The sequence below is a fragment of the Phyllostomus discolor genome, chromosome 6 (assembly GCF_004126475.2).
Source record: "Phyllostomus discolor isolate MPI-MPIP mPhyDis1 chromosome 6, mPhyDis1.pri.v3, whole genome shotgun sequence".
In the NCBI taxonomy this organism is placed as follows: Eukaryota; Metazoa; Chordata; class Mammalia; order Chiroptera; family Phyllostomidae; genus Phyllostomus; species Phyllostomus discolor.
In genome coordinates, this window is record NC_040908.2 from 79,259,899 (window position 1) to 79,331,473 (window position 71,575).

Consider the following 71,575-nt stretch of genomic DNA (forward strand, 5'->3'; position numbering starts at 1 on the left):
AAAAAGAAAAATCCATAAAGAATACCATTATTGTAGTAGCATCTTTTTAGTCTTCTGCTATGCATATTTTAAATTATCGAATGGTTTTTGAAAAGAGGTAGTACCAATTTGGACCACCTGTTTATTGCAGAAGCAGTGTTAGACATTACTTTCTATTTCAGAAGAGTAGCAGTCTCTATAGAGATCGTCTATCACTTAGAAGAGCTGTGACCTTTATTAAGCTCAAGTAGTTGTTTGAATGGATTCAGAAAGTACCAATGAGCTATTCAAAGATGCTAAGATCTGCAAAAAGCCAATGAATGATTAAGTCTCTCCTATATCCTCAATAAAATGGTTTAAGATGATAAACTGATAACCAATCACTTCTATTTGTTTTAGGATATACTTTCAAAAAGATTTTATTTATTTACTTTTAGAGAGAAGGGAAGGAGAGAGAGAGGAAGAGATGCCTCTTGCATGCCCCCATTGGGGACCTGGCCCACAACCCAGGCATGTACCCTGACTGGGAATCAAACCAGTGACCTTTCTTTTTGAGGGAAGATGCCCAGCCCACTGAGCCACACTGGTCAGGGCAGGACATAATATACTTTTTAGATCTATGGATGATACTAAGTAATAACCCTGTTTAAATACCCATAGAGTATTTTGTTTTGGCAAAGATGGTTCCTAAAAATCATAAAACCAGATAGAATAATGTAGGTCATGGCTCTTTCACTGTCCTGGTGTTAAAGATGTTATAAAGATACATACTTGGAATACTACCAAATATCCCAACATTTACATCAGACACAGGTGTTGTCAGAAAGATCTTTCTCTCATTTTAGCAAAGAGAAACTATCCAAATTTTGTTAACTACTAACATGATATAACTCTAATATATGGTATTACTATTTCTACTGCAGCAAATTCTAGTTTTCTCAAGGTCCTTTTCCTGACTTTTTTTGAAGTACCATATTTCCAACCTTTAAATTAAAATGTTTTTCTCATAAATATACATACCAGATTGGTATATTCACATATATGCTTTCCATTTTCAGGCTAAGCAAAGACATGCATTTAGAGCTGTATTAATGTTTTATTTTAATTGTTGTTCAAGTAGTTTTCTGTGTTTTACTCGCATACCAGCCCACCCCCCAACCCTCCACACCTCCCTCCCACTTCCATCTCCCACTTAGTTTTTGTCCATGTGTCCTTTGTACTTGTTCCTGTAAACCCTTCCCCTTTTCCCCTGAAATTCCCTCCCCTCTCCCCTCTGGTCACTGTCAGCCTGTTCTGTGTTTCCGTGTCTTTGGTTATATTTTGCTTGTGTGTTTGTTTTGTTGTTTAGGTTCCTGTTAAAGGTTGTATTGATGTTATTAAAACAAAAGACAACCCAACCTAATATCAAGAGAAATTGACCTTTCCATGAAGTGTTTGATACAGAAAACACTGATTTTGAAATATCTTTTTTTTTAATTCAAATACCATTCTGATTATTCATGGTCCAAGAACATTCAAATAATAAACCAAAAAGAAATAGATGTTAAAGGTTGATCTTCAAACATTATAGCCAATGATGCCACGCTTGCCTATGATTTCGCCAATGTAAAACCACATCCACACCTCAGTGGCCACCAAACCATTCAGCACAGCTTCCTGAAAAAGAATATAAGGATGTTATTAAAGTTAGAGGGTAGTTTTAGTTAAAGTCAAGAATTACTGATGTTAACTTTCTTCAATTGAGAACCCCTGAAATTTCAATTATGTAAGGTAAGTAGTCTAGAGCTTATAAATTCTTTTTTTGTTTAAACTTTATTTTTAGAGAGAGGGGGAAGGAGAAAGAGGGAGAGAAACACCAATGTGTGGTTGCCTCTTGGGCACCCCCCCTACAGGGGACCTGGCCCATAACCCAGGCATGTGCCCTGACTGGGAATCAAACCTTTGACCCTTTGGTTCACAGGCCAGCACTTAGTCCACTGAGCCACACCAGCCAGGGTGAGCTTATAAATTCTTTCAAAGCATTCTTTAAAGATCTGAGCTGACTTAACACTTTAATTTTAGTTTATAAGATACTTTAGGAGCCCCCAAACAACCCACATCCTAGAAACAGCTGAAACTTTTAGACAGGGCATTCATATGAAAGGATGGCTATAAGAAGGCAAGTCTTTGAACAGACGTTTAGATAAAAGGGCCTGTATTCTCCTTTAGACATAATTTTTATTTATTATTTGCCTTCACTTGTATTCAGTAATTATTCAGTTTCACAGATCAATGTTTTACTGCCCTGAAGAGAAAAGTATATCTATGGTTCCAGAAAACAGTGTTACATGCAAGTGCAAATATGGATCTTGAAACTCTAGTTGAAAAAAGCAACTTTCCACAACAAAACTGAGCCTTTACCTTTTAGCACCTGGAAATGAATTTCCCCCTTCAAATTAAACCAGACATATTGGAAGTTTTCTGAAAAAAATTAACCATCTTTTTCAGGATATGGATTCTTAAGTCAGCAATAATTTATTTATTATATTTATTGATTTTAGAGAGAGAGGAAGGAGGGGGGAGAGAGAGCAGAGAGGGAGGGTGGGAAAGAGAGAGATAGACAGACAATGGCTTGTTGTTCTACTTATCTATGCATTCAGTGGCTGATTCCTCTATGTGCCCTAACTGGAGACTGAACCTGTAATCTTGGTGTACTGGGAAGATACTCCAACCAAGTTACCTGGCCAGGGCATTAAGTCAGCAATAATTTAGTTATTTAGGGTTTTTTAATCCTATGCTTTGATCATGCAAGCAAACATAAAACACAATCTCCAGGTCTTTAGATTTTATCTTTACATAATTCAATAACCCTTCATTTCATAATATATGGTTGCTAGGTTTTGATATTTTTATCCTTCATATGAATGTGAGCTGCCTAACTGTGATATATTCCAAGAGATCTTTTGACCAAATCTGGAATAGTTCCAGGACTAGAGATGAAAAAAGGTATAGAATCAGCAAAAATAAGACATCCTATTTCATTTATTTACTTTTAGAGAGAGGGGAAAGGAGGGAGAAAGAGAGGGAGAGAAACATCTATGTATGAGAGAAACATCCATCAGTTGCCTCTGGGCAACATCCATCAGTATGCCAACCGGATCCTGGCCCACAACCCAGGCATGTGTCCTGACTGATAACTGAACCTCAGTTTGAGGGAGGACTGAGCCATACCAGTCAAAGCCATCCTATTTTAGTATACTAAGTAAAATAGGAAGGGGAAAAAAGGTTGCCCAGTAAATGCTCACTTTTTTGTTATAAAACATACAGAAAAGTAAGATATATAATAGCCTAATAACTCGATAGTCAAGAAAGAGATTCTCATTATGTTAGTTTCAGCCTCAATGGAAAATGCACATAGTAATCAAAACAATCAGGAAAATCCCAAGGGAAGACATTTTCTTTTATGTATAAGTTTTCATTTAACACATAGTTACCTTAACTGTGAGCTGTTTGAAGCTACCAGTTTGAGCACTATTGACTATTTTTTTCAAGCTCTGTATAGCTGTTGGGATCTCAGCAGGGGTTGGAGGAATCAGCTCAACCTTGGCATAGTGCCAAAATGTGGCCAGTCGAGGTTTTGAGTAAGTTACAGCAGCTGGAAAACAAAACAAAACAGGATGAACTCACTAGAGACCGAAAGAAGCAGATGTGTGGGCTGGACAGAAATATTTATTTATGCATCACATTCATTCACTGCTTGTATGAAATGTGCAGCCTGTGTGAAAAGCCAAAGCAGCTCCTGGTAATAAAACACTTTTTTTTTTGGGGGGGGGGGGGATTTTATGTATTTATTTTTAGAGAGAGGGGGAGGAAGGGAGAGAGGAAGGGAAACATCAATGTGTGGTTGCCCCCTGCATACCCCCTACTGAGGGATCTAACCTCCAACCCAGGCACATGCCCTGACTAGGAGTGGAACCAGTGACCCTTTGGTTTGCAGGCTGGCACTCAAGCCACTAAGCTACACCAGCCAGGGAATAAAAGGCTTTTAAAGATGCAGAACACCTGTGTCCCAGGGACGTTCAATTAGGCAAGATACTATAAGCATATTCAATTATGCCAGGACTTCACTAGTGGGCAGCTAGTACTGTTACTTTACTTATGAATGAGAAATCTAGTTAACCATAGTTACTAGAAGTTGGATTAAAAAAACAGCAGCAATGTAACACTTCCTTGGTGGTGTTATAGAAAATTTGGAGGGAAGAGGTACAGTAGGGGAGGGAAGGAGCTATGTAGAATGGCATCCTACAGAAAAGATTAAAACTTGTCACAATATTGGTCACAAATCCAGATGGAATTATAATTAGTACCCATTTTTATATCTTCATCAATATGTGTTGGGTTAAATCTTTCTTTAACAAAAGCACAGCTGACCCTCCTTCAAAACACCTAAAACAATAAAAATAAAACCTATATGTATTGTTAAGAGCAGCCAAAACTTGAATCTATTACTAAGCTGAAATTCCTCAAGGAAAAAAGATTTTAAACAATCAGTGTAGATGTGAGAGGATGGTAGTGATTTCAGCAAAAGGCATTTTATTAAAAAAAATTACTTCGATTCCCAGCCAGGGTACATTCCTGGGTTGCAGGCCATAACCCCCAGCAACCGCACATTGATGTTTCTCTCTCTCTCTCTCCCTCCCTTCCCTCTCTAAAAATAAATAAAATATTAAAAAAATTACAAGACAAATGTAATAAAAACACAAATGCATGAGCATCCATAAAGTGTCTATTGTTGAAAGGCAGATCGAAGTCTTTTCATACTTTTCCTGTTACTAACTGCCTGTTGTTTACTCTTAGAATTATTATTTCCCTCATCCTTTGTGCTTAGGACTATAGGTAAATCTTTAGGCAGACCAAAAGCATGAAGAGATATTTCTCTAAATAGAATTATGAATGCCTGAAGATGGGGCAATCAAAAAGCACAAAGTCTGTGTAACTCTCTTTAAAATGTAAATTCCAAAACACAGGTATTTCATCCTTTAAAAAAATCAGTATACTGTACACAAACACTATACTTTAGGAGATAAATTACTGGTAGGAAAGAACAGAAGCAAGAATAAATACTGTGGTACTGGATTAGAGCTGGAGACATTCATATGGACTCATGTTTGGTTTAATACATGTATGCAGATGGACACAGAAATAATTTATATGTATGCAGGTATACACATGGCTTAGTGTGTGCATACACAATCTTGTTCAGTAAGAGGGCCTAGCAGCAATGATATAGTAGTCTAGTAGCAAGGTATATATCTAGTGCCTAGATTTTAGTTACAAAACACCACTGTCCAATAAAAAGAACTACGGCTCCTTGGAGAAATGGTTGAGTCTATGGCAGGGAAAATAAAAGATAAGTCTGAAGCATCTTATAGTACCAGCAAGTAAAGGGGGCATATCAAGGGGATAGAGGTGCCAAACTGAAGGAGTTCTCCATGGCCAAGGCTGCAACAATTTCAGCAAGAAAATAAATAACATACTACTGGAAGTATGAAATAAATGTACATGAATCCATATAATAAATAACTGAACAAATAAACGGAGAAGAGACATATCTCTCATAGAAAAATTCCATTTAAAGGTACACAGATACTCGATCTTTCTAGAAGATGGAAGCCCTACAGATGACTGCTGCTACTCCTCTCCCCACCCCCTACATCATGGGCTAGACTTAGTCACTTGCTTCTAAAGAACAAAATATGGAAAGGGAAATGTAGTAACTTTACAGTGAAGAAACCTAGGGAACATTACTTTAACAAAGTGATGAAAGCTAATTTCACCAGTGACGTTATATGGATATCACATACGTCTTGATATGTGATTAGAGCACTTCACTTCTGTGGTATTCTTAAAACCCATAGCTCCAGAATAATCATGAGGAAAACACAAGACAAATCTAGATTGGGGAACATCTGTTTAGGATACCTAAACAAATACTTACACAGATACCTTAAAACTGTCAAGGTCATGAAAAGCAAGGAAAGATTGGAAAACTGTCATACTCTAGAGGAGCTAGGCCACAGGTAGCAAACACAAGGCCCACGGTGGAATCCAGCCCTCTATCCTTGTTTTATCCAGCCCGGCACCTTGTTTCTACCAGGAGGCAGTGCCAAACTCTCGCTTAACTGTTAAGGAGTAGTTACATTTATAGAGTGTTTAAAATTACATTCGGCCTTTGAAGGCAACCACAAGGCTGATGTGGTCCCCGGTGAAAAGAAGATAGGACAACTCAATGTAATGTGGGAAAGCTCGTGTCAGTTTAACTTACCTCATACCTTGCTACCCAGCAGACAGCGGAAGTATTTACAAACAGAGCAGACTGCTACTCAGGGCTGTGAGTATTCAGGGCTGTTCTGAAATACAGCGCTTTACTAGTAAAGCTTCAGATTTTTCAAACGGAAAACACTATGAATACTCAGCTATGATAAGGACTAACTACTGTTTACATACAACCCTTTTTATGCTTACTGGGGAAGGGATATTCGTCCCTGAAATCCAATACCACCTAAAAATTCCCTCAGAATCCCGCAGGATAGAAAGCAAAGTCAACGTTCAGAAAGTTACTCAACCATAAAAACTTCTGTAGACTTGAAAATACTCTATTAAGAACCAGCCGACCCGATGAGGTAGAATTTATGTCCTGTCACACATCTCTGCTCTTGCTTTCCTAGCAGAGCCATATCCCCGCCCTAAGGAGCTTAATGGCGGCCGCGCCGGGCTTCCAGCACACATCCTCCTGCACTGCGGCCTTCACAATCCACAATTGCTAGGGAGCACTGAGAACCCAAGCTGCAAGCCAGGAGAGTAGAAGGCCAAAGGAGCCGCACATCTGCCTCCAGGTCCCCGGACCTTCAGGCCATCCCCTCCCAGCTCCCGCGGGCCCCGCGGATTCCCACAGCCCGCGTCTTCTTCAGGTCGTCGCAGGCGTCCGGTCATGCTGTTTACCCACTCCGGTAGACTGACGCCGCGCTCACCATTTACCAGCACTGGGGCCTTCTCTGCGAGGTTACGGACAAATTGGGCCATGGTTGCCGGATGGAAATTCTGTGGTCCTCCAGGCCAGCTGAATGTCACCCCTCGAGAGGACCCACCGAAGGACCCCGTCCCGCTCCCAAGGTCAGGCCTTCTGTGTTTGAGCCGGTCCGAGAAATTTAGTCGTCCTACTGTCTTTCTGGAATTTTGCTGGTTAATTTAGCTTCTTCAGCCACAGAAGGGAAGGTGAGTACTAAAGATGAGGTCAGACTGCACATGAAAAAAGGTGGGATTCCGCAGCGAAACAGGCATTGCTTGGGGCAGCCGCTCATGGAAGCCCGGAAGGCCGGCTTGGAGGAAAGGCGCATGCTCTCTCCCCCCCCCCCCCCCCGCCCCGGCCTTTTTTTATTTTTTTGGACTGTCAATCTCGACTTTTGCGTCAGGTGTTTTCACGTCTGAGAATGTGGGAAGGTAGCCCTGGGAGGCACTGTAGCGCTTTTACTAGGCCGTGATCGTTTTACGAAGACACAGAGGGTCCTAAGCCAAACACGTAAAGTTAGGGCAGAGCAGGTGCCAACCTATCTCCAGCTCAGCCCATTGCCTTTCTTTAGCTTTCCCGGTTTTCCCGTCATCCTGTATCAGGATGGGAAACCAATTCCTCCAATTCCCTTACCAGTCACAGGAAACTATGCAAATATGAGGAACAAAGTCACATTGACTAAAGCGCCCAGTATGCCAACAGTTTTGGAATTTAAAGTATGTCCTGACTGGTGTGGCTCGGTGTGTTGGACATCCTTTGCAAAACGAAAGGTCGCCAATTCGGCGTCTGGGCACATGTCTGAGTTGAGAGCCAGGTCCCCGGTTGGGGGTGGGGAGAGGCAACAGATTGATATTTCTCTACCTCTTTCTCCCTCCCCTCGCTCTCTAAAAAGAAATAAAATCTTACAAAACAAATAAGCAAGCAAGCAAACAAAGCCTGTAAATTAGGCAGTGTCCTCATTATTTAAGACCAGGTTTGATAAATGGTCACATAACTAGTGAATGGCAGAGATGGATCTGAAGAGGTTGTAAGGTAAACAGAAGTGAGAACAGTTTCAGATTGGGCATGTTGTTGACCTGGGAAGATTTCCTAAAGGAGATCCTTGAGTTGATGTGTAATAGAACAGCTATATACTACAGAGTGGAAACTTTTTGGTTAAACAAGACTGGAAGAAAACATATAGTTGGGAAGTGGCATCTGTTGAGAGACACAATGATAAGTAATGTATCCTGGGGAAGCCTGAGCATAAGTAAAAGTTTTGGGTTGAGGGTATGGTTAGAGGTGGAAAGAAAAATTAGAAGCCAAGGGCAGAATTTCAGTGGAGTGATTCGGCTACATTATGCTAAAGAGAAGTTAAAGTAAGGATGTTGAAGTTAATTTGGCATTATGGTAATATTAGCTACAGCGATTTCAAAAAATTAGGATAGAAGCCAGAGTGAATGAATGAATACAACTACAAAGGAAAACAAGCCAGAACACCAAACAGGGATGTGGAAGTCAAAGGACAAATTGAAGACAGAAGAGGCATTGACAGGATCCCTGATCAGGCACAAAAGTTGGAGGGATTAGCTTTGGGATGGTGGGGCCTTTTCCACAGATGGTATAACAGGAGAAAAATCTGCAAGTGGAAATTAGAAGTCTGTATCTTTCTAGTGAAGTAGAGGCAAGGTCATCTGAGTGTGAAGGATAAATAGCAGGGTGGGCAAGAACTTGAGGAAAGACATTAAAGTTTGGAATAGCTGTTGAAATTAAAGACACAGAAGTGTAGGCCCTGGTTAGAGCATTCTCCCAATATGCCAGGGTTGTGGGTTTAATCTCCCATCAGGGCACATACAAGAATCAACCAATGAATGCATAAATAAGTGGAATAACAAATTGAGATTTTTCTCTCTTTTTCAAATCAATTTAAAAAATTAAAAATGAGCCCTGACTGGTGTGGCTCAGTGGATTGAGTGCCAGCCTGCAAACCAAAGGGTCACTGGTTCAATTCCTAGTCAGGGCATACGCCTGGGTTGCAGGCCAGGTCCCCAGTAGGGGGTGCTCGAGAGGCAACTGCACATTCATGTTCCTGTCCCTCTCTTTCTCCCTCCCTTCCCCTCTCTCTAAAAATAAATAAATAAAAAATTAAACACTATTCAGGGTTGTTGAGCAATATTAGAAAACACAAGTTTGTGGTTGTATCCTAAAGATTGTGTCATTTTTCTCCAACTGTGGTCTGTAGTTTGGATACTGGAGCAAAAGGAAATGGTTGGGTTAATCTAGGCTAAGGTCTTGCATGGCAGAGGTACAGGAACAAAGGGCAAGGGGAACAAGATAGTAAAAGATTAAAATGAAAGACTTGGGTTTTAGGTCAGAGAAAGAAAAGTGAAACCAAAAGTGAACTGATTAGGAGACTCATCTTCCAAAGATAACTACAGGATCCATAGGTTATCTGGTAAGGCAGGTTAGATTAGCCAGGTCACAATTGATACTCCCTAACGAAAGTGAAGGAGAGTCCGTTAAGTTTCCAGCAGGATTTCTAAAACTGCCACTAGCTTTTAATACTGTAATAAAAGAAAGGATAGCGAGGATTGTAAGTTAGGTGTTCATTTATTAAATACAAGCTTTGAATAAACACCCCCAGGCAGTTTGGCAAGAAATAACTTTCCTGAAATGTTTCGAAATTATTATGCTGATTGTTTTGTTTCAGTCAGTCTTTTTGTTGTTATGTTCATTTTCTTTTTTAGGTTCTTTTCCTGCTTAGCAGTTAGAGCATGTGCATTATTTCCTCATGTCATCAACATTGCAGCATCACTCTCCCGCTGGCAAAGGCACCTCAGTAAACTTACGCTCTGTGTAATGGCTGCTTAGCAACCAGCATCAAATAAATTAATGAAGCTTTTGTAGAGTGTGATACCAAATAGCAAGTGGCACCTTTACCTACACCATTAAAAACTTTTCAAGTTTCTTTCAGGTTTTACATATCCATTAAAGAAATCCAGATTGCTTGATAAAACCTACTTAATTCCCCAAGTTTAGTATTACCCTCTTAGTAAGCAATATTAAAGTTGATTAAAGAATCTTCATTTTCCTATCACACTCCAGCAAAACCAACACATAAAATTAGGTATGCCAGAAAGCCTGCTCTAATAGATTTAGAGCTGTGTCTGAGTTCCAGATAACAAAACAGTTCTTCAATCAAGCTTCCGGTGCACATATGCACTGTGTTGTACCAAAATAATTTTAGCCTTATTTTTGGGATGTTCTTAAATTACTTGATTTCCTTACCAACAGTGGCCTTAAGCTACACACTTTCCTTTGTAATGAGTTTAAAGACATTCAGCAGCAATAATGGTGCCATAGCCACTTAGAAGTTTCAGGACAAGGGCTTAAAAAAAAAAAGCTTGTCAGAAAAGGCTTACAATCTGAATACTGACACAGATACAAACATGGAGGTTGTTGACTACAAAGCTCCTGGGAACAGCTGCCTTCTGAGGTTTTGTGCCCATTTTTCCTTCAATTTTCTCCCTTAAAACTCTGGTCTTTTCCTTGTTTTAAAAATGAAAACATCCTATTAGATTTGGTTTTGGAGATAAATGCAAGTAGGTAGAAACTTATTTTATACACAGATCATTCTTAGTAAAGGAGAACAATAAAAATGACATGAAGCTTATTTTAAGGAATTAAACAAATCCTGTCAACCACGCCTTAAAGGCCTAGGGAACACACTGAATTTACATATTATATTCCGGCATTTGTAAGTCTTAGACTTCCCTTTCCATTTATAAGCACAGCAATAGTCAATATCTTTATATCTAGTGTGGGATGCCCTCTGATTTTGCAGTTTCCCAGCTGATACCATCAAAAACATATCAAGGGCTGTTGATAGAAACTTGGCATATTATAAAACTGACATCTTGTTTGAAAGACACCATGGTTAACAATAATGCTCTCTAAATGAAGCAATGACCCGTTTCCAGATCATACCATTTTTGTCACCTATGGTATCTTTGTGCTTAGAGGGACAGCGATACAGACAGTCTATACAAGAACATGCCTCACACTTAACATGTTAAGCTGCACATCTGAGTAAAGAACTCAAGCTCAACTTGTAAAAGTGCAGCCTACCTACCTACTAATTACACAGGGCTAAGTTGATATTTAAAATGGTTTGTGGACAAGGTTATGCTCAAATTCCTTCTTTGTTAATTGCTGATATAAAGCTGAGTTACAAGCAGTTCTTGGAATTTGTAAGTTCAAATATTAACTATATATATTTCATAGTTTCAGAATTTTGTCTAGACTAAGTGTTAGTGGCCACACACTGCATACATCTTACTATGGAAGAGATGATTTAAAGTGGTACTCAGTTTACACTAGACCAATCTAAAAAAGCACATGGTGTATATATACTGAGATATACTGTTGATATTAGTCTTAAAATTACATTCTTCCTGCTTATATTTGTTGTTCAACTTCTCTGCTCAAGCCTCGTCCTTGGAGCAGCTGATTTCCATAAGCTAAATTGGTCTCAACAGCTTCCTATATTCTTTTGCCTCAGAATTTTTTGAAAAGTGTCAAAAACTTCAGGTTTGTCTTGTCAATCCTCCTAAAAATATTGTAGGTCTAAGTTTTCTGTGGTGACGACAACCCCATGAGAGAGTTCTTGTTCTCCACTGTATCTCTGAGTCACAACACAAAATTAAGAGCTATCAACAGAATTGTATAAGATTCCTTTCTTTTTTCATCTCATCTACCATCTTATTCAAAAGTCTACTCAGACATCAAGATATGTGAAACGTTATCCTGTAATACTGCAGAGCTGTTAACAAGGAAAAACGCTGAAGTCTGGGTCATGAAAACTAGTAAACACCTTGATAACGCAGAACTTTCAGATGATGTCACTGAAACATATGATATATACTTAAAGCAGTGCTCACCAAAGATGTTTGAGCAGTTCTTGGAAGAGAATGAGTAAGGTGGCAGGAAGTTTTAGTAGTTGAAGTTAATATAATTTAAGGTAGAAAAGAGAAGAATAGGAAGAGAGAACAGAGGGTAAAAATTAGTGATGATTTTTGAACTTGGTAATGCTATAACTATAATTTCCTGCAAGCCAGGAGAACATTGTAAATAAGTCTTAGAAATCTTAATTATCATTATCTGAGCAAGAACAGTTCTCTAATTTGGTAAAGAAAAAAAAAAGCAGCAGAACCAAAGAGAAATCACAATTGTTTATCTATACTCTGGGGTTGGTTTGGGGTTTGTTTAGGTCACAGTATTTATTCCAGTTGCTCCTTTTGTTGTTGTTTCCTCTCTGCGAGCCACTGTTGGATTTTTTCTTTTAGTTCTGTGTTTGGCCGGATCTGGTCCATGGTGAGGGGACTACGGTTAAAGGGATCTGTTTGGTCACTGGGACAAAGAGAGAGAGGAAAATGGGGTTATTTCCATAAATTCTAACATCCAAAGCCAAAATTAGAACACCTGGGATCTCACTGTGAGACTGAAGCTAGGGTGCACTGTAAGTTTGAATTAAATGCTGAATTGAGGTTAGAAAGAATGGTTTGTTTAGGTCACAGTATTTATTCCAGTTGCTCCTTTTGTTTCTGGAGGGTATTTTTTTTTCAGATTATTTAGCTACTTTGTCTTCCTGCTTTTTAACAAAATTCATTTCAGCATTGTTGTTCAGATGATATTTGACTATATTTCCCTAAGGCAGAGACTCTGTACACTCGTGTCAGCACAAAGAGCTGTCTGTAGTTTTAGTGACAGGCTCTCAAAATACAGGGTCTGGCACAAATAACGCCCCCCTTTTTTATTATAAAACCTTTTACTGCAAAATCATAAGCATGGAATTCTGTAACACAACAATATCACACTCAAGCAGATCACATGACATTTTAGGTGAAATGTTCAAATTAAAACTATAAATTATTACACCTAAATTATTACCCTACCCTACCAATCATACTCAAGCAGGAGTTATTTCTGCTAGACCTCGTGGAATAAGATGTTAAGGGAAAAAGCCTTGTGAATTGACACTTGATTTAGTTAGCTGATTGCTATACAAGTAGGTGCAGATTATGGCTTCCTGACAGGTAAGAAGGTTTATAACATTATTTAAGGGCTGATGTATCTTCTCTTTTTTATTCTGAGGCCACAATAAAACATACATTTCCATTCACACTTTGGAAAAGTCATGCATCATGTGTATAGTGAATGCTTAATACCAAATACCATAAAGTAGAAAATCCTTCTTTACTGATACTTAAAAAACTGTATTTCCTTAAATTTGGTTCAACTTATATAACTTAATTTTAAATAGGCAGAGTCTCCCAGTAACCATTTCTATGTAACACTGCACATAAAACAAGGAAAACCCCTGGACACTCTGGTTGAATTCAACAGCAGAAGCGGAATGTAGGTTAACCCATATGATGCATATAGTTTAGAATCTGAATTAAAAAATACCCATTTTTATAAAATTAAAACAATTTCAAATCCACTTATACTCTGGGTTAATATATTTTATAACATATGTTAATAGAAATTATTTCCTTAAGGAAGGAACAGGTAAGGTTAGAATCAGCATTTCTCAACAGGGTGTCTTGTTTTGGGTGTTTAAATACTTAAGTAATATATCTCTACCAATTCTTCCCCAACACAGTAAATCAATAATATGGGCACCTATTGGGTGTACTACATTGTAATTAGGAATATGGGAGAAAAAGATGACAGCAAACAATCATACATCTGTACTCTTGAGGCTGCTCATTTGGGCTGGCATACCTGAGCAAATGTCTGGCAATGGTGGATCTATCCACAGTGACTCGGGAAGATGGCAGTACCACAGGGTCAGACATCAGTGTGCTCATGATGGGGTCCAGGAACTCATCACAGGCATCTGCATAGGTCTCCTCTTCCTGTTGTTGGAGGTCTGCTAGAGACTGAGCATAAACACCTAGTAGCTGAGGTGAATTCAAGAGCAGCTGAATTCAAAATGCTCAATGACTAAACCTTAAAGGGTATATAACCTTAAAAGGTATATATAAAGGTAATAACACTTTATAGTGACAATGACAATTCTCAACTTTATTTTTTAAATAAGCCAAGATGGATAAGAGCAAATTTAGCATTCATCCCCAATTCTGAAACTTCATTTTGGCTCAGCTGCCAGCAGTCATAACTCAAAATGGGCTGAAGTGTTGAAGACACACATCACATACATCTTTCTGGCAACAGTCCTGTTGTAAATGTTGTAATTCAAAAGGGGATGAGGTAGAGGGTTATTATTTGCATAATTACAGAGCCACTCATGCAGCCTGTGTATGAAAAGCAGTTTCCGGTTTTAGGTACAAAAAAATGTAAGAATTTAAAAGTGGCTTCAATATTTGGTTCTTTCATAACTCTAGTTCCTCAGGGCCCTGTCTAGGTAAACTCTAGGCCAAGATGAAGCCCAACTCAAGAAATAAGTAACTCCATGAAGGGAAGACTGGTATCAATGAGAGAAGTGTTCTATCAGATGCTATGCCATGATTTTTCCTTTTTTATAACTGCTAATGGAGCTCTGTCATACTCTAGCAAAAGGGATTAGCTAAATACAATAGAGTATTTTAATCTTTACAATGTATGGCTATTTTACCCTGACTGGTGTGGCTTGGGCATAGTCCCGCAAACTGAAATATCGCCAATTTGATTCCTGGTCAGGGCACATGCCCGGGTTTTGGGCCAGGTCCCTGGTTGGGGGTGTGTGAGAGGCAACTGATCAGTGTTTCTCCCACTCTTCTCCCTCCCTTCCCCCTCTTTAAAAATAAATAAATAAAAATCTTAAAAAAAATAAATTAAATGTATGGCCATTCCCACATAAGCCAACTACCAACCACAAATATAGAGAACAGAGAAAGTCAATAAAAATCAATGACTAAAAAGTACTCATCTTGAATTCTATTCTAAATAGTTCTTTTGCATTCGAATATGGATTTTCAAATCTATAGGTAACACTACACAAAAGTTTTCATGAAAACAGCTTACAAAAATCTGTACATTCTTCTCTTCTAGCAGAAGCTTATTAAATTAATTTTCGGTTCTCACCCTCACATTGAAAAAGGTAGTACTAAGAATACAGTAGTTCTGGTTATTGACTAACCAGAAAGAATCATGTTTATGTTTTCTCAAGGCAATGATTTTATCCCCCTGAAATAGGGTAAAAAGCAGAAGAGCTGAGTTAACAATGTGATTTTTTTTAAAGTTTATTTTTTAGAGAGAGGGGAAGGAAGAGAGAAAGAGAGGGAAAGAAACATCAATTGGCTGCCTCTCACATGCCCTCACCAGGGACCCGGCCCCCAACCCGGGTGTGTGCCCTGACTGGAAATTGACCAGAGACCTTTCTGTTCACAGGCCAGCACTGAATCCACTGAGCTACACCAGGCAGGGCAACAATGTCATTTTATACAACATGTTAATAAACAAACTATCCTCCTTACCTTGATTCTCTCTGCTAAGTTGCTGAAAGCCACAATCATATTCCCAGGCTTATTTATTTTCTTCAGGACTCGGACTGTCTGTGCAAAGAGAGTTGGGGAATAGGAACGCCCATCCTTGGGCACAGTGGCACAGAAATTCTCCTCATCCCTGGAAGGTCAGCATTGGAAAGAAACAGAGTTTCAGAGGAGATGACAAATGGGTTGAGGAACAAGGATGCCCTTCACTTAAATGCCATGAATGTTCTTTTGCTACAGAAAGATTTCTTCTAATTTTTAGGAAGTCTATCAAGTATTCTGTGACCTTTAAAGAATTCTGCTTTTCCAAACAACAGTACAACCAGCAAAGTTTATTTTGCAAAGATCTAGGCAGATCTAGAATGTTGGAAATTCTAAAACATGTACCACAGGTCATATAAAATCTCATGATTTAAAACTACAGAAGATTCTTTCATCCACCAATTAGAAATGAATGATTTCTTTTCTATATCTACCTAATTACCAACCAGTCATTCCATTATCAAAAACCCAAATTAAAACCTTAGCATCCCCTTTGGCTTGCCCAATTTAAATCTCAGGTACCCAAGATTTAAGTAGATAGTGCAGATATCTGATACGAGCTGCTGGGGTTTGAAGTCAAATTCACTGAAGTCCTTGACTTTTAAGGCCCCCATCTTGGGGCCAACCAGATGCTGTAGAAAGTAGTTCAGCATAGAGATGATGCGCTCAGCCAGGAAAGGATGCACAAAAAGTGATTTGATGTCTGGAAAAGAAGCCAGTCTGTGAAAACTCAATCCATTAGCAATTTTTTACTTATATGTTAAAGAGTTTTGCTTGGAGACTTCTGGGGACTACTATTTTTTAAAATTACATAAGCAATACATTTTCATTGCAGTAATATTAGAAAATATAGACAAGCAAAAGCAAACAAGTAAAATACAAAAATTACCAACCAGAAATAAACAGTGTTAACATTTTGCTAATACAGTTGACCCTTGAACACAGGTTTGAACTACATGGGTTCATTTATATGCAGATTTTTAAAATAAATACCATAAATGTATTTTTTCTTTCTTATGATTTTCTTAGTAACATTTTCTTTTTTCTAGCTTCCTTTATTGAAAGAATACAGTATATGATTCATATAACATACAAAATATGTGTTGACTGTATACTATTGGTAATGCTTTCAGTCAACAGTAGGCCATTGGTAGTTAAGTTTTGGGAAGTCAAAAGTTATATGTAGGTTGCCCTGGCTGGTATGGCTCAGTGGATTGAGCACCTGCCTATGAACCAAAGGGCTACCAGTTTGATTCCTAGTCAGGGAACATGCCTGGGTTGTGGGCCAGGTCCCCAGTAGGGGGTGCTCAAGAGGCAACTAAACACTGTAGTTTCTCTCCGTCTTTCTCTCTCCCTTCCCTTCTCTAAAAACAAATAAATAAAATCTTTTAAAAAAAGTTATATCTAGGTTTTCTTTCTTTTTACAAAAGATTTTATTTGTTTTTAGAGAGAGGAACAGAGAAAGAGAGAAAACATCAATGTGTGGTTGCCTCTTACGTGCCCCCCTACTGGGAATCTGGCCTGCAACCCAGGCATGTGCCCTGACTGGGACATGAACTAGTAACCTTTCACTTTGTGGTATGATGCCCAACCCACCATGGGCATGCCAGTCAGGGCTATTCTCTTCTCTGACTTGGGACATGTTTCTTTGTTTAATTTTGGCAGCCTCCCTGTGTTTGTTTCTATGTATTAGGTAGAGATGCTATATATCCCAAGCTTGGTAGAAAGGCCTAATATAGCAGATATCCTGTAGGGTCTAGTGGCACAGCTGCCCTATTCACCTGAACTGGGCACTCCAGGTGTGTCCCCCACTCTCTTTGTGGGTTCTGTATACCCTCCTGTTGTAGTTGAGCATTGATTGCTATTGGCATGTCAGACTGATCAGCTGCAATGACTGGCTACCACCACTGTAGAGGATTAGCTGTACAGGTGCCCACCCCATGGAGCAGGACTTACTTTAGTGGGGCTGTGGTGCCTACTGAGTCCACCCCTTGAGTGTGTTGCCTGTGGAGGTGGCTGGGTAGTGCTTTGATGTGGTATGAAGCTGTCCATCAGGTACGCTGGCTATGGGGTCTCCCAGGAAGTGTAGACCAAGGTCAGCTAGCACCTGTTTTCCACCTGGAGCCACAAAGCATGAGCTACAAAGCAATCTACATATGGCTGCTACTTGTGCTGGATTTGAAGTACCTAAGAGAGGCCATGCTGTGAACTAAGGCTGGCTGCTGCCAGGTCTGGGGCCACTTAGTGAGAGGTATGGGGCACACTGAGGCCAAATGCTGCTTGTTTGAGATTTTAGGGGTCTGAAGCATGAGCCAAGACAGGCTATTTGTATGGAGTAGGTGGAATGGGGTCTCGGAATCTCCTGGGCAAGAACAGTGATAGCAGGTTGATAGAGACTTAGATATCATGCCTGCCTGCTGGCTCTTTGTATATGTGTCTGGCAGGGAGGAGGGAGCAGGGGGCAGGCCACTCGATGGTGCTCAGCAAAGAGACTATGGTCCCTGCCAGTACTTCTGTCCAGAAGAAAGCTGCTTCTCCTCACCCTGATACCAGATACTTCAGTTCCTCTCACTATGTCCCTGATGCCTTTCACTCTGCTGCTCCAGTGCTGAAACTCAGAGGGAGTGAGTCTGAGTAAGTCCATGCATGAGCCCTTTAAGAGGAACTGCCTCGGACTCCAGAAGCCCTGAATCTCACTCAGCCACAATCCCTGGGCGGGGGGGGGGGGGGGGGGGGGGGGGCCACCTTTGTGGGGCTAGGACCCTTTACTCCTTAGGAGAGATCTCCGCAGCCAAGACATCCCTCCCTCTTTTTATCTGCCACATGTGACTGTGAGACCAGCCAGTTCTGTGTCTCTGCCCCTCCTACTAGTATCAATGCAGTCTCTTCTTTATATCCTTAGTTGTGGAACTTCTGTTCTGCTAGGCTTTAGGCAGTTCTGAATGATGGCTGTTCTGTAGTTTAGTTGTATTTTTGATGTAGCTGTAGAAGGATTTAAGTCCTTTCTGTTCTGTTTTCATGGAAAAGTTCTTTGAATGCCCAGACTGGTGTAGTTCAGTGGGTTGGGCATCATCCCACAAACTGAAAGGTTACTAGTTTGATTCCCAGTCAGGGCACACGCCTGGGTTGTGGGCCAGGTCCCTGGTTGAGGGTATGCAAGAGGCAACCTATCGATGTTTCTCTCACACATCAATATTTCTCTCTCTTTCTCCTTCCCTTCCTCTCTCTAAAAGGAAATAAATAAAATCTTTTTAAAAAGTTCCTTAAATTTATCTTTGACCCTCCTGCTGACATGCTGTACTTCTCTTATCCCTTTGAGATTACAAAGATTTTCATTTATTATGTTTCATATGTTAGAAGATTTCTTCAAATATCAGATGATCCTTCGTTGTCATTTTGCAGTAAGCAACATAAAAGTTATTCATCAAATTTTCTTTATTTAAAAAAATTAAAAAAAAATTTTTAGTGAGGAGGAAGGGAGAAAGAAAGAGAGGGAGAGAAACATCAATGTATGGTTGCTTCTTGAGTGCCCCCTACTGGGGACCTGGCCTGCAACCCAAGAATGTGCCCTGACTGGGTTCCTGTGAAGCTTTGGTTTGCAGGCTGGCACTCAATCCACTAAGTTACACCAGCCAGGGCCATATATTTCTTTTTTAAAACTAAGTCTTCAGTGTATATTTACTTACAGCACATCTCAATTCAGACAAGCCACAATTTCAAATATTTGCTAGCCATATGTGGTAAGTGGCTACTGAATTGGACAGTGTAGCTCTAGAAGGGGTGGAGATAAATGTCTTTGATCTACCAGAGTTCAGGAATATTTTTCAGGTTAATAATCCTCCCCTCTATCCCCAACATATTTATGTGGCTAATTTGTCCTCAAGAAAAATTATGCCCACTTAAGCTTTCTGGAAGTTGTGTGAGGGGGACAATTCCTCATTCCCATGTCAACGATGGGCATCATCAATTCTTTTCTTTTTTTTTTTTTTAATCCTCACCTGAGGACACTTCTTAATTGCTTTTAGAGAGAGAGGAAGGGAGAGAAAGAAACATTGATGTAAGAGAGAAACTTTTATTGGTTGCCTCCCTTATGCACCTGGACTAGGGATCGCATGCACCCAGACCAGGAATTGAACCTGCACAGGCCAGGGTGGCATCATCATTTTTGAAGCTTCTCTACTGATTCATTTCTCTCTCCTACTGTAGGGGATACAGTCACAAGAGTCTGAGTTTCAGCTGGGCTGATCAGTCAAATGAACAGGTCTTGACCACTGTATTTTTGGGAAAGCAATGCTTTACTTCCTTACCTGATGTCAGAAAGGCAAGTGTGCCAATTGTTTCATTGGACATGATGTTATGGAAACGTGCCAGCTGTCCAAACATCTGTAGGCCAGCTTCCTTCTCTCGGCGGGCTTCTGGAGTCAGACTATCCCATTCACCTCGGTCCTTCTCAATTTGTTGAATCTTTATCTTGCTCAAATACTATAGAAACCAGAGGTGGAAAGAATCAGAGAAAAAAATGCAGTTGAAGGGAAGATGATATTTAAGGAGTCTTTCTTAAAACTGAGTCCACTATGCTGGGAAAACCAGGGACTACATTAGAGACACAAGGCTTTACTTCTCAACATAGGACTAAAGCTAAAAAAAGAGGCTTTAGAATAAGAAAAAAAAAGACACTATGGCTTCATATCACTTTGTTTCAGCCTTGGTAGACTTACTGGTAATTTCCCTAGAAATATTAGTCTGTAAAACAGAAAGGAGGATAAATAATGTAACATATGAAACCTCAGCAAAAACAAACAAGCTACAATGGAAAAAAAGGATGAATCCTTCCTGAAAGACGAAAAACAACAAAACCCCCCAAAAACTGTTTATCATAAAACAAGGCTATATCAAACATCCAATATGTCTGGAAGGTGACCTATATTTAAAATCCTCTTCCTTGCTGTTGTAGCAAATGTGTTAAACTTACAGTCCCATGAAAATTCCATCTGTCATTTTTGTGTCACACAGCTCTTGCTTAAAAGGGTCTATTTATTACATGGCTTATTCTTGTTTTCTAAGAAAATCTATCTAAAAATCTTATAGGATTATGAAAAAAGTAGGAAACTTTTTTCAGAAATTAAATGCAAGTTGCTGGGAGATTTGCTAATCACTATGAGGAGCTCATGGCTGTCTAGTAGGCTGCCCTCATGGCTTGCCTGGTGCACCTCCCTTTGGGTCACTGCCCTATATTATAGCTGTTGCAGATAGGGAAAGTTTTTATAGGAGAAATAGGCAGCTTCATAAGGAGGGTAAAAGATAAGATACGTTGAAGGAGCTGAGAGGCACCCACTGTACACTTTGTGAACTCATGTTTCAAATACAGCTAAAGAGTTAGGAGGCAGCAGAGAGATGTATACTGACCCAAAACAGATTTTTTTCCCAAGCAGTGGTGTAAATACCAGAATCTTTTAGGAGAGGGACAAGAATCATTGCCTTAGTGAGCTACTGTTACAATGTGTTGGGATGGAAGAGGTTGAAATTCAGTGACCAAATATAAGGTGCTGATTTCTTTGTTAGTGTTGGACTGATCAGCTCTGCCAGTGTACTTTAGTTTGGCCTTATCACACTTTCTTTTCCACCCTCTGCCAAAGTATTATCCTAGCTTGAGACTTCAGTGAGCCTTGATCTTGATCTCTAATGGAACAATATTTCTCAAGCTCTGCAATGGCAAGGTTGGTGGTATACTACTACTGGCAAATTTTTGGTATCTAAGACTAATACTAGAAGCAAGATTGCTCTATTATGATTAAAAGGTGAAAAGCATGTATTGATCATGATTTCATGGTATAAGAGCAGTTAATCTGTTGGTTTTTTTTTTTTTTTTTTTTTTTTTTTTACCTGTATGGCTTCATCCAAAAGGAAGATGGCATCGTTCATCAGCAGATTAAGAAAGCGGAGAAAAAGTGGGGGATTCATGGCTTCTAAATTCTTAGAGGCATAATCAGCCAAATCCTGTAAGTTCCAGCCCAAGAGGAAATCATTTTAGCACTGAACCACAACTTATTGGGGCTTATCTGAAGCAAAACTCAGATAATAAAGTTTTGGTTTCATTGAAAACTCTCACCTTAATGCTCTCTCGATAGGTATCTGTTTCCCACATGTACCTTAGAATGGGATACATGGGACGGCGGTAATTAAACTTCTGTTCAAATTGATGGGGGTCTCCTGGAGTAAGGTAAGAGCAAAACATCAGCAAAGGTGGTGCTATTAGAGAAAAAGTAAGAACTTTTGTCTATGTGTGGCCATTTTCCTTTATTCTGAATGTGTCAAGACTATTGACAAAATCTGCCTTGTAAGTTTATAAAGGCGTAGAGCTGTAGGCAAGTGTTTGCTTATTTCCTTACTGAGAACAAAAGTCTACCTTACACAGAAGAGAACAAGGACCAAGCTATACAATATAAGCCAAGGGAAACAAATGCTTCCTCTTCAAATGTAGAATATTTATCAGACTTTGCATGAAGACTCTGAGCTGGCCACTATGGCAGTGACAGCCATTTGTAGAATGGGATATTAAGTAATCCTAGCATTCTTTATAGATAACATACCAACTGAGTAGTCAAATGGTTCTTGATTACTCTGAAAAAATCAGGTCAGGAGATAAAAATCTGAGGCTTATACTGCTTTTGACATACCAAAGGTACCACTAGAGCACACTATAGGCTGGGTCATATAATAAAGCAAGAGCTTGGGATACGGAGTTCCAAGACCTAAGTGTTCCTTCTGCTCCATATAATACAAGTCTCTTAACATGTTGCAACTTCCACTTCCTCAGAAATAATACAGATATTATAATACACCCTTTACTATTACAACCAAAAGGTTGTTGTAATGATCATATAAGATAACTGCAGCAATTTATGAAACTTCTTATGTATTACGAAGATTTACATGTACTACCTCACTCATCATTTCAACCCATTTTATACATGAAGAAACCAAGGCTCAGGTGAGCAAGTGACAAAGTCAAAATCCAAATATGGAAAGGCAGTCAATAAAATGTTAAATGTCTCTTTATAAAGTATATGATGGTCTAACCACTATGCTGTATACCTGAAACTAATATGAAAATAATACTGAATGTAAACTGTAATTGAAAAATAAAATAAAAAATATGTTGTAAGTATCATTGGATAGTAGGGCATCCTCTTTAAAAGAGGTCTTAAATACTGCTTAACATTTTGTTTACCAATTGAGATGGGGTACTATTTACTCAAACACAGCATCTCAGGAGTAGATCTCCAAAGGCCAGAGAAAGGGAATGTTGCCTGCTGTTACTGTTTTATTTTTAAGATTTTATTTACTTATCTTCAGAGAGGGGAAGAGGGAGAGAAAGAAAGGGAGAGAAATATCAATGTGTGGCTGCCTCCCAAACACCCCCACCCGGGACCTGGCCCACAACCCAGGCATGCACCCCAACCAGGAACTGAACCAGTGACCCTGCGGTTTGCAAGCCGGCACCCAATCCACTGAGCCACACCAGTCAGGGCACCTGCTGTTATTCTTAATCTAACAATTAGACTGTTAGACAGTAGACAGTCTGGATAAAACAATACCTCAACCAGCATACTGTCTCATTATCCAATATTCTGCAATTTTGAAGCAGAGAAAACAAAAGCTCAAGTTTTAATTGGACAGCCTAATTTGTTTATGATTTAATCAAGCAATATAACAAAGCTGATGTGTGTGTGTGTGTGTGTGTGTGTGTGTGTGTAAGGTGAGACAGACCTGAGCCTATCAGTTGTATGACAAATAACTTAATCTTTTTTCAGGATCCATGTCCTCACATATAAAGTAAGGATAACACAGTAAAACTTTCCAGACAGTGACAAATTCACGAGACTATGCACTTAGCATCAAGGCTGGCATAATAAATGATACTTTTCTGATATTCAAATACTGTTCAAGCTATGAAACTCCACAAGTATCAGCTTTTCAGTTCTAGACTGCTTTACCTGTAAATTCAATGTCCACAAAGACCTTGATTAGAGCTTCTGCAAGGTGGGGTGCATAGGGAAAGTTGCAAAACACACGTTTTCGGTGGAACACACTGGATACCAAGGGATTTGGGGTCTGATCCAGGTGGGGCATCACTGCTTCCAGCACCTCAGCCAGTTTGGCCCTTAGGTGGGGATTCTTCATCCTGTAAATAGGGCAGAAAGCAAGATGAACTGGTAGATTTTTCTTTAAGATTTAATTTTCTTTATTTGATGGTAATAACAAAGGATGCAGTTTAGTGCTTAAACCTGAAATTAATGACGACCCTTCTATCCAGGCAGAGTAACTAACGACAGAGAATCTACAAAGAAAACTAAGAGACTGGGATGAAAAAGCAGCTTGAGCCTGACTACTACAAGCTGCAAGCTGATTTATTTCAGCCAGGGCAGGAAAGCCAAAATTACTGACTGCTTTCCTTACTGACTGGAACCCCAACAGTGTTCCTCCACAACCCCCATTAATCTTGTCAACAGTTGCATTACATTGTATCTACTTACATATAAAAAAAATTAGCCCTCATAATAAAAATCACATTTTCCAGAAGTATTATATTCAGAATCACTGACTACTTTTTCTTCATCTTTTTTTCCTTGAACATGTAGGTGTTTCAGTCTACTGTTTTTCTTCTTTTAAGCCAGGTAAGGGCGATTCGAAAACTCTCAGTACCTTCATCATCATTTATTTCAGCCATTTTAGATTTTCATTCTCCAAAACCATTGGTGTACACACTGGTGTGGAACCCTGGTCATGCAGTCTTCTCAGGAGTGTTAAGAGTGACTGAAACCTCTTTTTTCTTCTTCTTAGGGAAAGCCTGGCTATTTGCAGATTTCTGAAGATCAGTGTTTGAAGCATTGCTTTTTAAATTTTTATGTAAAATCAATGAAGGAAAATTGTAATTAATTTTTACTTAGAAGGAAAATTGTAATTAATTAGCTTTCTTAGCTAATCTCCTCCTGAGTAATTCTTTCTTTTCAAATGGTTTCTCCATTCACAGCCTTTGAAGACGTGTCTGGTTCTGGTTTTACTGTTTGACTGCTGGATATGATGGCTTCTTAGATGGGTATGCCACGCTCTACAAACTTCCTCATGTACTTTTCTCAAGCATAAAAGAACAGTTCAAGACTTCACCAAAAAGGTAGTTGTTCACTGTTTTAGCAACCACCCTGGTAACATCTTCAGATTCAAACTCCATGAAGGCATAACCTTTTATTATTTGCAGTGTTTTTACTTCTGGACAGTCAGAATCTCATTATAGTGCCAAACTGGGAGAAATGCTCAGATCTGAGTTTTGTAAAGCACTGGAGGTAAGTGGTCCATGTAGATTACTCCAGGACTAAGTCAGTCCAAGCCAAGGAGTCAAATTTTTATGAGTATTCTCTCCACAGGACTCAAACCATTCTATGCTACCTATGTGGGGGAAAAACAGGACTCTGCAGTTTTAAGTCTGTCAATTTCTGGGGCATAATGTAGGGGATACCATTCAACTTTTGAGGTCACGGCTTACCAAGAATGAGGGTGAGTACTTAGTTTGTGTTTAATTTTTAGCCATTCTGTGTACTTCTCTATGGTAAGACATTCTTTATTGTTTACTATTCTCTTTTTCACCTGGGGTAAACCTGCCTTTCCAAGCTTTCTGAAATCAAGGGCCAGGATATAATTATTTTACATTACTGACAATGCCTACCATGTGTGCCTAAAATATGTGCTGATTTATATTTTCTCATTAGATCTGCTCAGCTCAGTGAAGGGTTGGTTTTTACCTACTTTTCACTGATGTGGCTCTGGGGACTGTGGATCATTTTTTTCTTTGTGTAGCAAATCTTCATTTATATACACATTGTTTGTTTCCTTTGGCTTAGACCAAAAAAGTCAAGAGAAGCATCTCTACAGGTCAATGAGTATCTTCCTTTGGGAAAGGAGACTAGGAGCTATGAATGAGAAAGACTTGAGTTTAGAAGTCATTTACCTAGGTTTATTGCTCATCCAACTCAGGATTTTAAGAGCAAACTGTATCATATGATTATTAAAAGATCATTAGCACCTGGCTGCCATTGGTAAGGTTTCTGCATTAAGGTAACCATTTTAACCAAGGACTAGCAATGTAATTCCTCTCAGGTACCTTACAGGGAAATTCAAATTCTCTGTGGGCACAGTCCTTTGCCTCTCAAGAATGAGATTTTTTGGTGCCCACAGGGATGGTCAGGTGATCTATTAATGTTAACACAACTTGTGAAGGAAACCCCTTATGAGTCAGATTTGTTTATTTCTTGGTTTATAAGTCTTCTGAATGTTTTGCAGCCCTAAACAGTGACAGTCAAGCTTTTAGCACTTCACCTTTCTATGCTCCCAGTGAAAATGGTGATAAAGTGAAGGACATGTTCCAGGGAATCTGCTGATGTCTCTAAGATGTCATCAGCAAAGCGGCGGAGAAAAATGAGGAAATCACCCAAGTTATCTGCAAAAAATTCTGAAAAAAAAATTGCATTGGAATTAGCCAAATATCTGACTCTTTATATTTACAAATTCTACACTGTACTTAATGAAGGTTAACAAAACCCAAATGTCTTGAAGGTACTAGGAATGGTGGTAAGTTAATAAATGTAGAATCTCCTTTAAATGTGTCAATTTTAATTTTTATCCAAGTACTATAAGGACAGTAGAGACACAAAAATATTGTTAATACACCAGTGCAGTTTAAGAAAGTATACTGAAGCCCTGGCTGGCATAGCTCAGTGGATTGAGCATGGGCTGTGAACCAAAGTGTTGCAGGTTCAATTCCCAGTCAGGGTACACGCCTGGGTTGTAGGCATGTGCAACTGCACATTAGTGTTTCTTTCTCTCTTTCTCCCTCCCTTCCCTCTCTAAAAATAAATAAAATCTTAAAAAAAAAAAGAAAGTATACTGATACAATATTTTTCCACACTCAAGGATAACTGTGTACTAAATAACCCTTTAGAAGTATGAAGAATCCTGAGTAAAAGATTCATTGGGTGACTATGCCCACCAGTCTCCAGGATGGCCCTTACCTCCTGATATTCATGCCCTTGTATGTCCCCTCCTACACTCTTCCAGGGCACAAAACATACCTTGAGGCCTACAGATGTGATGGTATATCATTGTCATGATTAGTTTATAAAAGTCAACAGCTTCCATTTTGGTCATTTGGTCTGGAGGAAGCCAGCTTCCATATCATGAGTAGTACTAAGGAGATACTTATGTGGTCTAGAAAACAAGCCAGCAAGCAACTGAGGTCTGCCAATAGCCACATGACTAGGCTTGTAAGTAGATCCTTCAGTCCTGCTCGAGCCTTCAGATTCCTATGGCCTTGACTGTAACCTTATGAGAGACTCAAGAGTCAGAACCATGCAGCTAAGCTGCTCCTGGATTCCTAACACCATAGATACTGTGAGATAATGTTGGTTGTTTTCAAGTTTCTATGTTTTGGGGTAATTTGTTACTCAGAAATAGATGAATAATCCAGTGATCAAGAAAGTTTTTGATTTTTTTTTAAAAATATATTTTTTTATTTTTTAACAGATTTTATTTATTTATTTTTAGAGAGGGAAGGGAGGGGGAGAGAGAGAGAGAAACATCAATGTGTGGTTGCTGGAGGCCATGGCCTAAAACCCAGGCATATGCCCTGACTGGGAATTGAACCTGTGATGCCTGGTTCGCAGCCCACACTCAATCCACTGAGCTACGCCAGCCAGGGAAGTTTTTAATTTTTTTTTAAAAGACTTTATAAATTTATTTTTAGAGAGAGAGGAAGGGAAGGGGAAAGAGAGGGAGAGAAACATCAGTGTGTGGTTACCCCTCACACATCCCCAACCCGGGACCTGGCCCACAACCCAGGCATGTGCCCTGACTGGGAATCGAACTGGCGACCCCTTGGTTCGCAGGCCGGCACTCAATCCACTGAGCCACACCAGCCAGGGCCAGTTTTTGATTTTTTTAAAAAAAGATTTGATTATTTTTAGAGAGAGGGGAAGGGAAAGAGAAAGAGTGGGTGAGAAACATCAATGTGTGGTTGCATCACATGCCTGCTACTGGGGACCTGGCCTGCAACCCAGGGATGCGCCGACTGAAAATCAAACTGGTGACCCTTCAGTCGTGCTCAATCCACTGAGCCACACCCGCCATGGCAAGAACGTATTTGATTTTGATGGACAATACCTGTCAACCACTCACTGACATATATACACATATAATCTCTCTTCTGGGAGATTAACCAATAGGAGATGATTTTTTTCCCCCCTAGAGAATAGCACAGGGTGAGTTAGATAAATTTCCAAGTTAAACAACAAACAATATTAATGATCGAAACTAACAGCTCTGAAAACCTTGGCTGCCCTTAGTCCTTTGAAGACTGTTTTCTGATATGCAGAGCAGTGAGGACACAAGGCTGAGTACAAAGCTGTTAGTTCCCCTATGCTTTCACCAGTAGATATTTATTTACTCAAGTATGAGTAGCCTGTCCAAAAACAGTTAAATAATAACTATAGAAAGTATTTTGAGGATTGAATTTCCAAAGTGACCCAGTTAAACTTAGAGGGCTACAAACAGGAAGTTACTGAGGAAGACCCTACTTACCTGGCACATAAGCTAAAGAGCCGTAGCCATCTGGCAGAGGAAAAGTCAGCTCGATCAGCTGTGAGCTCTCATTGCCCAGGGCCAGCTGAACTAGTAGAACAGCCATGGACACCTGCAAATTTAGGCAGTTTTGCAGCATCTGTGGCTCAGTCATGGCAGTCTTGGTAGAAAGATAGATGGTCATCAGTCGTTCAAACTGCTCACGGAGGTTGTCACTAGCAGGGCTAGAACTTTGCTGAGCATCCCGCCAGGCGATCTGTAGCCGATGCAGATTTTGGTTGATTTTTACCATCTGATCATGCAATCTGCCCCCAAGTAAGCAGAAGAGACTGGGTCAGGAAGTTCATATAGGAATAGTCGAGTACAGATCATTCTAGAAATACAAATCCTCATTTTTTATTCTAGTATCTCTTTTAGTAGGTAGGGAGCTGCAATTGTGATGATACAGAAGGTACTCATGAAAATTACTGATAACACAGAGGCAGGGGGCATAGTGCTGGAAAAATGTTACCAAGTATTCAACATAATTAAAGGTAATTATAAGTAATTAGCAGCCTTCAAAGAACATTAGCTTGGTTGAGCAGAGTGTAGATTGGGCTGTTATAAAGTCAAATAAATAACTATTAAGCAAAGTACAAGAAGCCCAGCAGGAAAGTCTGACGACACACAAATGCAGTGATTGTACTTAGATGTGGTTAACGGATAGTCTATCCATGGTTAGAAGAAAAGTAAAAGGTGAAAGAGGACTCTACATTGGTAATGACCACATATAAACGAGTAGCCACCTGGGATGCAATCTAAAAGCAGGGGCTCCCAGCCTTTTGATGTTCAGTATTAAATTATTTTCCACAAAGGGTCAGCTAAATGTTCTCTAATGAAAGGAAGACCCATAATTCAATGCTATAGATAGTTTTCTCTGTGTGTATACTCCAAAATCATCTTTGTTAGCCCTGTAGATAATGTCTGGGATTAGGTAGTCTATATTGGGATACCAGATGACATTCATTTTTATGTTTGAATCTAGGTGCTTGAACAGGTCAAAACATATGCTGAATTGTTATCTCTTGTCTCACTTAAAATGTCAATGACAGGGATAAAAAAACTCTCTAATAAAAATTTAATTTCATTTTTTAAGAAATTTGAAAAGTGCTCTGTGTCCATTTAAGTATCCTGAGAAGGTATTAAAAAATGCTATCCTGCCCTGGCTGGTGTGGTTCAGTGGACTGAGTACCGGCCTGCAAATCAAGGGGTAGCCAGTTTGATTCCTGGTAGGGGCACATGCCTGGGTTGCAGGCCGGGTCCCCAGTAGGGGGCATTTAAGGGGCACGAGAGAACCACACATTGATGTTTCTCTCTCCTTTTCTCCCTCCCATCTCTTTTCTCTAAAAATAAATAAATAAGTAAAACATTTAAAAAATTGCTATCCTCAATACTCCTACCTATAGACTATAACTGTGAGTGAGTAGCTATTTTCTCTTATTTATACTTATAGTCAACAATCAGCTGAATCAGAGAGGGGAAAATCCTAGAATGACTATAGCCAGCTAGAACCAGGACCACTTTTGAAAGCCATACACTCTAGTTCTTAAATCTTCATACTTTTAGACTTCTCTTTATCTTTGAAACAAGGATCTTTTGTGGTCCTACTGGTCTTGCTGGAATCCCTTATAAACATTTCTTTAATTTTATCAATTTTGTCTTTACATCACAGAGTGGAGCTTGGTCTTTTTTCATCTGGAGTAATAAGTAATGAAAATTCAAGAGCAGAAAGTGAAATATTAAATGAAAACAATTCCACTTTCACAGATGACAATAGGAAGATAGTGATTTAAAAATTTGCAAGTTTAGAGAAAAGTATGAAGAGTGTATTTTTAATTGTAAACAGCTTAACAGGCCAATAATTAAAAAATTAATTCAAGTTATCTGGACCATCAATTCGGGTAAACACAAATACATGCATATAATGCCCTTTTCCTATTAGATTCCCATGTAAGCCTTCAGAAGAAAGTGAGACTGTATTAAGACTCACAATGAACTTTCTGGTTATCAGTATAACTAAACAGTTCTTTCCTAATGACATCAGAAGAGTTACCTGTGGAATCCCAGGTATAAGGTATACTCTGTGAGGACAAGGTTCTCTGTTACGAGGTTGTAATTCTGGGGAAACTTCGGCTCCTGTACAGCTGGGATCAAACAGGTTTCTTTGTCCAAACCTTAAAGAAGTTAAAAAGAACAGTAAATGGCTATCCAACAACATCTATCCTGGTCTCCAGGGCCCCCTAACTCTAGTTCAACTTCCATACTGCTACCGTCATTTCTTCTTCTTTTTTTGGGTAATATCTTCTTATCACATTACTATTCCCTTGTTTAAAAATATCTTTTGGCTTCTCAAGATCTATAAAAATGCAGTTAAATTTCTTTAGCTTGATCATGAAATCACCGAAAATTAAAAGAAATACTAGATAACTATGGATTTTTCAAGCATTAGACAGTAAGTCATTTGTATCTATTTTGTGCTTTTCTATATTTAAGATTATTTGCTTTTGGACATGTATTACTTCTATAGCTAAAAGACTTATAAAACTGGGAGGAGATATGTACACCAAAATTAAACAGGATTCATTCTGAGTGGTAGAACTATAAATTATAAATGATTTATTTTCTTTTCACTTCTCTGTATTGTTCGAGTTTTCTCTAATCTGGCCACAATCTTCTGCCTCCTCAGACTCATTTCCTGCCATTCCCATACCTTTCCCTTCCCCCACCTACTCCTTGCTTCCGCAATGGCCCCAATGACCTTTTCACTATTCCTTAGTCAATCCTTTCCATAGCTTTGTGCTTTTATACTTGTTATTCCCTCTGTATAAAGGGATTCTTTTGCTTCTTTGCCTGATAAATGCATCTCATCTCTCATGGCTCAGCTGTGAAAACCTGTAACTTCTGTAGAATGTATTTCTCACTCCTTCCTCTGTGTTCCCATAGCTTAGCCATATATCGTATTATGATTATCTGTTAATATTATCTGCCTGGTTTTCTTCTGGAGGTTTTGAATTTATAAATGACAGGGACTATGCCTTATTCATTTTTAAAAGAAAGAATGAATGAATACCCAAGGCTGCCAAATTCAGAGAAAAGGTCTCACTGAAGCACAATATTTAAAAGCTACCAGTTTTATTTTTAAAAGTCTGCCCTTGTAAAATTTATAACGGCTCTTCTGTCTGCCTCATCTTCTACCAGAAAGAGGCATCTTTGTGAGAAACAGTATGGACATGAGCACCTTAGAAGTCTGTCTGTCTGTCTGTCTGTCTCTCTCTCTCTCACTCATACACACACACACACACACACACACACACTTTTGGGAAGCCCAGTACTCCCCTACCTCTCATGTGTACATTTTTAATTTTTCGTTCTTCATCATTCAATTCCTTCAGGGCACAGTAAGTGGGATTAAAGGTGAGGAGACGAGAGGATCTGGGTTTGCAAAATGGCTGGCACAGCTTCAGGAGAGCAGCACCCAGATTCAGAAAGAAGGCATCCGAGGCATACATTTGGAAGAAGATTTCTGGCATCTGATTGGCCCAAATCTTGGTGCGGCCTGCATTTGCATGCAAACAGTTTCCAAGCCACGACAAGATACAGTGTTTGGTTTCTGGAGAGAGCTGGAGTAAGTTCTTCAGCATCTGGTAGATCTTTTCATGGAACTGAGCCATGAACTGTTTAACCAGAAAACATAACCACAGAACATTCCAGTTTCACAATCCTAATATCTGTTACTCCCAAACCTTAGCCACAAGCAATTTCTACAAATATGTCAATCCTAATCTTTTTCTCACTATCCTTGTGCCTTACCCCAAGTTCTGATTAAAACATTTTTTTTCTGGGCACTTATGAGAGATTTTCTGATGAACTGCCAAACTGCAGATAGCATTTAGAGTAGGGTCAGTAATCGTTTTCTGCAAAGGGTTAAAAGATAAATATTTTTGGCTTTGCATGCCATATGGTCTCCGTAGCAACTATTCAACTCTACCATTATGGCATGAAATCAAGCCATAAACAACACACATGCAAATGGGCAAACTATTTACAAAAATAGATGGCAGGCAGGATTTGGCTACTGCTGTAATTTGTAAACCTGTGCTTTAGATAGTTGTGATGATGGGAGATTTAAACTACCCCCAATTCAACAGTTTACTCCCTCATGTTGGCCAGACTCCTACTATAACTTATGCTAAGAAGCCCAAATAGAGAGGACATAGGAAGGAGGGAAAGGGAAAAAACTGGTTTGTAGGCTGGAGTTCAGTCAGAAGATTTAGGAGCTAAAGTGGTAAGAAATATGCTGGTGAGAAAAACAAGGGTTGAAAGGAAGAGGCTGTGCTATATAGCACAGGACAAAGAAGAGCAGCAGCTTACTCTTTAAACCATACTAAGGTTTATCCTTGGCTCTTAGCACATGCTATAAAGAGGGCAACTTCTTTACATGATTATAGTAGAAAGCCAACCAGATCAACCTGCTTTCCCAAAGAGGCTCAAGCAGCCTTATCTGAATCTGCTTCCTGAGGAAACTACTTAATCTAGGACAGGGGGCTGGTACAGACTGTAAACAGTTCCACCTGATGGATGTTGGCCTCTTGTACTTTGATCTCCTGGGGACTGGAACGAGATGGATTCAAGAAATAGCCATGATTTTCTACTACACCCGGAGTCTTTAATAAGCAGGAGATATTCAGGATTACTCCCAGCAAGGTCTTCTGGTACATCTGCCCATTGCTAAGATCCTTGGGCTGAATGTATTCTACAAAAACCTGTAGGAGAAGGTAAGTCCTATTTATTTGTTTGTATGATGACACACCGTATTTTGCCATGTATAATGCACACCCATGTTTTTGGCCCAAACTTTCAGGAAAAAAATTGTTTTAACTTTTTCTTTAGATTTTATTTATTTATTTTTAGAGAGAGGGGAGGGGAGGGAGAAAGAGAGGGAGAGACATATCAATGTGTAGTTGTCTTTTGAGTACCCCCTACTGGGAACTTGGCCTGCAACGCAGGCATGTGCCCTGATTGGGTATCGAACCTGTGACCCCTTGGTTTTCGGGCCAGCACTCAATCCACTGAGCCATACCAGCCAGGGGAATTTTAATGTTTTAATCCAATTATTTTTTTATATTCAGAAACAAAACTGATTATTGTATTCCAGAGTATTACTTTGCATACAGATATCAGTATTGCTTTCTAGAGTTATACTTTTAACACATTAAGCATAAATAAAAGAATTAAAAACATTTATATACATATGGAATTAGTACTACCCATGTATAATGCATATCTTTATTTTTCCCTCAAAAATTTGGGCAAAAAGTGAGCATTAGACACAGCAAAACACAGTAAATGCGATGGGGTGAGTGGGCCTCAAAGAGTTAAGTCTACACAACAACTAATACATTTTTCTCTTATTCAATAGGTAATATTATAATGCCATCAGGATAGGGAAGTATAAATTATTAAATCTCCAGCCCAACTATTTATATACCACCTTTCAGATTTACCTTTGCCATATCCTTCTGCCTAGTGAAATACAGAAGAATATCCAGATATGCATACAACAGGATCTGGCAGAGTTCTAGATCTTTGATTCGGCCCAATAAAATATCAAACACTGGAATCATGACTTCTGGAAATGTTCGAACTTCCTCATCCAATATCAAGGCTTCAATGACCTCTTCCAGAAACTCAGTTACATCTTCAAAATCTAACAAAAGGCAAATGAGAAAGAAAGGAGGTCACAGAAATTTTTATATATGCTTTTGATAATTCTACTAATATTCAATCTCAAAAGTGAAAGTATGAAATCTCTTCCTTAATTTTTACTGGAACCATAGTGGCTCTGAGGCTTTCCAATGCACCTATAGGAATTTTAAATTTGGAAATCAAAATGTAGAAGCTCACAGATCTTGCTTATGTACTCACGGGCTCCTTGGATGGCTTCCAACATCAAATCTACCAGTTGCTCATGGATGTTTTGATCAACATACATCTCTGGGGTGAGAAGAACTGTTTGTGTATTGGACACAGTAAGGTTCCTGCACTGCACTGCGAAGGGTAGCAGGTTCTCTGGAACTTTGGTAATCTGGAAACAGCATAAAGGAGAGAAGGAAGACTCTAGTTCTATGACCTGAAATAAGGGTGTATATAGCAAAGAGAATGGAAAAGATATTGTGTTCCAAAACAATAGTGCTCTCCATTGGATGCTTGAAAATTCATGAGAATTCATTCTTTGGTTTAAGGGATCACCTACTTATTACAATTCCAAGGATGGATATGACCAAGCTTGGTCTACTCTGTTATTTACACCTCAGGGGAAATGAATTTATCAGAACTTTTTTAAGTGTGTGATTTTTTAAAAAGAGGTTTGTAGAGAGAATAAGAAGCTCTGGTTCACTAGAGAAAGGAGTGGATCCCAAGCCACAAAAAAAAAAGACTAAAATTTTAAAAGGCCAACTAATAGGGGCTAATATTTAGTTACAGATGTACTATGATGTATATAAACTGATATAAAATACACTGATCTAACTCTCTGGCTTACATGTTCAAGTCATACCCATAAAGAAAATACAGTACTTAGTGGGAATTATTATTATTACCTCTTCCTTGGCTCTTTGGAAGCAGGAATAAAGATAACAAAAAATGTGCCTCTCCCCTGCATCTCTATCAGCAGATAGATTTAATGTTGTAGAAGAAGTCATGTTAATCAAGTGGTTGCCTGGATCTTGAAGTAATAAGCGAGCAAAGACAGCCTATTAAGAAAAACAAAAACAAAAACACTAAACCATTGCAAAGTTAACCCTAGACCATCAAGATGTAAAGAGTAATTCTGACACAGGTTATTGCCAAGAGTCACAGGATATAGAGTTAAATAGGGAAAATAGGACCTAGTGTCTAATTACTTTAGGAAATATTATATATACAACATAATTGTATATATTTAAAGTTATCCTAAATGAAGCTCAAGTGTATAGTCCCTAGCACAGAATAGGCACGAAAACAATTATTTGCTGAAGGGTGTAGAGAATCACCAATTAAAGTTATATGAAATCTACTATTCTGTGTGATAGTATTGCTGATCTCACTCAGACTTTATTATAAAGGTAATTTATGTTTTTGTGGTTATTTCTTTTTTTTGTCTTTGGACATTTTTAAATTATTTTATTGTTGTCCTATTACAGTTGTCCCCCTTTGCTCTCTTCCACTCAGCAACTCCCTACCCCCATCAATACCCACCCTGTTGTCCATGTCCATGGGTCATTTATACATGTTCCTTGACTAGTCCCTTCCCCTTCTTTCCACCCTTGTCCCACTCCCCTATCCCCTCTGTTCCTTGTCAGTCTGTTCCTTGTTTCCATGCCTCTGGTATTATAAAGGTAATTTAAACACACAAAGTTAAACTACAAATTGTCAAGTGTCTTCCCTACCAAACTTTTATTCTTTTAATGTTACTTAGGTACCTATAAGGTAAAATGCCTGTTTTGATTTTGGAAAAGATATAAAGAAGAAAGAAATAAGATGACATTTTAATTGGCCTTAATAGGTAGATTTGGACAGATGACCATGGTTGATAAAATTCCAAAAGATGACCACAACAAACAATGGAAGAGATGGAGGTAAGCAAAGTAATGGCTGGAGAAAGATTAGCAGAGTTCAACTGCATGGCTAATTTTTGTTGAAGGCACACGTAAGAAATATATGAATGTTACCTGTTCAACATTGTTCATATCGAGCCAGTCTTGATCTTCAAGGTCTATTGCCATTTCTTCCAAATATACACAGCGGCTGGGGATACCATTCCCACTTTTCAAGCTTGGGTCACCTGGGAAATGGTTTTAATCTGGTAGGTTAAGGATAATGCTTCTGTTTTATACAGACAACTGATTTTGACAGCACTTCTCTTGAACTCCAAGTTTGACTCAGATAATATCAGAATGATCTTGACTTATAAAGCAGTATCTAAAGATTTCAACCCTGCTGTCCCACCTAGTTAAAGAGCATGGGCTTATTATAAACCTAACATCATGATATTTAAAGAGTAAATCCCAGCCCTGGCTGGCATGGCTCAGTGGACTGAGTGCCATGCCAGCCTGAGAGCCAAAGGGTCGCTGATTCAATTTCCAGTCTAGGGTATATGTCTGGGTTGTGGGCTAGGTCCCCAGTAGGGGGTGCACCAGAGGCAAGCACACACTGATGTTTCTCCCTCCCTTCCCCTCTCTAAAAATAAATAAATAAAAAACATCTTAAAAATTTTTGAACAAAAAGAGTAAATCTCAGACATTAGTACTAACTATGGGTTTAACAACAGATAAGGCACAGAGGGAAAACATCATCTCATACATCCTGGGGTTTCAACCTAAATGTTTAGGTCACTCCTGAGAAGAAAATGGGCTCATTCCCATTGCCTCTTTAAGGTAGTAAAGGCAAACAGCTATATAGCCCAGTCAGTATCAAAGTGGGAATGAAAGTTCCATCTGTGTCTAAGTACTGATTTTAGGTTATATCAAAGCTTCACTGAAATATAAGCCTTGTGTTCCAGGGACTACAGTGGGTTTGTTTAACTATTAGATACAACAGATTTCTAAGAGCAAGTCCCTAGCCAAGGGAGGAAGGGCAGTGTAATGAATAGACTGGCTGAAAGTCTGTAACTCACTATTGTCCAGAGTAATGAGGAAGATCCTTTGGATCATGTGATTGATGTTGAGTTGCTCACATATTTCCTGCTGTGAACGGAATGAGTGGCTAATCTCGGCCACAGAGTAATCAAATTCATCCAGGCTCTCTGATACACTATTATCTGAGTCATCCGGGCTAGCTGGGAGTTCATCTGTCAAAAAATGTAAGCCATTAACAGTTATACTCCTCTTTTTTAAGAGCACCATGCATATTACCAAAAATAATAAATGTAACCAAGAGGAGGATAATTTTGCATGTGAAACAAGTTAATCAGCTAATTAGTGAACATCTCAAGTCAGGCAATATTAAAAAAATTGATATATAACATTATTTACTTTCAGGTGTGTAACATAAGATTCAATATCTGTATATATTGCGAAATGATCACCAAACTAAATCTAGTTAACATTCATCATACATAGCTGCAAAATTTTTTCCTCTGATAAGACTTTTAAGATCTACTCTATTAGCAACTTTCAAATATGGAATACCATATTATTAACTACAGTCAAAGTGCTATACAATTACATCCCCATGGACTTATTTTGTAATTGAAAAGTCCTTACCTTTTGATCCCCTTTCAGCCATTATGCTCACCCCCAGCCCCCACCTGTTCTCTGTACCTATGAGCTCTTTTTCCCTTCTAAAATATTTTTATTTATTGATTTTAAAGAGAGGAAGGGGGGTGGAGAGGAGGAAAGGAAGGGGGAGAGAGAGAAAAAGATACATTGATTTGTTGTTCCAATTATTTATGCATTCATTGGTTACTTCTTGTATGTGTCCCAACCAGGGATTGAACATACAACATTGGCATATTAGGACAATGCTCTAATCAACTAAGTTACCTGGCCAGGACTTTTAAACATTTCACATATAAGTGAGATCATACATTATCTGTCTATCTGATTTATTTCACTTAACATAATACCCTCAAGGTCCATCCATGTTGTCACACATGGTAAGATTTTCTTTTTTATGGCTGAATAGTATTCCATTGTATGTATAGATCACATTTTCTTTATTTGTACTTCTGTGAAAGGCCCTTAGGTTGTTTCCACATCTTGGTGTCTGAAAATAATACCACAATGAACATGAGGGTGCATGTATCTTTTCGAGTTAGTGTTTTTGTTTTCTTTGGATAAATACCCAGAAGAGGAATTGCTGGGTCATATGACAGTTCTATTTTTAATTTTTTGAGGTATCTTCACACTGTTTCTGTAGTGGCTGCATCAATCTGCATTTCCACCAACTATTTTGCACCAACAGTGCAAAAGAGTTCCCTTTTCTTCACGCTATTCACCAACATTTGTTATTTCTTGTCTTTTTGATAATAGCTATTCTAGCAGATATGAGGTGATATCACACTGTGGTTTTAATTTGCAGTTTCAATGATAGTTACACCAATGGTCTTTTTCATGTATCTACTGGTCATCTGCACTATTCAGATCCTCTGACTACTTTTTAATTTTTATTTTTTAAATATATTTTATTAATTATGCTATTACAATTGTCCCATTCACCCCTTTATTCCCCTCTGCGTCCTGAACACCCCCTCCCCCACACATTCCCCCCCTTGAGTTCATGTCCATGTGTCACACTTCTAAGTTCTTTGGCTTCTACATTTCCCATACTATTCTTACCCTCCCCCTATTTCCTACCTACCATCTATGCTTCTTATTCTTTGTATATTTCCCCCCTCTCACCCTCCCTCCCCTGTTGATAGCCCTCCATGTGATCTCCATTTCTGTGATTCTGTGCTTGTTCTAGTTGTTTGCTTTTGTTTTTGTTTTAGGTGTGGTTGTTAATAACTGTGAGTTTGCTGTCATTTTACTGTTCATATTTTTTACCTTCTTTTTCTTAGATAAATCCCTTTAACATTTCATATAATAAGGGCTTGGTGATGATGAACTCCTTTAACTTGACCTTATCTGAGAAGGACTTTATCTGCCCTTCCATTCTAAATGAGAGCTTTGCTGGATAGAGCAATCTCGGATGTAGGTCCTTAATTTTCATGACTTGGAATACTTCTTTGCAGCCCCTTCTTGTCTGTAAGGTCTCTTTTGAGAAATCAGCTGACAGCCTTAGGGGAACTCCTTTGTAGGTAACTGTCTCCTTTTCTCTTGCTGCTTCTAAGATTCTCTCCTCCATTTTAATCTTGGGTAATGTAATTATGATGTGCCTTGGTGTGTTCTTCCTTGGGTCCAACTTCTTTAGGACTCTGAGCTTCCTGGACTTCCTGGAAGACTATTTCTTTTGCCAGATTTGGTAAGTTCTCCTTCATTATTTGTTCAAGTAAGTTTTCAATTTCTTGGTCTTCCTCTTCTCCTTTTGGCACCCCTATAATTTGGATGTTGGAACGTTTAAAAATGTCCTGGAGATTCCTAAGCCTCTCCTTGTTTTTTTGAATTGTTTCTTCATTCTTTTCTGGTTGGATGTTTCTTCCTTCTGGTCCACACCATTGATTTGAGTCCCAGTTTCCTTCCCATCACTATTGGTTCCCTTACAGTTTCCTTTATTTCACTTAGTATAGCATTCATTTTTCCATCTAATTTGTGACCAAATTCAACCAATCCTGTGAGCATCCTGATTACCAGTGTTTTGAACTGTGCATCTGATAGGTTGGCTATCTGTTCACTGCTTAGTTGTATTTTTTTCTGGAGCTTTGATCTATTCTTTCATTTGGGCCATTTTTTTTTTTTTGTCTCAGCTCACCTGTTATATAGTAACAGGGCAGAGCCTTAGGTATTCACAGGGGTGGGGCAACCCATGTCACTGCATTGTGTTGCTGTTTGTGGGGAAGGGGTCCAAGAGGGAACAATGTTGCTTGCTCTGCTCTCCACCAGATTTCAGTCACTTCTCCTGCTACCCACAAGGGAAATGGGTCCTTCTGGTGCTGATTCCCTGGTGGGCTGGCTTATGCATGTTCTAGGACCCTCTGGGTCTTTACAATGATCTCTCCTGTGAGGCTGAGTTTCTCCCACTGGTGCCTTAACCCCCACAGGTGTTTTCAACCAGAGGTTTGAGGCTTTATTTCCCCGCAATGGAGCCCTAGGCTGTGCAGTCTACCTTGCTCCCCAGCCGTTCCTCTGGTTTATCTGTGCTTAAATGTGGGACCACCAGCTCCACCGGCCACTGCCTTGCTGCAAGTCCTCTCCGCCCAACTGTCTGTCTCTGCCGCCCCCCACACCAGTCTGGATGAATGTGTCTTCTTTAACTCCTTGGTTGTCAGGCTTTCATACAGTTTTCTGTCAGTTCTGGTTGTTTTTTGTTTTTAAATCATTATTGTCCTTCTTTTGGCTGTGCGAGGAGGCACAGTGTGTCTACCTATGCCTCCATCTTGGTCAGAAGTCTGTTTTTTGTTTTCCTATTGAGTTGTATTAGGCAATATCTTGAGTACAGGACTCTGAAGTCTCTGGCTAAATGTCCTACCACTTTTTACAAATCAAAGGACAAAAAACCAGTTTTATTCTTTCTACTCATAATTAATTATACTGCACATTGCCAAAATTAGCAACATGACTTTCCCTAAGAATCTTAAAAATTACCTAAGAATAAAAAATTTACCCAGTAGATCAATATGCCTTTAATTATTTTAAATATATGGCCTCTTCCTGATTTTAAGAGAACAAATGTTTTATTTACTTTTATTTCATTTTTTAGCATTACATGTTATTAAATATATGCCACAAAATTATCCTATTGCAAATTACCCAAGAAATGGAAAATCACTTAATAACTGGCTTTCTACACCTTAGTTTGGTTAAGAAACTCTTACAGGGAAATAGAAAGTATCTAATAAGCACTTACTTCAGTACTCACTACATTGAAAAGCTTTGAGAACAAGAAGAAAATCTATAACTCTGAAGACTGTTTTATAACTTGTTCATGGATTTCTTCAAAATGAATACTTTATAAATAAATCTTATAATTATTCCGATTTGTATGCTGATGTCTAAGCTTCAGAAGGTTTGTGAAGAAATCACACAGAAAAGCAATCACTTCAATGAAATTAAATGCTAGTTTTTAAAAAATATCCTTGAACACTGTGGTTCCAAACTTCAGCATATATCAGAATTTCTAGGGATAAGGGGGGTACTTTTTAAACTGTAGGTTGCTGGCCCACTTGCAGGGTTTCTGACAAGTTTCTAGGGGTTGGTGATGGTGTTGGTATGGACATAACACTTCGAGAATCACTGTTTTAAGACATATTCTCCAGAATTCACACTACTTAGCAATGCCTATACACCTTTGCCTTTTCTAATAGTAAATAAACAAATGAATATTTCATATATGGCCCCATCAAACTTTAAATTTTCAGGCTTTTGAAATGTCCTACTTAAATGGAATAAAATATGTAATTTACTCATCTTGGCTCATAATAATTCCCATGAATTCAAAAGACAATCACAGGATAGTCCAGGATTGGGTAATCTGTGACTATATAAAAACATTTACTTACAAAATACATAGTAACTTTAGGGAACAAGGATCTTGCTCCTATCTCATCCATGCTTCTTCCCTTTAGAAAATCCAATATAAAATCATGAAGAATGTGAACATGACCTATCATGAATGTATATATAAATGTCACACTGTACTGTCATACTTCAGATTCAGATTCAGGAACCTCTTCATCAGGGCAGCAGTAATATTCCACAAAACATATTTGTCCATCTTCATTTCTAATCATACACTGTAATGAGAGGAATCCTCAGCTATCTATCCAAATAGACACCTTGCAAGACAGGACTAATGCCTTTGCAGAGGGTTTCAGTAAAGAAATCTTGTATCTGTTGACCTGAGTCTGATTACAATTAAATGATTTCATTAAATTAGAATTTTTGGGATAGTCAACATGGGAGCTTCCTGCATTCCCAAAAGAAGATCACCTGAAATAAGACTTGTCAGGAGATGGTGATCTGTAGGACCTCACTAGTCACATCCTATTCAGAAAATGCTTCATGGAACACCCTTCTGACTGCAGAATAATTTTATTAATAACATTAGTGCTGCAGAAATCAAAATCCAGAGTTTCCTCAGGCTCTTGAGTATTGCTTTTACAGATATCACCACTCCTTCCAGAAATTGCATCAGGGGTAACCATAACCTTGGTAACATATTCAAAGTGCAGTTAAAAATCCCTGGCTTAGGACTTGAACGAGAATAGATAAGCAGTCTAAAAGGACAGTCAAATTAATTAAAAAGGGACAGGCTCTTCTTGAACTTTAAACTCTTAAAATATTCCAGACTGAATAAAAGCATTTGCTTGCACACACTTTGCATTTTCCATTGTAACCTTGATTCCATTTTTAGTAGCAAAACACACGGCATGTTCTCAGAAATAAGTATCCTTCAGGACAGTGGAGAGATTCCTAATGTTGTTGAAGCCGGCCACCAAGCTGTGGTCACTCTTATCTGGGATCTGTTGATTTATAGGGTCATTGTCCACTGCACAGTTGGTCTGGAGGGATGCTCCTGGTGCCAACACCTGCTCCTGTGGACCAGGAAACACCTTTATGGTGGGGTCTGGGTGTCTGAGAACCCTTCCCAGCCAGGTTACTGGGGAAGTGAGATGAAGCTCCCGGAGAAATGGGGAGGAAGTAGAACAGCCAGAGCACATTTGTTTTAATGATTCCAAACTGTATAGGAAAATATAATATAAATAGTCTCCTATAATAAACTAGTTTCCTATGGACAACCCCTTAACTTAGCAAAGTTTTACATATTTTTTTCCTATTCTGGTGATAATGTTTATTTCTATGATTTTTAGTTTTTGTAAAAAATGGGATCATACTGCACATACTTCTTCTCAGTTTGCTTTTTAATCATAATCAGTACCAACACCTTTCTCTGTTAAGTCATTTATAGGCCTCCCTCATTCTTTTCAACAGCTGCAGTGTATTGCATTGTATGTATGCACTGTGATTTATGTAGCTACTTCTCAGCTGATACACATTTTGGTTGTTACCGATTTTTCATGCTTTCAAGCAGCACCACAGAGACTATAACTTACTCTTTTTGTGCACTTGTATGAGTATTTCTGTAGGCTAAATTTGTAGAAGTAGAATTGCTAGGTTTAAAACTGGAACATTTAAAAGTTAACATATACTACCAAATTATCTCAGATATACTGTATTTTTCAGACCATTAAGATGTACCTAGGTTTTAGAGGAAAACAGAAAAAAATTTTTTGAAGCAAAAAATGTGGTAAAATATTTAATAACATAAATAACATAATATTTCACCAATGTAAATGTAAACAGAACTCAACAGCAGCATTAACAACCATTACTACTCCCAAATTGGTGGGGGGAGAGTACATCTTATAGTCCAAAAAATGAGGTAGTGCTCTAATTTACATGCTTACCAACAATATATGAGAAAACGCCCGTTTAAATCTTCACAAATATCATAGGTAAAAAGAAATACTATCTATAATGAGCATTCCTACTTAGTGAGACTGACTTTTAAAATAATTTGATTATATATAAATTGCTTGTGCATACTTTTTTCTTTGTAATTTGTTACTGTTTTCTTATTAATTAAATCCTTTTACTTTTTTATAAAGCAATTTAAAAGACTGTCTCTCAGCAATGAACTTGTGGTGAATGAGTATAAAAATAGTATTGTCACTAAAAGCCACACATAGGTCTGTATATGCTTTTTGTTACAGGCAAAATGCTTTTCGTTATTTGGAAAGTCCAGGCAAAACTCTCAGAAGAGTTGCTTCAGTGTGGTGAATTTAGTAAAAGGGAAGCTCAATATATAAAGCCCAAAGTTTTGGCAGCATACTAACTGCTGGTGGAAAAGAAAAGGGGTTAGATGTGGTGGCATGATAAACTCAGTGTAAACAAACTAAGATGATGAGATGCCAAAATAGTAACAGAAGGGCATGTACCTGATTTGTCCCCACTGCCTAGTGCTTACAATGCTTCAAACTCTAGCCAGCCTTATGTCCATTTGCAGTCAGAAAGAAAGGTGTTCTGTCCCTCTACTCATATACCATTAAGTTCTGTGAACTCCAAGAGGATAGGAGCTAAGAACCTACTTAGCAAAATTTCCCTCAACCACGTACTCATAAATTTCATTTTCTCATTTCCTTATTTTTCTTATTCTTCATTCTCCTTTCTCACCTACAATTTCCTAATCCAAGATTTCTCTTTCTGAGACAGTATTCTAGAAATCTGGGAGAAGTTTCAGAGACTCAGACCCAGACCTGCCTCTTTCTGTCACATTAAAAGTCAGTGTTAAGATGAACTGCTGCCCTTACTGGTGTGGCACAGTGGGTTGGGCATTGTCCAGCAAACTGAAGGGTCACCAGCACAGGCCTGGATTATAGGCCAGGTCCCTGGTTGGGGGTATGCAAGAGGCAACCAATCAATGTTCCTCTCCTCTCTTTCTTTCTCCTCTAAAAATAAATAAATAAAATCTTAAAAAAGAAAGGCACACTGCTTGTTGTTTCTCTCCTGGTCTCTCTGGAAGCATGTGGTTACAAATCCACCCCCAGAAAGTCAGCATTATATTTATTTCTCCCTTGCTTCAACTATCACCCTATCTACAACTCATCTGTCTTGCTCTTACCTCCTTCATATTCAATCCTAAACAAAGAGCAAGGTCGCAACTCAGCTACATATCTGAACACTTTTGAAAGAAACTAAATAAAGGGAAAATAAAAACATTTCTCCTTTCCTAAAAAGAAAAATACTATTATTCTTTTTGCAGGTAATAAAAGGGGAACAATTTCTGGCTTGAAGGACTGTAAATATCCTCTGAAGACCAGTAAGTTTGAGAAACATCATGCTAATTCTTCTAGTCTATACGTCTTCTCACAACAGGAAGCTAGGCTTGATCTTAATTTTGGTCCCAGATGAGGAAAACCATTTTTCTGATCAGTGAGATATTATTGTGAGTTTTTTTTTCATATTAAGGCTAGGGATCCTATTTTCTTGGAAGTCTGTTGTAATAGCAGTAAGCTATGACAGTGGCCACTCCATGGAGTAGAAGAAGCATTTCACTTGAGATTGACTCTGTAGTACTGGGCTTGAGAACAAATCTAATTTATTTGTCAACAGGCCAAAAAACTATTATAATTTTTCCTTATATGCATCTGTTTTCTATAATTGCATGTGACTTGCTTTCCATACTTCTGCCTACAACTTCAGTTTCCTATGTTAAAAGATTTATTTAAATATCTTTTACTAGGTAATTTAAAAAATAAACCAGCTTGAGTCTGAGGTCACAACCCTGTTACTACAGAACCATCTGTTATCTGGTCTCTTTTTATGTAGGGGGAGGGTGAGGACAGAGAGGAAAAGACTTCAAAACAAAACAAACGACAAAAGTGAACAACCACCCACTCCCACTTCTGCCCTAAGCAAAAAGAAGTTCTGCTTCAAACTTAAATTCCAATTGTAATTAAGGACTTAAAGAATATTTAATTTGGGAAGACCCATTCTAGGTCATCTCATCTGTTGCTATTGGCTCCTCCACATACCAGATTGCTGCTTCAGCTGCTCCTTTTGGATTGCTGCAAAATGCTTGGCATCAGCGAGGGAGCCAAAAAGAGCAGCAAAGGGGTTACTTGAGATGTTGTTGTTATTCTCCTGGTCTGTCATTTCACTTTCAAGTGTTCTCCATCCAGACCTGGGGAAAGGGCTATAGAAAGGACAGGTATTAGACACAGAAGGTCAGATAACACAACAGTTGTACTATACCCATAGTTATTTCTTTTTCCATTTCTCAAATATATCATGTTTTTAAAGGCTTTGGTAAGACTTTAAACATTCCTATTCCAAGATTTAAGACGTTCTAGCAAAATGGTTACAAATCTACCAACTGGACGAGTTGGCCTGCTTTGGGGTTGGCTAAGACAAAAATGCTTACAAAGTGTTCAGCTGGAATTAATTTATCTGTTGACATGTTTCTATTTGTTATACCTTTAAAAGATAGGTTAAGTAGGAAGAAAAAAGAGGGAACTACCTACTAATTGTAACAATGTGACACTTAAAACTAATATAGTAAGCTACAGATTTCCCATAAATTTGTAGGCTGGCCAACTAGTTCTCATTTACCCTGAGCACAAGGTGGCACTTTCTCAGGCTTCCATGACTATTTTTGGAGCTAGCAATTCCTCAGCTACATATAAACTAAATGTAAGCCTGTATCTCAGACATGGATTGACAAATCAGGACAGAAACCAGATTAGCAGCACGTTGTGGGAGACTCCCTCCCCACCAAACAGTCTGTCTGGAAAAAGTCCAGCCATTGTTAATGTGAACAAGAATGGTTTGCACATATTGATGTAACCTGGTAGCCAAGGAGAGTGAACTGGAATGCACATGCGTGAACAATTGACAACTTCACTATACTAGTCAGTGGGGGTGGCAGACTCCCTGAAGTGAGCGTGTGTACTGTGTGGCCATTGTATTCAAAATGACTGAGTGAGTAGAGCAATGAATCTGCATCAAATTTTGCATTAAGCTTGAACATTCCTCTGCAGAAACTATTCAGATGATTCAGGAGGCTATAGCTATGGGCAATTGGTGACTGGCAGCTTCTTCAGGACAACTTGCCCGCTCATGCATCACATCTCATGCAGAGTTTTTTGGTGAAACATCAAATCATCCAGGTGACTCAGCCCCTCCAACAGCCCAGATTTGGTGCCTTGCAACTTCTGGCTTTTTCCAAAACTAAAATCACCTTTGAAAGGGAAGAGGTTTCAGACTGTTGATGAGATTCAGGAAAATACGACCGGGTAGCTGATGGCAATTTGGAGAACTGTGTGAGATCCCAAGGTGCCTACTTTGAAGGGGACTGAGGCATCATTATCCTATGTACAATGTTTCTTGTTTCTTGTATTTCTTCAATAAATGTCTCTATTTTCCATATAATATGGCTGTATACTTTCTGGAGGGATATATACATAAAAATAAAATCTAGCTCTACTCCTAGGCTTACAACTATTGGTATTTCTTCCACTAAAAACTAAATGATCTGCCCTGGCTTGTGTGGCTCAGTAGATTGAGTACCGACATCCAAAGTGAAAGGTCACTGGTTCAATTCCCAGCCATGGTGCATACCTGGGTTGTGGGCCAGGTTCACAGTTGAGGGTGTGCGAGAGGCAACCAATCTATGTTTCTCTTTTACACTGATGTTTCTCTCCCTGTCTTTCTCCCTTCCTTCCTCTCTCTCTAAAAAATAAATAAATAAAATCTTAAAAAAAACCTAAATGACCTTTGATTACTTGTATATTTAACTTCCATTATTTATCTGATTTCTTACAATACTGAAAAAACACAAATTCCTAATGTGTAATATGAAATAGATATATACCTCAAAGGTATTTAGTGGAGCTGACTGAACCTGTATTTGCACTCTTTTGATTACATGTCCTCATTCAAGCGCAAAGGGGACATAGAACTCCCTCAAAGTCTTTCTCCCATTTCTGAAATTTTAAGGCCACAGCATAGAAATACAACCCTGAAAAGCATGTGAAGAAAGAAAGGGTATGAATATTCTGCTTACAAGGATGTTGAACTGCTGTAAGAACAGAGGCCTTAGCAGAGGTGAGGATAGGAGTATAAGGAAAGGAGATAAAAGAACATTTGGTCTACCTTTAATTTATTAAGATAAGACTCCTTACTGAATCATATTAACATAAACTAATGCAAATCACAAAAGTTACCATTATGTTTTGGAGAGAGACTATAAAACTTCTTGACAATTCTGCCCCAGCTGGTGTGGCTCAGTGGATTGAGTGCTGGCCTGTGAATGTGTCCCAGGTTTGATTTCCTGTCAGGGCACATGCCTGGGTTACAGGCCAGGCACCTAGTAAGGGGTGCGAGAGAAGCAACCACATACTGATATTTCTCTTCCTCTCTTTCTCCTTCCATTCACCTCTCTCTAAAAATAAATAAATAGAATCTTAAAAAAAAAAAAAAAACTTCTTGACAATTCTGAGGCATCCCTACCAGTTGTTTCATGTTCCTCTGTCATGTTTTCTGAATAAGAGCTAAAGGCTAATTAGCCGTAATGACTTAGGCAGATAGTCTAGTCTCCTTCCAGCATGATGCTAGCTGTTAGATGTTGCTATACTTTATTTTTTGTTATATGTAATTTAGTTGAGTTTAATAATGCAAAGAAATTGCATATTTAGTGTTAAAATTAACAACAATCTTGTAGAGGCCTTTTACCTCAATCACTGCATAAACTTAATTATTAACCCTAATTTATGTAGAGGACAAGAACTGTCTCATTGTTACCTGACTACCACCCTGCTTCTATCCTAAAGTACTCTGATGTCCAGAGGAATGCAAAAAGTATAGTGAGCTCTTGTTACTTTCTGTCTCTAAAACACCATCCTCATTTTTCAACACAACACCCACATTATTCTCTTGGGGATCCATCCCATTCTCAGTCCACATATTTAAAAGGGGATGATCCCCTTTTGATCTAGTGATCCTAGAGCTGTGATTATACCCTAAGAATCCTGAAATTGAAAAGAATCTATGCAGCCCAATGTTCATAGCAGCATTATTTATAATAGCCAAGTGCTAGAAACAGCCTAAGTGCCAATCAGTAAATGAGTGGATCAAAAAACTATGGTACATTTACATGATGGAATACTATGCAGCAGAAAGAAAGAAGGAACTCCTATCCTTTGTGACAGCATGGATAGATCTGGAGAGCATTATGTTAAGTGAAATAAGCCAGGTGGTGAAAGACAAATACCGTATGATCTCACTTGTAAGTGGAACCTAATGAACAAAACAAATGAGCAAAATAGAACTAGAGACATGGAAATAAGGAACAAACTGACAATGATCAGAGGGGAGTGGGGAGAAAGGGGAACAGAGGGAAAGAAGGGGTCTAGTCAAAGAACATGCATAAAGGACCATGGTAATGGACAACAGGATGGGGAGTGAGAGAGTGGGGTGGGTGGGGTGGTAGCAGGGCAGGGAAGAGCAACAGGGGAAAAATTGGGACAACTGTAATTGAACAACAATAAAAAAATAAAAAATAATAAAAGAAGATGACCTCACCCACTAGCTTCAGGAATGGGCATATGAATCTGGCCTGACCAAAAAGAATACAGCATTCTCTGGCCAAAGTGACTGATTCAAGAGTGGGCACAAGACCCTAGCAAGGCCTACGAGATTCAATAAACATTCGCTTCAGGCCTCTGTCGGAATGTACAGAACAGAGTTCTCTTTTTTCCTGCTTAAGTTGTTAGGCTGGTTAAGACATACACATGGAGTTGCCATCTTTCCACTATCTAGAAATGGCCTAGCCTAAAACTAAGCCAACATATAGGAAAACAGATATGAGGGATAGAGAGTTTTTTCAGTTATAAAAGCCAATAGATTCCCCTATACTGTGTAAGCAAGTTTGAACTGGTTTTTAAAAATATAACTGAAAAGAGTTCAGTTTAGTACAAAGGAGATACATCACTAGTACCATCCACACAGAAAGAAATATAGTTGACCCTTGAAGAACATGGGGTTGGGGCACCAATCCTCCATGCAGTGGAAAACTCACTTATAACTTGACTCTGGCAAAACTTAACTAATAGTTTACTGTTGGCCAGAATCCATACAAAGGACATAATAGTCAATTAACATGTATTTTGTATGTGTTTTGTACTATATACTGTATTCTTATAATAAAGCTAGAGAATATTAAAAAAATAGTAGGAAAGAAAATACATTTACAGTACTGGACATATTTATTGAAAAAAATCTGCATTTAAGTGGACCAGCACAGTTCAAACCCGTGTTGTTCAAGGGTCAACCATGAAAGCAATATAGAACATATGACAAACAGGCTCTTAAGAATATCAAGAGAGAGGAAGGATAAATGGCATTACATGTCCTTTTTTGAATACTATACTGGCTCATATAGAGCTAGCTTCCCACTACATTTATCTATATTTTTAATAGGATTTATAACTTTCTACATTGTATTCCTGATGCACATCTACTGTGCTAGAATGTGAGCAACTGGAATACAGGTTCATATCTGACTACTTTTTCTCCTGTCTGGCATTGTATATCATAATCACAAAATCATAAGTAAATATTTATTGAATGATTCAGTCTTATATGTAATTACGCCTGACCTCGTAATTGCAGCACCATGAACCTACTTCAAGGTAAAGGTTTTACTATTTGTCTTGGATTGCAATTGGAAGGTCAAGCCAGACACATGTCTCTATGGTATCTCAGAATGTATAGAATAGAGAATGGAAACAAATCTGTTGTTATCTCTGCTGTGTGTCTTTTTGAAAAACAAAAAGGCTTTTGCCTAACTCACTAATCTAATTTTTTTTCATTTTTTCATGAAGTAAATCTCATTTACTTCAAAACTGTGCAAAAACTATTTTCATGGAGAAAGGGCTAACATCATATAACTACTTACAAAGTTTTACAGGAAAAGGGAAGATTAATTACTTGATAAGAACCTTTGTGGAGATGCCAGTCTAGATATGTTCAATGGCCTCACAAATGCAAAATGAGTACACAGACACCCACTCTGAAAGTCTGGATAAAATGGGACCTTGATATTTTGTTTTAAATTCAACATCACTGGTAATTTATAGTTTTGTATAGTTTTCAATTGCCATACAAAGATATAGAACTATCCTATTGTTAGCCTTTGGGATAGTACAATCATTAATCTTTAGAGCTTTTGGATTTGATTCTTCTTTAATGTTGTCCTTAAACATGTTTCACTTTGATAACTCACTGCAAGGGTCTTCATCTCTAATAGCTGTCTACCTCCACCCTACAAAATACTCTCACAATCTCCTAATTCAATCTTTTGTTTAAAAACAGTATTGTTAATACCCTAAGGGACATTATTAGTCTTAAACAGGAGAGTATACAATGTTTCAACATCAGGCTTGGTATTGCTTTTAAACAAATACTTGGAGTACTTTATAAAACTGGGATTGTCAAAATCAGGCCATATTAAATCATAATCTGTAAGGGTCCTGTCCTGATGAGTGATACATATATCAAACAAAAAAAGGAATTAAAAAACGTTTTCATTGTTGTATGTTCCACCTAACAATCCTTTCAGGCTCTTCTATGTGTCAATAGATCATTTCAACACATCAGCAAGCTAGGATATAATCAGTCAAAAAGCAGACAGTATTCTTTCCTGGGTCCCATTTTATCTCAGGAGGGCTCCCATGTGAGGCCAAAACAGTCCATGACAGAGAGACTAAACACATCCTTGCTCGGGGAGTGAAAAACTGATCCCAAAGAGAAGATCCATCAAACATAAGCGTCTTCTGAACCTAATTGCTGAGTTAGCATAAAGCAGAGTGCCAGCTAAGTTTTGAGTGGTGAAGTGATCACTTAAGAAATGTCAGCAGCTTGCCATATGTTTTCAACTCATTTGTGTACTACGACTCCTGCTTAATCTTAATGTTATCTTCTCTGGCGTCTGGCTATCTGTTGCCCACTCTTAATATTTTCAGTCCTCCAGGTTCCATAAGGGCTTGGCGGCAAGAAGGGAGACCCACCCACCTGGTGCACGTCCTACAGAAAGGAAGTCACAGATAATGCGAGCCCAGTAGTATTCCGGCCTTTTCCAGGAGAGGAATGGCAGGGTGGGAGAGACGCCAGAGCTGGGGTTCGTCAGGAGTTCCCAAATCAGACAGGGTCGAAGTTCATGAAAGAGAGGGTCAGTGGTCAGGAAAGCACAGGACAAGGAATTTGGAGGAGATAAGAATGCAGAGGCCTGAACTGGCGTTCGACTAAGGGAGAAAAATCTCATTGCAGACTCGACGATCCCCTCCCCTCAAGCTATTTCCTTTCTTACCAGAGCCTGAAGGGCCAGCAGCGACGACACACGGCACTCTCACTGGCCAGAGTTCCCACTTCCGAGTCAGCCAGGCAACCGGAGCTTACATCATGATTAGGCGCCAGGCCTTGAGGAATCCCATCTGGGCGCCGGAAACAGGGTGTGCCACCCGAAGCGCGGAACTGGCCCGCCCACACGCCCATAGCGCAGGCGCCAGCTGACTGGACGGGGCGGCGCGGAGGTGGCTGGAAGTGGTCCTGGAATCCTGTCCCGGCACAGTCCCGGGTGTTCGAAATTTAGTGAAGTGTGAGGTGTGTTCCTGGCAAGCAGTGTACGGCCAACATATATGAGTTCGTGGTCCCTAGCACTGCCACAATTTTTCTGGGCTTCTGCTTTCTAACTTTTCTACCGTATAATGCCTTTTGAACCAGTTTCTATTATTCTTCACTAATTATTATTAGCTGTGAAGTAGCAATGAGAGCAATAACAGGAATCACAATAACTAAAAGATTTGAGCTCTTATTGGTTGCCAGGCAGTATGGTAAAATGTGCCATTTAAATTTTTTTAAAGTTCTTTTTCAATTTCAGTTGACATACACTATATTAGTTTTAGGTGTGCAACATAGCGATTAGACATTTATGTACCTTATGAAATGATCATCCTGATAAGTTATTACCCCTATGACATCATACATAGTTGTTACACTATTATTGATCATATTCCCTATGCTGTACATTACATTCCTGTGACATTTTATAACTGCATATTTGTGCTTCTTAATCCTGTTCCCTTTTTCACTGACTCTCCCAACCCTCCTCCTATTTGGTAACCATCAATTTGTTTTCTGTATGTATGAGTTTCTTTCTGCTTTGTTCATTTATTTGTTTTTCTTGATTTTTTTTTTGGCGGGGGTGGGGAGAGAGAGAGACAGAGGGAGAGACACATGGACTTGTTGCTCCACCCATTCACACATTCATTGGTTCTCCTTGTATGTGCCCTGACTGGGTATGGAACCTGAAACCACAACCTTGGGTTAGGAGATGATGCTCTAACCAACTGTACTGCCCCGCCAGAGCCTTTGTCCACTTATAAAACATGCTATGTTCGATTGGATTTCAGTTGTCTTGTCTGCAAAATGGAGATAATAACACAACCTACAAGGTTACTTTGAGGTACACAAAAGGGAAAGGAAGATGAATATTTTTCAAGAGTTAAAAACATCGTGCAAATAAAAAGATAATTCTAAGAATGAGAGAAAATATTTGTAAATCATGTACAGTGGTCCCCCTTATCAACAGCAGGACTCATTGCAAGACTCCCAGTAGATAGTACCGAGCCCTATATATACTATGTTTTTTCCTCTACATACATAACTATGCACTTGAATAATCCATCTGTGCTCACTGATTTTAGTGTAAAATTGATTTTAGTGTAAATTGACTTTATTTTTCAATTACTGTTAACAGTCAATATTCTCTTATATTACTTTCAGATGTATAACATACTGGTTAGACATTTTCGTAACATAGAGTGATCCCCTCAGTAATTCTAGTGTCCTTAATTTATAAATTAGGCACAGAGATGAACAATAACTAATAACAAAATAGAACAATTATAATATGCTGTAATTAAAATGATGTTAATGTGTTGTCTTTCAACATATCTTGTACTGTACTCACTTTTTCACTTAAAGGAAGCACTGTATGGCTTCTCTTTGGCATATCTGAATTGCAAGCATCACTATTCTTGTGCTTTGGGGACACTATTAAGTAAAATGATGTTACTTAAACACAAGCACTGTGATATCAAGAGTCCATCTTATACCTGAGATGGCTACTAAGTGGCTCATGGTGGAGAACTTTTACAACATGGATACGCTGGACAAAGGGATGATTCATATCTGGGCAGGGTGGAGCAAAAGGAAGCTGGATGGAAGAGGATGGTATGAGATTTTATTATGCTATTCAGAACAGCATGCAGTTTAAATCTTATGAATTGTTTATTTTTGGAAGTTTCCATTTAATATTTTGGACCACAGGTGATCATGGGTAACTAAAACTGCAAAAAGCAAAACTGCCAATAAGGGACACTACGATATCTGATAAAGGATTACTATCTGGAATACATATAGAACTTCTACAACTCAACGAAAAGCCAAACATTATAAAAAATAGAACACAAGTGTTTGTAAGGATGTGGAGAGGTAGGAACCTTTGTGCATTGATGATGGTTATGTAAAATAGTGTAGCACTTTGCAAAAACTTTGGTAGTTCCCTAAAAAGTCAAACATAGAATTACCATGCGATACAGTAATTCCACTTCTGGGTATATACACAAAGAATTGAAAGCAGGGACTCAAATATATGCTTGTACACCAGTGTTCACACTAACATTATTCATAATAGCCAAAAGGTGGAAACAATCTAAAATGCCCCAACAAGTGAGTGGATAAACAAAATGTGGTATATACATACATTTGACTATTATTTGGCCTTTAAAAGCCTGAGATTCTGATATATGCTATGACATGGATGAACCTTAAAAACACTATACTAAGTGAAAGATGCCAGGCAAAAAAGAACAAATATTGTGTGATTCCACTTACATGTGGTACCTAGAAAAAACAAATCATAGAGTAGGAAAAGTAGAACAGAGGTTACCAGGGGCTGGGGGAAGGGAATTATTGTTTAATGGGTAAGGAATTTAGGATAATGAAAAAGTTCTGGAAGTGGATAGTGGTGGTAGTTGCCCAGTATTGTGAGAGTACTTAATGCCACTGAATACTATACTTAGTATAGTATTAAATGGTTAAAATGGTAAATTATATGTTGTGTATATTTTTAAAAGATTTTTAATTAATTTATTCCTCTTTAGAGGGAGGGGAAGGGAGGGATAAAGGGAGGGAGAGAAACATCAATGTGTGGTTGCTTCTCACACACCCCTTACTGAGGACCTGACCCAAAACCTAGGCATGTACCCTGACTGGGAATCGAACCAGTGACCCTTTGCTTTGCAGTGTGGTGCTCAATCCACTGAGCCACACCAGCCAGGGCATGTTGTGTGTATTTTGACACACACACTGTGCTGTGTAATCTTGCTGGACATATCTTGTTCCAGCATTTTTTTTTTAGTTCCTAAAGATACAGTAGTGAAAAAACACAAGTCTTTTTCTTTGTGGAGTTTACAATCTGATAAGAGTGGAGTGGTAACATAGCATTTAAAACAGTCACAGGGATGTAAAATACAGCGCAGAAAACAGTCAATGATATTGTAATAACTATGTATGTTGCCAGGTGGACACTAGAGTTACCGAGGGGATCACTCTGTGTTACGAAAGTGTCTAACCAGTATGTTATACACCTGAAAGTAATATAAGAGAATATTGACTGTTAACAGTAATTGAAAAATAAAGTCAATTTACACTAAAATCAATTTTACACTAAAATCAGTGAGCACAGATGGATTATTCAAAAATAGTTCTGGAATAAGTGGGAAACTGGTTTAAAAGTTAGCCAACATATTAGACCTTTACACTAAAATTAATGAAAGGTGGATTAAAGATTTAAATGTATAATACAAAACCATTAAAATGCTAATTTTTTTAACATTTTACCATTTTTAGAGGAATTCATGGAAGAACTACTTTTTGCCTTTTTAAGTGGTGGGTGTTTAATATTCCATTCTCATTTTTCAGTATTGGTCTTTTGACATGTTCTACATTTTAAAAATAATTTCTGTGTGTCAATTTCAGTTGATGTACAATATTATATTGGTTTCAGGTGTACAAGTGTGATTAGATATTTGTATAATGTACAAAGTGATCACCCTGATAAATCTAGTGCCCAATTGATATCATTTATAGTTATTACAATATTACTGACTATATTTCCTATGATGTTCTTTATATCCCTGTGAATAATCTGTAACTACCAATTTGTATTTCTTAATCTCTTCATTGTTTTTTATTTTTTAAATATATTTTAGAATATAGTTTATTGATTATGCTATTACAGTTTTCATAATATTTCTCCCCTTTAACCCCCTTTGCCCTGCACCCCCCAATCCTCCAGCATTCCCTCCCTTAGTTCATGTCCATGGGTTAAACATAAGTTCTTTGACTTCTCTGTTTCCTATATCATTCTTAACCTCTCTCTATCTATTTTATGCCTACCAATTTTGCATCTTATTCCGTATACCTTTCCTGCACCATTCTTCCCTTCCCACTTTGCACTGACAACCCTCCATGTGATCTCCATTTCTGTGATTCTGTTCCTGTTCTAGTCATTTGATTAGTTTTTATACATTCAGTGTTGATAGTTGTGAGTTTCTTATCATTTTACTGTTCCTAGTATTTGATCTTCTGTTTTCTTAGATAAGTCCTTTTAACATTTCATATAATAAGGGCTTGGTGATGATGAACTCCTTTAACTTGACCTTATCTGAGAAGCCCTTTATTTGTCCTTCCATTCTAAATCAGAGTAATCTCGGATGTAGGTCCTTGATTTTCGTGTCTTGGAATACGTCTTTGCAGCCCCTTCTTGTCTGTAAGGTCTCTTTTGAGAAATCGGCTGACAGTCTTATAGGAACTCCTTTGTAGGTAACTGCCTCCTTTCCTCTTGCTGATTTTAACATTCTCTTTTTTATCTTTAGGGACTTCCAACCAAGATGGGGGCATGGGTAGACACACGGTGCCTCCTCGCACAACCAAAAGAAGGACAACAACAATTTAAAGACAAAAAACAAGCAGAATGACAGATAATTGAAGTGTATGCAAGTCCGACAACCAAGGAGTTAAAGAAGAAACAGCCATCCAGGTGGGTAGGAGGGGCAGAAATGGGCAGCCGGGCAGAGAGGACTTGCGGCAAATCAGTGGTGGAGGACTGCGGCAGGCAAGGCTGCAGCCGGCCGGCAAGGCAGGAGCTGGTGGACCTGAGTGGTGGCAGCCGGTGAAGCAGGTAGTCCCACATTCATGTGCAGAAGATAAACCAGGGAGAACACCTGGGGAGCGAGACCAACCTTGCAACCTGGGGTCCCAGAACGGGGAAATAAAGCCTCAAACCTCTGATTAAAAACACCTGTGGGGGTTGAGGCGCCAGTCAGAGAAACTCCCAGCCTCACAGGAGAGTTTCTTGGAGAGACTCACAGGGTCCTAGAATGTACACAAGCCAACCCACCCAGGAATCAGCACCAGAAGGGCCGACTTTGCTTGTGTGTAGCAGGGGAAGTGACTGAAATCCAGCAGAGAGCAGAGCAAGTGCCACTGTTCCCTCTCCATCCCTTCCCCATATACAGTGTCACAAAGCAGCAATGTGGGTTGCCCCACCCTGGTGAACACCTAAGGCTCCGCCCCTTATACGTAGGTGCGCCAAGACAAAAAAATGGCCCAAATGAAAGAATAGATCAAAGCTCCAGAAAAAATACAACTAAGCAGTGAAGAGATAGCCAACTTATCAGATGCACAGTTCAAAACACTGGTAATCAGGAAGCTCACAGAACTGGTTGAATTTGGTTGCAAATTAGATGAAAAAAAAATGAAGGCTACGCTAAGTGAAATAAAGGAAACTGTATAAGGAGCCAATAGTGATGGGAAGGAAACTGGGACTCATATTAATGGTGTGAGCCAAAGGGAGAAAGAAATATCCAACCAGAAAAGAACAAAGAAACAAGAATTCAAAAAAATGAGGAGAGGCTTAGGAACCTCCAGGACATTTTTAAATGTTCCAGCATCCAAATTATAGGGCTTCCAGAAGGAGAAGAGAAAGAGCAAGAAATTGAAAACTTATTTGAACAAATAATGAAGGAAAACTCCCCCCAATATGGCAAAGGAAATAGACTTCTAGGAAGTCCAGGAAGCTCAGAGAGTCCCAAAGAAGTTGGACCCAAGGAAGAACACACCAAGGCACATCATAATTACATTAGCCAAGATGAAAAATGAAGGAGAGAATCTTAGAAGCAGCAAGAGAAAAGGAGATAGTTACCTACAAAGGAGTTCCCATCAGACTGTCAGCTGATTTCTCAAAAGAGACCTTGCAGGCAAGAAGGGGCTGGAAAGACGTATTCCAAGTCATGAAAATCAAGGACCTACATCTGAGGTTGCTCTATCCAGCAAAGCTCTCATGTAGAATGGAAGGACAGATAAAGGGCTTCTCAGATAAGGTCAAGTTAAAGGAGTTCATCATCACCAAGCCCTTATTATATGAAATGTTAAAGGGACTTATCTAAGAAAAAGAAGATAAAAAATATGAACAGTAAAATGACAGCAAACTCACAATTATTAACAACCACACCTAAAACAAAAACAAAAGCAAACTAATCAAACAACTAGAACAGGCACAGAATCACAGAAATGGAGATCATATGGAGGGCTATCAACAGGGGAGGGGGAGAGAAGGGGAAAAGATACAGAGAATAAGTAGCATAGATGGTAGGTAGGAAATAGACAGGGGGAGGGTAAGAATAGTATGGGAAATGTAGAAGCCAAAGAACTTAGAAGTATGACACATGGACATGAACTCAAGGAGGGGAATGTGGGTGGGAGGGGGTGTGCAGGGTGGAGGGGAATAAAAGGGGGAAATGTGCCAACTGTAATAGCATAATCAATAAAATACATTAAAAAAAGATTATTTGTAATCTTGGGTAACTTAATGACGATGTGTCTTGGTATGTTTTTCCTTGGATCCAATTTCATTAGGATTCTCTGAGTATCCTGGACTTCCTGGAAGTCTATTTGCTTAGATCGGGGAAGTTTTCCTATATTATTTTTTCAAATAGGTTTTTAACTTCTTGCTCTTGTTCTTCTCCTTCTGGCACCCCTATGATTCTGATGTTAGAGTGCTTAAATTGTCCCATAGTTTCCTAATCCTCTCCTCATAGTTTTGAATTCATTTCTTCATTCTGTTCCAGTTGGATGTTTATTTCTTACTTTTATTCCAAAATGGCTGATTTGAGTTCTGGGTTCTTCCCCTTCACCGTTGGTTCTATGTATATGTTGTTTTATTTCACTTAGCATAGCCTTCATTTCTTCCTTCATTTTGCAACCAAGCTCAATTAGTTCTGTATGTATCCTGATAACCAGTGTTTTGAACTCTGCATCAGATAGGTTGGCTATCTTCATGTTGCTTAGCTCTTTTTCTGGAGTTTTGAGCTGTTCTTTTATTTGGGCCATATTTCTTTGTTTCGGTGCACCAGTCTGGGTGGATGTCTCTTTGACTCCTTGGTTGTCAGAGTTCCATGCAGTTTGATTTTCTGGCACTTCTGGTTGTTTATTGTTTTTAGATTGGTTGTTATCCTTCTTTTGGTTATGAGAGGAAGTGAATCATTTCTACCTATGCCTCCATCTTGCCCAGAACTCCTCTTCACTTTTTTCACCCATCCCTCCAACTTCCTCCCCTCTGGCAACCATCAAAATGTTCTCTGTATCTATGAGTTTGTTTCTCTTCTGCTTGTCCATTTATTTGTTTTTTTTTTTTAGATTCCACATGTAAATGAAATCATCTGGCATTAGTTTTATTTCACTCAGCAAAATACTATCTAGTCTATCCATGTTGTTGCAGATGGCAAGGTTTTATTTTTTTATGGCCAAAACATATTCCATTGTATATAGGCACCACTTCTTTATCCATTTATCTGTTGATGAACACTTAGGTTGCTTCTATATCTTGGCTATTGTAAAGAATGCTGCAATGAACATAATGGAAGTACTGTCTTTTGCCATGTATAATGTGAACTTTTTTTGCCCACACTTTTGAGGGAAAAATAAGGATGCACATTATACATGAGTATAATGATTACATACATGGGCATAATAATTGGTATAATAATCCTGTGTATAATGTGCACAAAAAATGTGCACATGCATTATACAAGAAAAAATATGGTATATATCTTTTTGATTTAGTGTTTTGGGTTTCTTTGGATAAATACCCAGAAGTGGAATTGCTGGGTCCTTCTTTGTCTCCTGTTATTTAGCCTTCATTTTATAGTTTATTTTGTTGGTAAAGGTGGGGCTGCCCTAGTTTTTGTTTATTTCCATTTTCACAAAATGCCTTTTCCCATCCATTGACTTTCAGTTTGTTTGTGTCTTTTGATCTGAAGACAGTCTCTTGTAGACAGCATAAGTAAGGGCCTTGTTTTGTTATCTATTCAGCTACTGTATGTCTTTAGATTGGAGCATTTGATACATCTGCATTTAAATTAATTATTGATAGAGTATAATTATATAATTATTGCCATTTTGTTATTCATATTTAATCTTTTTTCTTCTACTTCTTAAAGAAAACCCTTTACCATTTCATGTAATACTGGTTTGGTAGTGGTGAACTCCTTTAGCGTTCTCTTGGATGGAAAACGCTTTATCTGTCCTTTGATTCTAAATGATAGCTCCACTGGGTAGAGTAATTTTGGTTGTTGGTTCTTGCTTTTCATCATTTTGAATATTTTGTGACAGTCCCTTGTGGTCTGCAGTTTTTGTTGAGAAATCAGCCGGCAGTATTATGGGAGCTGTTTTGTAGGTAACTATCTGATTTTCTCTTGCTGATTTTAAGATTCTCTCTTTGTCTTTAACATTTGGCATTTTAATTATGATGTGTCTTGGTGTGGGCCTCTTTGGGTTCATCTTGTTTGGCACTCTCTGTGCTTCCTGAACTTGTATGTCTAGTTCCTTCCCAGCTTAGGGAAGTTTTTGTCATTATATTTTAAACTAGGCTTTTAATTTATTTCCTTTTTTAACATATAATCTACTTTTTTACTGTTGTTCTATTACAGTTGTCCCAATTGTCCCCTGTTGCTCTCGCTTGACTTGCCCACCCCTGACTCCCACAGTCAATCCCCACCCTGTTGTCTGTGTTCATGGGTCAGTTTCCAATTTCTTTTTTTCTTTTTTAAATTCTTACCTGAGTGTATATTTATTAATCTTAGAGAGAGAAGAAAAGAGAGGGGGGAGAGAGAGAGAGCGAGAGAGAGATAGAGAAACATCAGTGGATCAGTTGCCCCTTATATACTCCCTGACCAGGGACTGAACCTGCAACCCAGGCATGTGCCCTGACTGGAGATCAAACCCTCAACATTTTGTTGTAGGGGACAATGCTCCAATCAACTGAGACACCTGGCCAGGGCACAAACTAAATTCTTTAATCTAGTTTCCCAAATACGAAAAGGGCTTTTGCAAGTCAATAAGGAAAAGATAAAAGGATATAAAACAGTATTTCCTAGAAGGAAAAATAAATGGTTCACTCTCATTTTTAATAAGAAATACAAAATGAAACTACACTGAGACCCCTGGCTAGTGTGGCTCAGTTGGTTGGAGCCTCATCTCATAACCGAAAGTTTGTGGGTTTGATTCTCCATCAGGGCACATGCCTAGGATGCAGGTTCAATCCCTGGTCAGGATGTGTGTGGGAAGCAACCATAGATATTTCTCTCTCACATCAATGTTTCTCTCTCTCCCTCTCTCTCTAAAGCACTGAAAGTAAAAGTCCTCACATGAGGATAAAACTATGTTGAGATGCCACTTTTAACAGATTGACAAAGTTCAAATAGTTTAATAATACAGTGTTATAATGTGTATGGAGTAAGAGGTACTCTCATTTTTGTTTTTGGGAGTACATATCGGTCCAATCTCTATTAAGTACAACTTGCCACTTTTCATAGAATTACAAGTGCAAATTCATTTGGATCAATAAGTCACATTTATTTGTATTTATTGCATATAGTCTTAAGCACATTCAAAATGACAGTGATTACTAGAAATAAAATTATAAAACTTTAAAAATATAAAAAAAGAGGACAAATCTTTGTGACTTTGGGTTTGGCAAATATTTCTTAAATATGACACCAAAGCACAATCCATTTAAAAAAATGGATAAAAGGATTGCATCAAAATTAAAAACTTTGCATTTGAAAAGACACCATTAAGAAAATGAAAAGACAAGCCACAGACTGTAGATATATTTGCAAATTATATATCTGTTGCAGAATTTGTATTAAAAAATGTAAGAACTCCTATACTCAGCAAACAACAAACAACAAAAAGTAATAAGACAAGAACCCAATTAAAAAAAGTTTTGGGTCTCACTGTCTGGCCCTTCAGACCCACAACTGACCCACTACTAATGTATCTGCCTGGCTCTCATGTGCACCATGCCTGATTCTTCCACTGTCAATGCTATGAAGAAAGTGGTTCAACAGCTCCAGGTGGAGGCTAGGCTCGATAGTGTGAAAGTTTCCCACATAGCAGCAGATCTGAAATAATTCTGTCTGCAGAATTCTTAATATGACCCCCCCCCTGCTTATTGGGGTATCTTTGAGTAGGAATCCCTTCAGACCCCAAAAAGTCTGTTCATTTTTGTAGTGAAATGAATCTTTGAATGTATTTTAAACCACTTTTCACAAACTGGTGAATATTCAATGAGAGCTAAATTTGAAGCCTGTACAAAAAGTTTATCTCTATAACATGTGCCACACTATACTAACTTCTGCTTTTTTCGGTGCTTAACATCTACTTCTCTGAAATGAACAGGACCTGAATAGACACTTCTCCAAATAGGACATACTGATGGCCAATAGACATACGAAAAGATGCTCAACGTCACTAATAATCAGAGAAATTCAAATTAAAGTGACAATGAGATATCACCTCAAACCTATCAGAATGGCTATCATCAATAAATCAACAAACAAGTGTTAGAGAGGATGTGGAGAAAAGGGAGTCTTAGTGCACTGTTGGTGGGAATGCAGAGTGGTGTAGCCACTGTGAAAAGTTGTATGGGGGTACCTCAAAAAATTAAAAATGGACCACCTTATGACTCAGTGATTCCACTTCTAGGAATTTACCTGAAGAAACCTGAAACACTAATTTGAAGACAGATATACTTCCTTATGTTTATTGCAGTATTATTTACAATAGCTAAGATTTGGAAGTAGCCCAAGTGCCCGTCAGTAGATGAAAGGATAAAACAACTATGGTACATTTACACAATGGAATACTATATGGCCATAAAAGGAAGGCAATTGTACCTTTCATGACAGCGTGGATGGACCTGGAGAGCATTATGCTAAGTGAAATAGGCCAATCAGAGAAAGAAAAATGCCATATGATTTCATTCATATGTAGAATTTAATGAACAAAATAAACCAGTAAGCAAAATAGAGACAGACTCATAGATAGACAGCAAGCTGACAGCTATTTGGGGTGGGTGGGTGGTGGAGGGACTGAGCAAAAAGAAAGAGAGAAAAAACACATGGACACAGACAACAGTGTGGTGATTGCCAGGAGGAGCGGGGAGTAGGGGGAGGTAGAAGAAGGTATAGAGGGACAAATGGTGATGGGCGGAGACTTGACTTGTGGTGAACATTCAATATAGTGTACAGGTGATATGCTGTGGAATTGTGAACTCAAAACCTGTAGAATTTTGTTAACCAGTGTCACTCCAGTAAATTCACTAAAAAGAAAAGATTTAAATAAATATTTCATTAAAGATATGAAAATGTCTAATAAGCACATAAAATTGAAATTAAAGTCACAATAAGATACCATTTTATACTCACTGGAAAGACTATACTAAAAAACACAAGAGTAACAAATATTGGTGAGAATATGTGGAAACAGGAACCCTTATTCATTGCTGGTGGGAATATAAAATGGGACACTCAGTTTGGAAAACAGGAAGTTTCTTAAAGAGCTAATCATAAACTTTCCATATAGCCTGGCAATATTTTACTTCTAGTTATCAACCCCAGATAAACAAAAAAATGTGTCCACACAAAGACTTGCATAATATTGTCCAGACCAGCATTTTGTGATTCCATTTAAATGAAATATCCAGAAAAGTCAAATTTATTTTTGTTTATTTTATCCTCATCTGAGATTATATTTATTGATTTGAGAGAGAGAGAGCGAGTGAGTGAGAGAGAGAGAGAGAGAGAGAGAGACAGGCAGACAAGGAGAGAAGGAGGGAGGGAGGGAGAGAGGGAGGAGGAGAGAGAAGAGAGGAAGAAAAAGGAGAGAGAGAGAGAGAGAGAGAGTGTGTGTGTGTGTGTGTGTGTGTGTGTGTGAGAGAGAGAGAGAGAGAGAGAGAGAGAGAGAGAGAGAGAGAGAGAGAGACATTGATCAATTGCTTCCCATATGTACCTCAACTGGGGATTGAACCCACAACATAGTTACATGCCCTGACTGGGAATCAAACCCACAACCTTTTGGTATACTGGATACTCCAACAGAAAAGGCAAATTTAAAGAAACAGCAAAGAGATTAATGGTTGCCTGGGGCTAAGGGTGTGAATAGGATTGACTACAAAGAGCACAGGGGATCTTAAAAGAGAGTGATGGAAATGTTCTAAAGCTGCATTATGGTGATGGTTGTGCAACTGGATACATTTACTAAAAATTACTAAGAACAGGTGAAAACACTTAAAATGAATGAATTTTATAGCAAATTATACCTCAATACAATTATTTTTTAAAATGACACTTATATACTGTTAGTCATCGCAACATTCATTCTAAGAACAGATTGGAACCAATTTAAATGTCTATCAGTAGAGGGTTAGTTAAATAAATTGTAGTGTATCTGTAAATGTGGGCACATTAAAAACAAAAAAGGAGCTTCTGCACAGGCTGGTGTGGCTCAGTGGATTGAGTGCTGGTCTGCAAACCAAAGAGTCACTGGCTCAATTCCCAGTCAGGGCACATGCCTGGGTTGTGGGACAGGTGTTCAGTTGGGGATGCATGAGAGGCAACCACACATTGATGTTTCTCTCCCTCTCTTTCTCCCTCCTTTCCCTTTTCTCTAAAGATAAATAAATAAAATCTTAAAAAAATAAGCTTCTCTATATGCTGGCATAAAATAATCTTCAGGTTTCCTTAGGTAAAAAGTGTAAGATATAAGATGTATAGTATGCTATTATTTGTGTGAAAAAAGAAGGGAGAAAATGTGTTCTTAAGAATTTGCTCATTTATGTTTAGAATACTTCTGATATATAATACATTATATATGTTGTAAAGATATAGAAAAGCTAGCATGTTGTTTGCCTCTGGAGAAGGCAACTGGGTGACTGCAGATGGAGGTGGAGGGGAAATGTTTCATTGCATATTTGACCCATGTGAATTATAACCTATACAAAAAGTAGGTAAAAGTGAAAACTTAAAAAATTATATTCAAATTGTGGGGGTTATTTACCTTATCATTTATCTTTTACAGAAAAATCACTTCTCAATAGGTGCTACTCTTGAAATACCATACATGTTTCTACTTTACTTTTATTTTATTTTTGAGAAAACCCAAAATTTGTTTTGATGGCCCTTCTTCTCCATTTATTGCTTCTGAAACTCTGTTTTATTTTATTTTATTTTAAAAAATTATTTATTTATTTTAGACAGCAGGGCAGGAGGAAGAAAGAGAGGGAGAAAAACATCAATGTGTACTTCCCTCTCACATGCCCCCCACTGGGAGCCTGACCTGGACAGCAACCCAGGCATGTGCCCTGACCAGGAACATCAACCAGCATCCCTCTGGTTTGCAGGCCAGCGCTCAGTCCACTGAGCCATACCAGCCAGGGCTGAGTCTAGTTTTAGAGCTGAAAGTATCTCTGTAGGAGTGCTCCAAAATGTATTGCTTTGTTTCTGAGAACTGGATACAAAGTAGAATACCTGGATTAAAACAAAATACAACTGGTTCAGAAAACCAAATAATGCTTGGGCCCTGTTTTCCTGGTTGAAACTTTTGACTGATTGAGTCAGAACTTCAGATTGATTGGTTATTTGGTTGAAAAGTTAATATTTATTAGTGGTTTTTAAATAAGGACAGTTTTGCCCTTGAGGGGCACTTGAAATATCTGGAGATACAGTATTTGTAGTTTTCAAAACAGGGGTATTGCTGACATTTGGTGAATAGAGGCCAGGGAGGCTGCTAAAAACCCCACAATGCAGAGGGCACAGGACAGTATCTCCACCACAAATAATTATCTAGACCAAAATGTTAATGGTGTGGGTGTTGAGAAACACTTATATAGAATTAAGATTAATATTCAGCATTCTTTTTCTGAAAGAATTTAAAGATACACACAGCTTTCATATTTTCTTATGCCAAGAAAATTAGCAGTGGCTCTTGTGTTTTCAGAAATGGGCCTCTGCAATCACCTCCCACTCCTACCCGGACTTTATAGTTGCTTGGGGAAAGAAAATAAAATCAGCAGCAGTTGGCAAGGCAGGTGATGCAAAGGCACTGTCTTAGAAACGGTGTGGAAGGACACGCCTGCTCTGAGTGCGGAGCTCAGTTTTTTCTCAGCTGGTTTCCTTGAAGGTGGCTGTACTGGTCATCTTCCCGATCCTTCAGGGGCTAAAAAGGACAGCACAGTCATGAGCTCATTTCCCCCATCCTTTAGGAATTATGTGCAAGGCTTTGAAGTGGGTACTTAGTGGCCCTGGGGGCAGACAGAAGACAAGGAGATGAAGGCTCTGTATATACTTTCCCTCTCAATGTGTTCTTTAGTTATTCTCACTAGATCCGGACCTCAGTCTTGCTCAACCTTTCTCCTTATTTCATTCATTCTACCCAAAGTGATAAATATGCCATATTCTGGCATGTTCTAAGCAGTTTCTTATCTACAATATAGTATCTTCCAGATAACTTGCCTCCTGCTCCCATCCCAAAAGTTTAAATCACCACTAATTGTAGCAATGTCTCTATCATTCCCCAATCCCTTACCTGGTAGAGCTGGTCATTGGATAACAGGGTCTGCTTGTCTGAAGCTGCACAAAAGATAAATAAAACACATACACACAAGGTAGAATGGATAATAAATTTGATTATATTCATGCAATGGAGTACTAAATAGCAATAAGAATTAGTGAAATACACCTACATACAAGAATATTGATGGTTGTCACAAGCATCTTGTTAAGTAAAAGAAGCCACACACAAGAGTACTTACTGTATGAGTCTATGTTACAGAAGGAACAAAAACAGGCAAGATTAATCAATGTTAGAAGTCATGATAGTGCTCACTTTTGGGGATAGGTAGAGCCTGGAAATGACCACAAGGGGGACGTGTAAGGTGTTGGTAATATTCTTCTTAAACTGAGTGCTGGCTTAAGGGGTGCGCTTGCTTAACTTTTTAAAGAAAGCTTTTATTTATTTTATTTTTTTAGAGAGACGGAAAGGGAGAGAGAAAGAGGGGGAGAGAAACATCAGTGTGTGACTTCCTCTCATGCACCCCCAACCCAGGACCTGGCCCACAACCCAGACATGTGCCTTAATTGGGAATCAAACTGGGCATCCTTTGGTTTGTAGGCTAGCGCTTAATCCACTAAGCCACACCACTGAGGGCTATTTTTTTTTAACTGTATGCTGGTGATTCATACACTTTTCTGTATGTATGTTTTACTTCAGAGTTGTTTTCTCAAACACAGAGGGAGTTGGATCTTGGGACAGGTAGTATGCTGTGAAAACACCAAGTGTCCTTTTCTCCTGACTACAGAGAGCCTCACCCAACCATGCACATTAGCAATACGTGCCAGCTCAGTCTCTTCTCTTGGGACTCTTTAGGTGGGAAGAAAGCTGAGGGTTGCAGGGAGTCTCATATCTCATCTAAGAACATCTTTTACCTCTTGACTGGTGAACTCCATCCTGTCCAGCAATGAAGTACACCCCAACAGCAAGGAAAAAAATGCTGATGATTTCGACGAAGACAAAACCAGACATGGTGGATGCATTCAGCTCAATGCAATTCTGACACACTGTGAGGAAAGGGAGGGACAAACTTATTTCAGGGTGTGAAAGTTGCTTTTCTGAATATTTTTCTCCTGCCACCAGCAATAATGCCTTTGTCTAGTTAGGACAACAAGCTTCTCCCTCTGTGAGTTGTACAGTAAGGGAATTGTCTAGGAATACCCCTGGCTATGAATGCAATGCTTCTTGATGTTCCTCTCTCCTCCAGGAGTCCTGGGGAAGTCCATGTAGACTTACTACCAGGGACTATGTGAAACAGAAGAAAGATTATATCCTCTTCTCCATGTTCAACTGCCTTCAACATCTCACTGCTGTTCACCTTGTAATCTCCTGTTTCCTCTACACACCCTAACTCAGTTTATATAAATTGCTCACTGCTCCAATACAGGAGTCCTACCCAAAGGTAAACCAGGCTTTCAGGACTGGCTATGTTTTACCAAGAAGCTGGGAGACCTGTCTTGTTGTATAATCAAAAAGAGGCAAGCTAAGACTAAGAGAATTGGCTGTTTAGCATCTAGTTTATCACTCATTCTGGACAGGAAATCACCAACAGCAAGTACAGCTTAATTTCACAACAAACAAACCAGAGAGGATCACATACTTCTATAATACACTTGGAGTGTTGCAGAATTGTTCTTTGATCCTTGACACAAATATGTCCCTCGAGGGTCCTTCAAACTACTTCCCAGTTTCAATGTAGTTTTATTTGTCATTATTTCCTTTCCATCTTTAAACCATTTTATACTTTCATCTTTCAAGTTACAAGTCAGAAGTACTGAACCATCTTCTTGATTTTCATCCACTGCTACTACCATTGGTTCTCCTGAAAGGGGAAAAGCCATGGTCTGTTAAGGATTTGCCTCTAAAATTCTCTCTACCCCAGGGTATCAGAAGAAGATCATTACAGCAGTGCTTCTCCAATTTTAATGTGTCCATGAATCACATGGGACGTAGTTAGAATTTCAGGTTCTAATTTAGTTGTTCCGGGGAGGGGCTAAGATTCTTATTTCTATCATGCTTCCAGGTTATATCAATGCTTTTGGTTCATAGGTAACAGTTTGAGTAGTTCCTAGTTGCTAGTGTGCTGTTGTTTCTCCTCCAAGAATTAGACAGTTAATTGCTGGTCATGACTGGCCACTGATTTGGTTGACAGTGGGGAGATTTGCTATTTATCACACATTATCCCAGAACCACCGTTGTAGGAAGCCATATTTCCATAATTTCCTCAGATTTTGAGCATAGAAAGAAGCCATTTCCCTACCTTGTTTCCACTGGGCAATAGTACCTGTAGAGACAGAAGAGAGACAGAGGATCATCAGCTGGGCATGGAGTTATTCAGATGCCCTGAGGTATCATTTACATGGTCATTTGAGGTCAAGATGGAGAGAGGTGCTAATCCACAGGAATAATGGTATCTAGACCCAGGTCCCTGAATTGTTAACATAAATCACCAAGTTAAATTCAGGGTATCGTGTGATAAAGAATTTGTCTGGTTTCTGTCATGAATTCCTGGGAGGGAGTTTCTAAACCCTTGGAATTTCAGGAGTGCCTTTATTATTCTTACTGGGCCCTAGAACCATATATGTGTGTATACTAATGAGATGTTTCAGGATGGGGGCTGGTCAAGACCAACCTCATGATTAGAGGATTGGGACTTCGTTCTCTGGGAGGGGAGGGCCTCTGGAGACTGATTTAATCACATGGCCAATGATTCAATTAATTGTGACCATGTAATAAAACTCAGTGGAGATTCTTGATTGGTGAATACTTCAATGTGCCAGGAAGGTTACAGATATATTCTAATTCCATATGGAGAGGCACAGATCCCACCCTATGTGTCTTTTTATTTGGCTACTGCTGATTTTATTTTTATTTTTAAAATATATTCTCTCATTCTGTGAGTTCTTTCTTTTTAAAGATTATTAATTTATTTATTCTAAGAGAAAGGGGAAGAGAAGGAGAAAGAGAGGGGGAGAAACACTGACGTGTGGTTGCCTCTCATGCACCCCCTACTGAGGACATGGCCCATAACCCAGGCATGTGCCCTGACTGGGAATAGAACCTATGACCCTTTGGTTTGTAGGCTGGTACTCAATCCACTGAGCCATTCCAGTCAGGGCTGATATTATTTTTTATTTTTAGTTCTCATAGTTTTTATTTTTAAAATAAATTTTATTGATTATACTATTACAATGGTAATAGTTGTAATAGCACAATCAATGCCAATTTTTCTCCCCTTGATTCCCCTCTACCCTGCATCCTCCCCCCACAATCATTCCCCCACCTTAGTTCACATTTATGGGTTGTACATATAAGTTCTTTGGCTTCTCCATTTCTTATACTATTTTTATTCTCCCCCTGTCTCTTATGTACCTATCATTTATGCTTCTTATTCCCTGCACCTTTTCCCCTATTCTTCCTCTCCCCTTCACCACTGATAACCCTCCATGTGATCTCAATTTCTGTGACTCTGTTCCTATTCTAGTTGTTTGCTTAGTTCATTTTTGTTTTTGTTTTTTTTTTAGATTCAGTTGTTGATAGTTGTGACTTTCTTGTCATTTTGCCATTCATATTTTTGATCTTCTTTTCCACTGATTCACTGACTGACTGGCCGAGAGATACAAGCCCTGAGACCCTGGAAATGTATGACCTGTCTTTTTTTAAGGTATATTTTATTGATTATATTATTACAGTTGGCCCACTTTTCTCCCCTTTATCCTCTTCTGCCCTGCACCCCCCTTCCCGCCAGCATTCCCTTCCTCTTAGCTCATGTCCTGGGTCATACATATAAGTTCTTTGGCTTCTCCATTTCTTATACTATTCTTAACCCCTTCCCTGTCTATTTTGTCACTACCAATTATGCTTCTAATTCCCTGTACTTTTCTCCCCCATTTTCCTCCCCTCCACTGATAACCCTCCATGTGATCTCTATTTCTGTGATTTCATTCCTGTTCTAGTTGTTTGCTTAGTTCATTTTTGCTTTTGTTTTGTAGGTTCAGTTGTTGATAGTTGTGACCTTCTTGTCATTTTACTGTTCATAGTTTTGATATATATATTTTTTCTAGATAAGTCCCTTTAACATTTCACAGAATAAGGGCTTGATGATGATGAACTCCTTTAACATTACCTTGTCTGGGAAGCACTTTATCTGCCCTTCCATTCTAAATGATAGCTTTGCTGGATAGAATAATCTTGGGTGTAGGTTCTTGCCTTGCATGACTTTGAATATTTCTTTCCAACCCCTTCTTGCATGCAAGGTTTCTTTGGAGAAATCAGCTAACAGCCTTAGGGGAACTCCTTTGTAGGTAACTGTCTCCTTTTCTCTTGCTGCTTCTAAGATTCTCCCCTTCTCTTTAATTTTGGCTAATGTAATTATGATGTGCCTTGGTGTGTTCCTCCTTGGGTCCAACTTCTTTAGGGCTCTCTGAGCTTCCTGGACTTCCTGTAAGTCTATTTCCTTTGTCAGATTGGGAAAGTTTTCCTTCATTATTTGTTCAAATAAGTTTTCAATTTCTTGCTCTTTCTCTTCTTCTTCTGGAAGCCCTAAAATTTGGATGTTGGAATGTTTAAAGTTGTCCCAGGGTTTCATAAGTCTCTCCTCAATGTTTGGAATTATTATTTCTTCATTCTGTTCTTGTAGAATGTTTCCTTTTTCCTTCTGTTCCAAATCATTGATTTGTGTCTTGGTTTCTTTCCCCTCACTGTTGGTTCCTTGTATATTTTTCTTTATTTCAGTTTGCATAGCCTTCACTTTTTCCTCCATTTTGCAACTGTACTCAATCATTTCTGTGAGCATCCTGATTACCATTGTTTTGAACTCTGTGTCTGATAGGTTGGCTATCTTTTTATCACTTAGTTCTATTTTTGGAGCTTTGTTTTATTCTCCCATTTGGGATATATATATATATATATTTGTGTGTGTGTGTGTGTGTGTGTGTGCGTGTGTCAGAATACCTGTTACATAGTAAGGGGTGGAGCCTTAGGTATTTGCCAGGGTGGGGCAACCCTTGTTGCTGCATTGTGGTACCGTATGGGGGGGGAGGGGTCTAAGAGGGAACAATGCTGTTTGCTTGGCTCTCGGCAGGTTTTCAGTCACTTCTTGCACTACCCACAAGCAAATTAGGCCTTTCTGGTGCTGATTCCTGGGTGAGTGG

General features: G+C 38.7%; 3 protein-coding genes, 1 long non-coding RNA gene and 1 pseudogene across 7 annotated transcripts in view; 2 read left to right on the forward strand and 3 right to left on the reverse strand.

Annotated features, from left to right (window-relative positions):
• Positions 1-1,432: 1,432 nt before the first annotated feature.
• Positions 1,433-7,137, reverse strand: ATP5MG (ATP synthase membrane subunit g). Its single transcript, XM_028517605.2, has 3 exons — positions 6,990-7,137; positions 3,453-3,613; positions 1,433-1,635 (listed from the first exon to the last, which is right to left on the reverse strand). The coding sequence occupies exons 1-3, from the start codon at positions 7,039-7,041 to the stop codon at positions 1,537-1,539; spliced, it is 312 nt and encodes a 103-aa protein (XP_028373406.1). The 5' UTR covers positions 7,042-7,137; the 3' UTR covers positions 1,433-1,536.
• A 2,463-nt stretch (positions 7,138-9,600) lies between these two features.
• Positions 9,601-51,845, reverse strand: UBE4A (ubiquitination factor E4A). 4 transcript variants are annotated; one of them, XM_028517303.2, is made up of 20 exons: positions 51,715-51,845; positions 45,383-45,543; positions 36,866-37,039; positions 35,922-36,034; positions 34,812-34,964; positions 34,138-34,297; positions 33,717-33,919; positions 32,784-32,975; positions 31,553-31,886; positions 30,266-30,386; positions 28,174-28,478; positions 25,918-26,050; positions 23,541-23,728; positions 21,653-21,753; positions 21,427-21,540; positions 19,851-20,025; positions 16,066-16,246; positions 15,487-15,634; positions 13,793-13,950; positions 9,601-12,415 (listed from the first exon to the last, which is right to left on the reverse strand). In XM_028517303.2, exons 2-20 carry the CDS (start codon positions 45,501-45,503, stop codon positions 12,286-12,288), a joined length of 3,204 nt encoding a protein of 1,067 aa, XP_028373104.1. In that variant the 5' UTR covers positions 45,504-45,543; positions 51,715-51,845; the 3' UTR covers positions 9,601-12,285. The 4 variants fall into 4 exon arrangements, with proteins under 4 accessions (XP_028373104.1, XP_035884373.1, XP_035884375.1 ...); XM_036028480.1 differs by lacking the exon at positions 51,715-51,845 and adding an exon at positions 41,495-41,581 and having other exon boundaries at positions 45,383-45,472; XM_036028482.1 differs by lacking the exons at positions 45,383-45,543; positions 51,715-51,845 and adding an exon at positions 41,348-41,472.
• A 1,806-nt stretch (positions 51,846-53,651) lies between these two features.
• On the forward strand, positions 53,652-56,428 carry LOC118501526. The gene is made up of 2 exons (XR_004904147.1): positions 53,652-53,900; positions 56,348-56,428. It is a non-coding gene; the product is annotated as an uncharacterized LOC118501526 (long non-coding RNA).
• Positions 56,429-61,665: 5,237 nt separating this feature from the next.
• On the forward strand, positions 61,666-62,284 carry LOC118501527 (annotated as a pseudogene).
• Positions 62,285-65,452: 3,168 nt separating this feature from the next.
• CD3G (CD3g molecule) overlaps positions 65,453-71,575 on the reverse strand; it is a 13,818-nt gene continuing 7,695 nt past the window's right edge. Inside the window, exons 2-6 of the mRNA XM_036028487.1 lie at positions 68,683-68,706; positions 68,023-68,244; positions 67,298-67,429; positions 66,399-66,442; positions 65,453-66,029 (exon numbers count right to left, since the gene is read on the reverse strand). Of these exons, the coding sequence (XP_035884380.1) occupies positions 65,964-66,029; positions 66,399-66,442; positions 67,298-67,429; positions 68,023-68,244; positions 68,683-68,706 (488 nt within the window). The 3' untranslated portion in view covers positions 65,453-65,963. The remainder of the gene's footprint in view (positions 66,030-66,398; positions 66,443-67,297; positions 67,430-68,022; positions 68,245-68,682; positions 68,707-71,575) is intronic.

Excerpts from the sequence above, each read along its gene's own strand:
- UBE4A (XM_028517303.2), bottom strand. The coding sequence starts at position 45,503 with ATGACAGACCAGGAGAATAACAACAACATCTCAAGTAACCCCTTTGCT. Across the intron at positions 37,040-45,382 it reads GCAGCTGAAGCAGCAATCTG|ATGAACTCCCAGCTAGCCCG; the intron begins GTATGTGGAGGA and ends ATTTTTTGACAG. Across the intron at positions 31,887-32,783 it reads AAGAGGCCAACATCCATCAG|TTCATGGCTCAGTTCCATGA; the intron begins GTGGAACTGTTT and ends CTGGTTAAACAG.
- ATP5MG (XM_028517605.2), bottom strand. The coding sequence starts at position 7,041 with ATGGCCCAATTTGTCCGTAACCTCGCAGAGAAGGCCCCAGTGCTGGTA. Across the intron at positions 3,614-6,989 it reads GGCCCCAGTGCTGGTAAATG|CTGCTGTAACTTACTCAAAA; the intron begins GTGAGCGCGGCG and ends TTTGTTTTCCAG. Across the intron at positions 1,636-3,452 it reads TCAAACAGCTCACAGTTAAG|GAAGCTGTGCTGAATGGTTT; the intron begins GTAACTATGTGT and ends ATTCTTTTTCAG.